This window comes from Cornus florida, unplaced genomic scaffold (assembly GCF_030987335.1).
Source record: "Cornus florida cultivar Cherokee Brave unplaced genomic scaffold, ASM3098733v1 CherokeeBrave_3.0.0_Hap2_Chr10, whole genome shotgun sequence".
In the NCBI taxonomy this organism is placed as follows: domain Eukaryota; kingdom Viridiplantae; phylum Streptophyta; class Magnoliopsida; order Cornales; family Cornaceae; genus Cornus; species Cornus florida.
Window position 1 is genome coordinate 102,542,630 of NW_026775580.1, and position 72,089 is coordinate 102,614,718.

General features: G+C 36.7%; 4 protein-coding genes and 1 pseudogene across 6 annotated transcripts; 1 reads left to right on the top strand and 4 right to left on the bottom strand.

Moving 5' to 3' along the window:
* The first annotated feature begins 1,220 nt into the window (after positions 1-1,220).
* LOC132280395 (small nucleolar RNA R71) lies at positions 1,221-1,319 on the top strand (annotated as a pseudogene).
* A 23,196-nt stretch (positions 1,320-24,515) lies between these two features.
* LOC132276515 (plasmodesmata-located protein 8-like) lies at positions 24,516-28,684 on the bottom strand. 2 transcript variants are annotated; one of them, XM_059777971.1, is made up of 3 exons: positions 27,635-28,684; positions 24,988-25,100; positions 24,516-24,748 (listed from the first exon to the last, which is right to left on the bottom strand). In XM_059777971.1, the coding sequence occupies exons 1-3, from the start codon at positions 28,638-28,640 to the stop codon at positions 24,677-24,679; spliced, it is 1,191 nt and encodes a 396-aa protein (XP_059633954.1). In that variant the 5' UTR covers positions 28,641-28,684; the 3' UTR covers positions 24,516-24,676. The 2 variants fall into 2 exon arrangements, with proteins under 2 accessions (XP_059633954.1, XP_059633955.1); XM_059777972.1 differs by having other exon boundaries at positions 24,993-25,100; positions 27,635-28,678.
* A 90-nt stretch (positions 28,685-28,774) lies between these two features.
* Positions 28,775-33,439, bottom strand: LOC132276516 (plasmodesmata-located protein 8-like). 2 transcript variants are annotated; one of them, XM_059777974.1, is made up of 3 exons: positions 32,368-33,430; positions 29,534-29,641; positions 28,775-29,278 (listed from the first exon to the last, which is right to left on the bottom strand). In XM_059777974.1, the coding sequence occupies exons 1-3, from the start codon at positions 33,134-33,136 to the stop codon at positions 29,274-29,276; spliced, it is 882 nt and encodes a 293-aa protein (XP_059633957.1). In that variant the 5' UTR covers positions 33,137-33,430; the 3' UTR covers positions 28,775-29,273. The 2 variants fall into 2 exon arrangements, with proteins under 2 accessions (XP_059633957.1, XP_059633956.1); XM_059777973.1 differs by lacking the exon at positions 28,775-29,278 and having other exon boundaries at positions 29,285-29,641; positions 32,368-33,439.
* A 1,909-nt stretch (positions 33,440-35,348) lies between these two features.
* Positions 35,349-36,419, bottom strand: LOC132276517 (auxin-responsive protein SAUR36). The gene has a single exon (XM_059777975.1). The coding sequence runs from the start codon at positions 36,004-36,006 to the stop codon at positions 35,491-35,493; it is 516 nt and encodes a 171-aa protein (XP_059633958.1). The 5' UTR covers positions 36,007-36,419; the 3' UTR covers positions 35,349-35,490.
* Positions 36,420-43,052: 6,633 nt separating this feature from the next.
* On the bottom strand, positions 43,053-44,135 carry LOC132278280 (uncharacterized). The gene is made up of 2 exons (XM_059780081.1): positions 43,951-44,135; positions 43,053-43,884 (listed from the first exon to the last, which is right to left on the bottom strand). The coding sequence occupies exons 1-2, from the start codon at positions 44,133-44,135 to the stop codon at positions 43,053-43,055; spliced, it is 1,017 nt and encodes a 338-aa protein (XP_059636064.1).
* Between the last annotated feature and the right edge of the window lie 27,954 nt (positions 44,136-72,089).

Below are 72,089 nucleotides of genomic sequence, written 5' to 3' on the forward strand. Positions count from 1 at the left end.
TTTTAAGCCATCCGGAAATGGAGCTTTTGGCTCAAAAACCTTTTCAAAAATTTTCTTTAAAGTCTCTTCAACACAAGAAGTTTTCAAATCATTTTGTAAATTTCTCTTTTCAAAATCACTTTTCAAATCACTTTTCAATACATTCTCATTTATATGGTCATGCACATGCAATGAAGGAGGAATATGATATGAAACAGGACGGGTGTTAACTTTTGATTGCACCAGTTCACTCTCTTCATTGGACATAACCACTTGGTTGTCCACAACCTTTCCACTTCTCGAGGTGGTCACCGCATTGACATACTCTATTGTGTGACCTTCTGATAAAGAGTGAGCCTCCACAACACATTGTTGCTTTTGTGGGACTATTCAAAGGCATTTTTTCTTTCTCTCTAGCTTTTAAAGTGCTAGCTATTTGCCCTACTTGGGTTTCTAGCTTAGTAATAGATTGAGAGTGAGAATGAAGTAATTATGTGTTTGCCTCTAAAATGCCCAAAGCGGTCAAAACTTTCTCTTCAAAAGCGGGACTTCTAACATTTCCTTGGGAATACGATGGTTGATTTGGAAAATGAGAATTAGAGAATTAGTTTCCTTGTGATTGGTATGATGATCTAAAACCTTGGGAACCTTGGCTTTGTAGTGGTGGTGGAATGTATTTCCCTTGAAAACCGCCTTGGGAAGGGTTTGAGCCATCCCCTTGGTTTTTCCAAGAGAAATTCGGGTGATTCCTCCAACTAGGATTGTAATGAATGCCATAATGATTGTTCCCTTGATTAGCAAAAATAGCATTTGCTTGTTCATGATGTTCACTTTGCACATCTCCACGGGGACAGTTGGAAGTAGAATGTAAAACACTTGAACAAGTCATACATGTCTCATTAGATGCATGATGAGAATGGTTAGGGAAGGAAGATACTTGATTCACCGAGTTTTGGTTGATCAAAAATTGATCAAACCTTTGAGATAATGATTTCATTTCGGCGGCAATTTCATTGGAGTGGTCGACTTGATGTAAGCCAACACTCTTCCTACCACTAGAATTTCTACCATTCTTCGAAGATAAAGTACGATGCAAAGAATTTTCACTCATGCTATCATAAAGACGCCACACGTCATCCTCATGCCTATCAATGTAAGAGTCACCCATGGAAGCATCAACCACACCCTTGTAATTATTTAATAAGCTCTCAAAGAAATATTGAACTAAATGCCATTTGGGTATTTCATGATGTGAACACTTCTTAAGTAATTCATTAAAGCGTTCCCATGCCTCATGAAATGTTTCCCCATCCCCGTGTTAAAATTCCTCAATTGAAGTTCTCATGGCATTGGTCTTAGAAACCGGATAGTACTTCTTCAAGAACTCTTGTTGCATTTCCGCCCAATAAGTTATTGAAAAAGGCCTAAGATTGTTAAACCAATATTTTGCTTTGTCTTTAAGGGTGAATGGAAAAAGTTTAAGCCTTAAGACCTCTTCTTGCATGTCCGTGTATTTTACGGTGGAACATACTTCAAGAAACTCATCCAAATGCTTGTAAGGTTCTTCACTTGGAAGTCCATGATAGTTAGGAAGCATTTGAATGGTTTGTGGTTTGATTTCATAGTGATGTGCTCTAAATGGTGGCAATTGAATGCATGTGGGTGCATTATATTCATTAGGCACATAGTGATCTCTTAAAGCAAGGGGAGGATTAGCAATTGGAGGTGCAACATGGGCACCTTAGTTGCCTTGAATAATGGGTGGTGGTGGAGCATAGATTGGCATTGGCATTCCCAATGGAACTTGGCCTTGTTGTTGTGGTGGATGAACGAATGGCCTTGGCATGCCTAATGGAACTTGCATGTTATTATGACACACATTGGAGTGGAGGATACCTTGTTGGTCTATGTGACTAAGGTCCTCCACATGGTCCTTATTGTGTCCTTCCATTGATGAAATGGATTGACTAGAACTACCTTTTCCCCTAGGGTTTCAAATAATGGATTCAAGATGAAAATTTAAAGGGACAAGAGTGGGTCTTAATGATTTACAACCATGCATGCACAATGCAACAGAACAAGTAATAATGACAAATACTTCACCTCCATAACAAATCAACAATCAATAACCTTCCTCCATATTTAATGTTCTCATACTCCCATGCTTTAACACAATATGCAAGAAAATTAAATTGCCTCCACACGGGCTCACAATTTATCTAAGAATTGAAATATAAGCCTCCACGTGGGCCGACGATTTAACTAAGGGTTTGAGTAAGAAAAAGCTCACAAAGGTCCTTTAGCACTTCAACTCCAAATTTTTAGCTTTTAGCTTAGCAATTTTTTATGATTTTAGCCTTTTTCCTTGCTTGCTTAGTTCCTTTGCTTGGAATACTCCTCTGCTCACCTTCTTTGCCCAATACTCCTTGTCAAACAAGAACAAACATAATAAGTAGCAAAATTGAAAACAAAGTAAAGAAACGATCAAAAGAGTACTAATTCCTAATTGATTCCACAAATACGACGTTGCCAATCAATCAATTAATCCCCGGCAACGGCGCCAAAAACTTGGTGTGTCGTCAATTCAAACCCAAAGTTTATGCAATGTGGCTAAGTTTTATATTTAGAAATTGTCACTACTACCCTTCACTAAAAATATAGTTAGGGCAAGTAGGGATCGTCCCAAGGGATTGAGGTGTCGTACTAGGTTGAGGAATCAAAATTAGAATTAGTAGGTCGAGTGATCAAAATTGTGATTGGTTGATTGGATTGCACTAGATGCAAATTAAACTAAGGTAAACAATAATGCAATAGAGAGAATAAAAGAGAGAGAGAGATCTTGGGGTTTAGAGATCACCACTAAACATAATTTTTTTACACCTTTAATGAATGATTAATGAGGGGAAAGACATGTATTGCAACAAGGTGTATGTGTGTGTGGTTGTTCCAACAAGCATGGATGACAAATTAAGCATATATTGTCTAAACAATATGGTGGATAACACAACATATCAAATCAAGCCATTAATCATTTCTTTAAGCTCACAATCCAAACACATCACAAGGTTGGAGAAATATGTTACTTGCTTTCATAAGTATGTAACATCAACAACAAGCATGGATTGTCCTCCCATTTAACAATTACACTACATCTAAGCTAGTGGCATGAAATTAAACTAATTAAACTAAGGGAGAGGTACAATCCATCAAGAAATGAGTATGAATCATCAATTAAACCACAAGAACGTGCCATTAAGCACTATGTCTTGACAATCTCTAGATCTATAACATCAATACACATAGACATGCATCAATAACACAAGAAATAGAGATAAACACATGAATATCTATTCTAGCATACATAGACATATGGATCGAATAAAATGATCAATTGGAAGCATTAAATCACATAAATCATTGATTAAACAAGATCTATATATATAAAAGTGTCAAGACATGAATCACAATACAAATCCCCTAAAAAATACATAAATCAAGAAGTAGAAAGCATGTTTAGGGCTAACTCTAGCCCCAAGAGTATATCTAGCCACTAATGGATGATGTCCTCCAACCCTCAAGGGCAAGCTCCATGGAAGAAATCTGCTCCTTGGTTGATGAATAGTCTCTAATGGTGTCTCTAGCCTCCTCATCTCCTTTGCTTCCTCACTAAGTATTATCTTCTCTAGGTATGTGTATCCAAAAGTATCTCCTCAAAAAGTGGCTCATATTCCTTATATAGGTAGGTTAAAAATCACCCCAAATGAGATGGGCTCGTACACCAATAATCCTCTAATGATTGGATATGAGACAACTTTTAATGAGCTGGAATTTGAATTTTTCTCAGAATTTGGGAGGTTCAATCGATCGAACTTGAGGTGAGATCGATCGAATATGGCTGAGATCTATCGAATTAAAGTTGGATCGATCCTCAATGGCGGCACCTTTTTGGATAAAAACAAATCTGAGATATTTTGAAGATATTTTTGGGAAAAAGGACAAAAGTGGTTGGTAGGGTGGTACAGCTGGATAAGATATGGCATGTGGATAAGGACAAGAAAGTTCGATTGATCAGAGAATGATGTTGGATCGATCAAACTCGTGGGATCTCTGAAGATGACATCATGGCCTGGATCTATCTTGGAGTGCTGAGATCGATGGAAGTTGGATCGATCGAACTTTTCTTGAGATCAATTGAAGTTGCTGAAATTCCACCATTTGCTTCCCTTTGCTCTACTTTGCTCATTTCTTTGATTCATCCTAGAATTGCTTCAATTATGCTCTTATTTGACTGAGTTAGCTTATTTTGGGGATAAGTAGGGTTGCAACCTGGGCTTGCCCAACCCAGCCTCAACCCGAAGTGGGTTGGGTTGGGCCAACCAGAATTAAACTCAACATGGGTTATGTTCATAACCCGGACCGAATATTTTCTGGCGGTTTGGATCGGGTTGACGGGTTGAGTTTTTTTATTTTCATTTTTTTTTGAATATATATATATATATATATATATATATATAAATATATTAATATAATATAATATAATATATATAAAATATTATATATTAAAGCAAAATATTTTTAGGGCAAATCACTTCTGCCTCCCCTATCGCCTCCATCTCCATTCTCTCTCTCTCTCTCTCTCCAACTGTAAATTACAAAATCTACAAGAATCATCAGAAGTTCAAAACCTATATTTCAGTTTTATCTATCTGTCTGTAAGAATCAAAAGTTCAAAACCCATGGCATATCATTTCAAATTGTTCAAAAAATCAAAACCAGATCGACATATCATTTCAGATTGTTCAAAAAATAAAAACCCAGATCTTTCAGTATCCATCGCCCGCTGTTCCAGTTCGGGTTCGCCGTTCGCAAGCTTCAGCCACTGTCTCTCAACTCTCAAGCTTACCCCCTCTCTGTTTGGAAAAAAGGAATTTCATTTCCTCTTCATCGATAAATTACAAGTTACAGAAAGTGGGAAGATTTGTGTTGACTGATCTGGTGATATTCTCGTCTATCCGGCAGAGGTCGCCGTTTCTGGAGGCTTTCTTGGCACTGGTGGAGTCGCCGTTGTTTCTCAACTCTCAAGCGGCAGAGAGAGAAAGAGAAAGAAGAGAGAGAAAAAGAAGAGAGAGGAGAGAGAAAGAGAAGAGAGAGGAGAGAGAAAGGAAGAAAAAAAAAAAAATTGGGTTTCGAGTTGGGTTCGGGTTGAGCCCGAGCCAATCCGAATATGCCTGGGTTTTGACAAAACCCAACCTGAACATGAACCCGATTTGGGAATTTAAAACCCAATTTTCAAAATTATGGGTTGGGCTGGGTTAGCCCGCCCATGTTGCAGCCCTAGGAATAAGTACCCGAAAATGAAAATAATACAAAATCAATCTAAAGCAAGAAAATAAGATAGATAAAGGTCCTAGAATACCTAAGCTTAAGGGTTTGAATACACATTTTTCATCGCTCATCAACCAGTTTATAGAGAATATATCGACCGGTTTATAGCATACGTCGACTGGTTCATGCAAAGACGTCAACCGATTTATGCCACATGTCGACTAGTTTGGTCGCAACTCTACAAATTCAAATCTTAAACGGCTAAAATCTCATTTAATGCTCCCAACTACCTGCAATAGCTATATTGAGCTCGAAATCTCTACAAATATAGAGGGTTGGACTGAAGATAAGAGACATCACTTGAGAGAGCATTAAACAAGATCATTCAAGTGCATTCAAAGAGCCCAAAAATTATAATCTGAGCATTTACTCCTCATTTCTTCTCTCATATCAGTTTAGAGATTTGATCTTCATTTATTTCATCTATTTATTCTAGTGTGAGATTGATTCATGGAACATTTTTTAGCGAGAGAGAGAGAGAAACAATCTTGTAACTTTCATTCATATTTCTACATTCTTGTAAGGGTTGGTGTAACCCAAAAGAAGCGTAGGAGAAGGTGTTCTCCTAGCAAGAAAGAGAAGTAAAAGGCTTGCTTTATTTAAAGGTTCACTCTCCACCATTAAGGAGAAGCCATAGTGGATTGGGAAGTCTCAAGAGGGATCTTGAGCCGAGGAGTAAGAGTTTCCAAACCTTGTTAAAATCGCCGAGTCACTGTTTACACTATCTTATCTCTATCTCCTTTATATTTGTGCTATAAATTAATTAACCATCTCAATTGATTATTGCTTGATTGATAGTTAGCAAACATTTTTATAATTTGCAAAAATTGGCCATTGACTCTATTCACCCCCCCTCTAGAGTCAAATAGTGTTCAACACCTAATAATTTGAAAAAATTAGTATTTTTAAAAATATAAAAAAACTAAGGGCCCGTTTAGCAACCACAGTTGTTTTATACTTTTGGTTTGACCCGAAGTAGAAGTAATATTCCAGATTTAGAGTGTGTTCAACCCTATTTCGAAACTTATTTGGTAACGTAAATTTGTAACAGGATTTTTGGATGCAAAAACATGAAAGCGTGTTTGGTAAAAAGTGTTGCAAGTTTGAAAAATTGAATGGCTAGTTAAAATTGTTAATTTAGAATTTTTTATTTTTTATTTTTTTTTAACAGTGTTTTGCTACAGTGCGGAAGCAAACAAAAAATATCATTTTGATTCTTCCGATTTTGGCCTCAATTTTGGAAGCGTTTCGGTACTATTCAATTGACAGCAAACGTTACCAAACACACTTTGTGCTTTTACTTTGCTATAATACACTAGCAAAAACAAAAAATACGAAGTAAAAGCATTAGCCAAACAAACCACTAGTACTGAGATTTTAAATTTTTCCAATTTAATTTTCATATTTCATTTTAAAAGATAGAATAGATATCACTAGATTACATCACTTGATTAATTATATATAAACTATTTTAAAATGAAAATCTTATGGGTAATTTATTTTAATACTCCGTTAGTCAGGATTGACACTTCTGCAATTGGTGATGAATGTAGATTTATGGATTCTGTCGTTACTTCTTTACACTTCGTGCAAAAATAAAGAAAACCTGCAAAGACTAAACTAAAAATGGTATAGAATAAGCAGGGGTGAACCATACCAGATTTAAACTCGTGAATCAAAATCAAAACCAAAATTTAAGGAAACAGAACTTTTAAAACAATTTAAATAATTTTCTTTTCAAATAATGGAAAAAGTACCTCAAATGAAAGAATCCATCACCACAGCTTACTATAAATAAATTTGTATATTTCTTTTTCTCAAGCAAATCACTTTACCAATCTAATTACAACTTTACAACTTGGAAAGATGAAGGAAAATATGACATTATATAACAGATGCTTATATGAGAGAACACTTTTTATTTTATTTGTTTTAGCTTTGTTAAAAAACTACAAATAGAAGTAGGTATTCTTCATATTACCATTATTTGGCAAATGTGATACCCTTCGGATCCGAGACATGGGTTGATCAGGCCCGGGTCCAAACCCGAGGGAAATATCAAACAATTAATATATAACCGAACACAGAATACAAGATGAGATAAATAATAATAATAAGCTAGAAGAATACTAATTGAAATCCTCAAAATATAATTAATGAAATCTATTAAATCCAAACTCCAAAACTCCATAAGACTCGGGAATCCATCTAGTGGACCCCTTATTATTAAAAATCCCAATTGAAACTAAAATATCTGAAATAGAAACTTAAGGTCAACATAGAAAAGATTCCTACGTAGTCGGAGGAATGAATAACTGTATCTGCTCTGCACGTCTAAGCTCTAACCCTGGAACTGACGAACACCTGAAAAAATAAGAGAGTGGGTCAAGCCCACATACAAGTCCTATTCTACTACGATCCAAACAGTAATCTGATACGCAGATACATCCTAGGAAGACTCAACAATATCTAGAGTAGTCCATATGTATATATATAGTACACACTATAGGACGCTCGCTAGTCCAGTAGGTCTGTCTCAGCCTGAGTAGAGATACCATGCAAATCGCACAATAATGTGCTCATGTGTACCTAGACCTACCAGGGAACAACACATATGTCCAGTTATCCATCCTAGGCGATATACGCGCCCTAACCGTGGTCCTGAGACTCAAGCTCATACCATGGTATCATATAATAAATATATAAAGTCTGTACTCCTCTTAATACAAAATACCATCCATCTATGTAGTGGTCTAGTATATGTATAATCATCTGTCCTGAAACCATATTAAGTCATCCAATTATTTTGTTGACATGATACAAGTAGGTAATGGACTTAACCTATATGGTTAATCCATACCTTAATCCAAATTAGGTAGGACTTAGGGTTTGATCCAGTCCATACCCAGTATGTCACCATCCCATACCGGTACATACAATCCTCCAGTTTACACGGTTGACCAAACAATGATAAATTCATATCAATTATACTCCAGAATAAGCACACATACCAATCTAATAAGTGTAAGATCAAACTATGTATCCGGTATATGATCTAGAAGTCATATTCTAGTCCTTTAAAATGTTAGAGTAAAATACAACATCTAATTCCTCTAAAACAGTACCATAACTTGATGCAATAAATAGTATAGTTAAACATCAATTAATTTCCATTTAAGCATACCTATATTTTTTCCAGAATATATAATATATGTTTATACAACAGTTGAACCATGAACAATAGTTTAAAATTATACTAGAAACCAAAATGCTTTATAGAAATAGTAAGCAATGTCAAGGTATAATTCAACCTTCCACATGTAGTGTATTAATTAACTATAGATTATTTCATGCTTCAAAATTAATACTAACATGCTTCCCAATCCTTTTACATCTCTAGAATAAATTTTATAAACCATCCATAGCCCTTGGAATCACTCAGAAACCTTCCTACAGGCCAAACTGAACCCAAAACCACGTAGAAATCAAAAACAGAAGTTGGAGCCGCCTCCCTCCACATTGGAGCCGCCTCCACTGCATGTAAAGCCGGCTCAACCTCTTGTGGAGGCGGCTCCACCCTTGGGGTGAGCCGGCTCTACTCCACTGTGAGCCGTTGCGCGTAATCTGATCATCTTCTTTGCCTCCGGTGAAGTTCAGAGGCTCTGTACAATTTTTATAACTTATTCTAGAGTTCAATTGATGTTCCAGAGTTAATTATAAGCATGGTCACATCCCACATACATGGAAGATTTTCAGGTTTAAACATTAACGCAAACAGGCTTTCAAGTGAAAACTACTTCTGACCAACGACAGAATTATGCAACGATTTAAAAATTGATACAAACATAATTACAAGATGAATTATAATATTTATTTAATCCATTTTAACATTGGTTTAATCCCTGGAGTCATCCTAAACATGCACAGATCACGAACTAAAGGGAAAGAGAAGAATAATGACTTGCCTTGAGTTTCAGTTTTGAAACTCTAAACCACTGTCTTTGAAACTTCTGTCCATGTCTGAGACTCCTGTTCTACACCTCAGGTGCTCTTGGTTCAACCCAGAAGCACTCCGTCCAGTGTATCCTTGAACCTTTCCGATAACGTCCTAGTTTCCACTCTCTGTATCTCTCTATCTCACGGTATAAGTATCAGTGGATAGGGTTTTGTTTTGTAACCCTAAACCAACGTATAATACTGTATTTATAGGCTTCAACACAACCCTAATTCTAATACAAAACCAACCCTAAGTCGGCTACATCCGTGTAAATAAAACCCTAATATAACTATATGTGTGCCTCCATACAGTCATGTTAAAAACAATTAAATTTAATCAACTTAATTCAATTAAAACAACTAAATTACATCAGTTAAATAATTATCTATAATTAAATCAATTCAATTAAAACAAGTAAATAATTAAAGACCATTAAATCACCACAACGAAAACAATTACAATTAACACATGATCATGTCAATAATTAATACAAATAGAAACAAAAGGCCAGTTAAATAAATTAAAAATAAATAAATAAACAATTAAATAAAAATAAATGCAATTTAAACAATTTAATAAATACCAGGACTATCTTTTTAAAATCAGGGGTATTACATTCTTCCCCCCTAACAAAAGGAATTCCGTCCTCAGAATTCGCTCTTACCTTCTTCCAATATTTCAGGAAATTGTGAGCGAATGACATCCTCCCGTTCCCAAGTGGACTCAGCCTCATTGTGATGACTCCACTGAACATGTACCAAAAGAATAACCTTGTTACGAAGAATCTGATCCCGTCAGTCTACAATATGACACGGCGGCTCCAAATAAGTTGCATCCGGCTGCAACTCAATCTCCCCAACATCGATATGCTGATACCGATCCTCATCTCGCAGAAATTTTCGCAACATGGAAGCATGGAACTCGTTGTGCACGCGATCCAAATGATCCGGAAGGGCCAATCGATAAGTCACAGCTCTAACTCAATCCGTAATCACGAAAGGACCGACAAACCATGGAGACAACTTCCTTTTCTTCCCAAAGCGCATAACACCCTTCATAGGCGAGACTTTGAGAAGAACCTGATCCCCAACCTTAAACTCCAAAGCACGAGTGCGACGATTAGCATAACTTTTTTGCCTACTCTGGGCAGTGCGCATGTGATCTCGAATAAGAGCTATCTTCTCAGAAGTATCCTTGATAAACTCAGGACCCAAGAATCTACTCTCACCAACCTCCATCCAGCAAACAGGCGATCGACACGGTCGGCCGTATAATGCCTCAAATGGTGCCATCCCAATAATCTTCTGGAAACTATTGTTATAAGCAAACTTTACAAGGGGTAAGTAATCCTCCTAGTGGCCTTTGAAATCAAGAACACACGATCAGAGCATATCCTCCATAATCTGATTCACCCTCTCAGTCTGTCCATCAGTCTGAGGATGATAAGCAGTACTAAGGTGCAACTCTGTACTTAAAGCCTGCTGAAAACTCTTCCAGAATCCCGACACAAAGCTTGAATCCCTGTCTGATATAATAGATAATGGAATGCCATGTAACTTTACAATCTCTGAAATGTAAAGCCTCGCCAACTGCTCCGAAGTGTAGTCAGTGCAAATAGGCAAGAAATGAGCTGACTTAGTCAACCTATCCACAATGAACCAAATGGAATTATGACCCTTGAAAGAAGTGGGCAATCCCTCCACAAAATCCATAGATATACTCTCCCATTTCTACTCCGATATCGGTAGTGGCTGTAGAGCTCCTGGCAGCCTCTGATGATCAATCTTGACCATCTGACAAGTACTACATTGCGAGACAAAAAGAGCAATGTCCCTCTTCATACCTGCCCACCAAAACTGCCGCTTCATATCTTGATACATCTTATCGCTTCCTAGATGAACAGAGAACTCAGAGTGGTGAGTCTCAGTCATCACATCCTTCCTCAAACCATCAGCAGAAGGTACCACTAACCGTCCCTTGTACCTTAAACCTCCGTCAGCCCCAACATAGTAAAATGGAACCTCTCCAGAAGCTATCTCTGTAACCTTGTCAATGCACTGCTGATCCGTGAGTTGTGCTTGTAAAACCTTGCAAATGATGGAAGGTGTAACCACCATGCAAGCCATAAAAGCATCCGATAACTCATCCACATCCTTCAAAACATTCCACTCAGTGGTGAATAAAGCAGAAAGACTACCAACAGGTCGACGACTGAGTGCATCTGCCACCACATTCACTTTCCCTTAATGATACTGTATAGAAAAGTGATAGTCTTTCACAAACTCCAACCACCTGCGCTGTCTCATATTCAGCTCCCGCTGAGTGAACAAGTACTGCAGACTCTTGTGATAACTAAATAACCTAAAGGACTCACCCAACAGATAATGCCTCCAAATACGTAAGGCAAAGACCACAGCTGCCAACTCCAAATCATGCGTTGGATAATTAAGCTCATGAGGCTTAAGCTTCCTAGATGCATAAGAAATCGGTCACTCCTCCTGCATCAAAATACATCCAAGACCCTGCAACGAAGCATCCGTGTAGACAAGATACTCTATCCCGTTCTGTGGAATAGCCAGAACTGGTGCAGAAGTCAACTTCATTTTCAGCTCATCAAAAGCTTGTTGACAGTTTTCATCCCACACGAACCGTACACCTTTCTTAGTCAGATGAGTGAGTGGTCCTGCTATCTTGGAGAACCCCTGGATAAATCTTCTGTAATATCCTGCCAGACCGAGGAAGCTCCGAATCTCGATAGGTGAAGTAGGTTGTCCCTACTTGACCACTGCTGAAACCTTGGCTGGATCCACCGCTATTCCCCTTTTTGACACCACGTGACCCAAAAATTTCACCTCCCGCTGCCAAAATTCACACTTCTTGAACTTGGCATATAACTGGTGCTCACGAAGCGTCTGCAAGACTATGCGAAGATGTCTAGCATGGTCGTCCTCAGACCTAGAGTAGATCAAGATATCATCAATAAAGACAATGACAAACTGATCCAAATAAGCCCGAAAGACTCTATTCATTAAATCCATGAACTCTGCAGGTGTATTAGTCGTCCCAAACGGCATAACACAAAACTCATAAGAACCATATCTCATGAGAAACGCTGTCTTAGGAACATCCTGCTCCTTAACCCTCAGCTGATGATACCCAGAACGCAGATCAATCTTGGAGAAGTATGTGGCTCCCCTTAACTGATCAAACAAATCATCGATCCTAGGTAAAGGATACTTGTTACGAATAGTAACCTTATTCAACTCCCTGTAATCTATACACAGGCAGAGCGAACCATCCTTCTGCTTCACAAATAACACTGGTGCTCCCCAGGGTGAAGTACTGCTACGAATGAAACCCTGGCTGAGTAGCTGCTGAATCTGATCCCTCAGCTCGCGCATCTCCACCGGTGCCATCCTATAAGGTGCCCTAGTAATAGGCATAGTGCCTGGAGCTAAGTCAATAACAAAGTCGATCTCATGACTAGGCGGCAACCCTGGAATCTCCTGAAATACATCCGGGAAATCTTGTACAATCGGTATGTTATCCAATGATACAGTAATCCCCTCTTCCGTTTCCTCCTCCACATGAAACAAATAGGTGCTAGTGACTCCGCTAGAACGCGGCATAGCGACAACATACATGTCCTGACCAGGTATGGTAAACACAATAGACCTATCAAAACAATTAACTTGGGCATGGTAGTGAGACAACCAATCCATCCCAAGTATCACATCATAAGTGTACATGTCCAGGACCAATAGGTTGGCTAGAAATCTGAGTCTGCCAATATCTAGTGTCACAGGCCCATCACTCTCATGTATAATAGCTGTATCGCCCAATGGTGGAGAAATACCCTGAGGTCTAGTGTATACCCTCGTCCTCATCCCAGATAAAACAACAAAAATCCTAACTACAAATGAGTGTGTAGCACTCGTATCAAATAAAACACGTCCATAAAAACCATGTATAGGAAACTTACCCTCAATAGCCTGAGGTGCCTGCATATCCTGTGGCTTAGGGTTGTACACCCTGCCATAATGTAACTGCTGCGGTGCCTGTCCCTGAGGCTGCGGCGGTGCCGGTAAAGCTGGATAAGTCTGTCCCTGAATCTGAGGAACCTGTGGAGCTGGTAGAGGCACTGGAGCCCTCTGTCCCTGCTGCACATGCTGTCCCTGTCCCTGTCTCTGTCCCTGTCTTGTTATAGGACACTGCTTGGAAGCGTGACTATACTCTCCACAAGTACAACAACTACCCTGGAAAGTACCAAATGGCCTCCTCTGTCGGTTAGCCTGTGGTTAACCCTGTCCTGCCTGCGATCCCCCATTCTATTGACGTTGAATAAATGTCACATCCTTGGGAGCATCTGAACCACCCTTGTGCTTCTTCCAAGGCTACTATCCTTGAAATTTACCCTTGTCGTTCTGTCGGTATCCGTTCCCATTCCCTTTCTCAGCTGACTGGTTAGCAGAGTCTCTGTCACCCCGCTTCTCACCCTTGGCTTGTCTGATGTCCACGGTCAACTGATACTTCTGTAGAGCGGTGTCTACCACCTGAGCATAGGTAGTATAAGCTGGACTACCTGTAATAGCTCTCTTGATAGACCACATCAGCTCCTTGACGAAACTGTTGCGCTTCTTCTCTTCTGTATCCACCTCCTCCGGTGCAAAAAGAGACAAGCGTGTGAACTGCTACTCATACTCTGTCACTGTCATGTTTCTCTGTTGCAGATTTAGAAACTCAGTTTTCATAGCTGCCCTAACTGCATAAGGGAAGTACTTTTCATCAAAGCATGCACTGAATTGATCATAAGTCAAAGCCATCCTCCCCTCTGCGGTGGTAACTGAGTCCCACCACTATAGTGCATCCCCGACTAGCTTGAAGGTAGCAAACATTTGCTTCTGAACCTCCGTGCACTGAACCAAGCGAAGATGTCGCTCGATGTCCTGTATCCACTGGTGAGCTGCTCTCGCATTGGTGGAGCCTGTGAACTCAGGTGGGCTTCCCTTTGTGAAAGAACTCCTGGCCTTTTTCCCAAGTATCAACCTGAACAACCGGTGCTGGTACAGGTGTTGGTAACGGTGCCGGCTGTACCTGAGGCTGATTCCGAAGTGCAGCAGTTACCCCAGCCTCTATAGCCCGAGCAATAAGGTTATTGAGGTGAGGAGGATACTCTGGATCTCCTCCCTGATCCCGAGCCTGTTGAACCTCCTCCGGTTCCTCATAGTACTGCCCCTCATAGTACTGACCTTCATCCTTCTGACGCTGCCTACGGGCCGCTTCCCTTCGTTGCTGATTGTTTCGTCTGGTTCTTGCGTTAGCTATTCTGTCAATACAGAAAGACAGACATCAGCATGATTAAACCGAACCGTAAAGAATACAATGAATCCTAAACTTAAGCTCTAAACAATAGAGAATGCTACGCAGAAGTCTTATACGATAGAATCCTAGAGACACTTGAACCTGGAGTGCTCTGATATCAACTGTGATACCCCTCGGATCCGAGACACGGGTTGATTAGGCCCGGGCCCAAACCCGAGGGAAATATCAAATAATTAATATATAACCGAACACAGAATACAAGATGAGATAAATAATAATAATAAGTTGGAAGAATACTAATTGAAATCCTCAAAATATAATTAATGAAATCTACTATATCCAAACTCCAAAACTCCATAAGTTACAACTCGGGAATCCATCTAGTGGACCCCTTATTATTAAAAATCCCAATTAAAACTAAAATATCTGAAATAGAAACTTAAGGTCAACATAGAAAAGATTCATACGTAGTCGGAGGAATGAATGTCTGTATCTGCTCTGCACGTCCAAGCTCTAACCCTGGAACTGACGAACACCTGAAAAAATAAGAGAGTGGGTCAGGCCCACATGCAAGTCCTATTCTACTACGATCCAAACAGTAATCCGATACGCAGATACATCCTAGGAAGACTCAACAATATCTAGAGTAGTCCATATGTATATATATAGTACACACTATAGGACGTTCGCTAGTCCAGTAGGTCTGTCTCAGCCTGAGTAGAGATACTATGCAAATCGCACAATAATGTGGTCATGTGTACCTAGACCTACCAGGGAACAACACATATGTCCAGTTATCCATCCTAGGCGATATACGCGCCCTAACCGTGGTCCTGAGACTCAAGCTCATACCATGGTACCATATAATAAATATATAAAGTCCGTACTCCTCCTAATACAAAATACCATCCATCTGTGTAGTGGTCTAGTATATGTATAATCATCCGTCCTGAAACCATATTAAGTCATCCAACTATTTTGTTGACATAACACAAGTAGGTAATGGACTTAACCTATATGGTTAATCCATACCTTAATCCAAATTAGGTAGGACTTAGGGTTTGATCCAGTCCATACCTAGTATGTCACCGTCCCATACCGGTACATACAATCCTCCAGTTTACACGGTTGACCAAACAATGATAAATACATATCAATTATACTCTAGAATAAGCACACATACCAATCTAATAAGTGTAAGATCAAACTATATATCCGATATATGATCTAGAAGTCACATTCTAGTCCTTTAAAATGTTAGAGTAAAATACAACATCTAATTCCTCTAAAACAGTACCATAACTTGATGCAATAAATAGTATAGTTAAACATCAATTAATTTCCATTTAAGCATACCTATATTTTTTCCAGAATATATAATATATGCTTATACAACAGTTGAACCATGAACAACAGTTTAAAATTATGCTAGAAACCAAAGTGCTTTATAGAAACAGTAAGCAATGTCAAGGTATAATTCAACCTTCCACATGCAGTGTATTAATTAACAGTAGATTATTTCATGCTTCAAAATTAATACTAACATGCTTCTCAATCCTTTTACATCTCTAGAATAAATTTTATAAACCATCCACAGCCCTTGGAACCACTTAGAAACCTTCCTATAGGCCAAATTGAACCCAAAACCAAGTAGAAACCAAAAACAGAAGTTGGAGCCGCCTCCCTCCACATTGGAGCCACCTCCATTGCATGTGGAGCCGCCTCCAATGCATGTGGAGCCGGCTCAACCTCTTATGGAGGCGGCTCCACCCTTGGGGTGAGCCGGCTCTACTCTACTGTGAGCCGTTGCGCGTAATCTGATCATCTTCTTTGCCTCCGGTGAAGTTCAGAGGCTCTGTACAATTTTTATAACTTATTCTAGAGTTCAATTGATGTTCCAGAGTTAATTATAAGCATGGTCACATCCCACATACATGGAAGATTTTCAGGTTTAAACATTAACGCAAACAGACTTTCAAGTGAGAACTACTTCTAACCAACGACAGAATTATGCAACGATTTAAAAATTGATACAAACATAATTACAAGATGAATTATAATATTTATTTAATCCATTTTAACGTTGGTTTAATCCCTGGAGTCATCCTAAACATGCACAGATCACGAACTAAAGGGAAAGAGAAGAATAATGACTTGCCTTGAGTTTCAGTTTTGAAACTCTAAACCATTGTTTTTGAAACTTCTGTCCACGTCTGAGACTCCTGTTCTACACCTCATGTAATACCTCTAATTTAAAAGGGATAAAAATTGGAATTTAAATGTTATTTTATGTGCATTTTTATTTTGTGGCTAAGTGTTTATGTGTCAAATTATTTATTTGTGTTTATTATTTGATTTATTTGAATTATTTGTATTAATTGAATTAATTGCATTATAGTGATTTAATTGAAATTGTTTGTTTGCATTTATTGACTTATTGGGATTCTTATGTGAATTAAACTACGTGAGTTTTTAAATATATTAAGTTATTTTTACTTACAAGTTTTGGGACGTCATCTGGTGTAGCCGACATAGAATTTAATCGTAGGCTTTATTATGGGCCGATTAGGATTAAGTTTAGGGCTCTGTCTCTATTATGACAAGGATTAGGGTTTTGGTATTAAGCCTATAAATATACCATTATGCTTTAAGCTTAGGGTTTACGATATATCACATAGCATACACGTAGAGTTGTTCTGTAAAAACAGAGGGTAGAGGAACAGAGCATTGTAAGGATTGTCAAGGAGGAAATCAGAAAGGGCCAAGGGAGAGTTATGGTGGATTAAAACAAAACCATGGGAGGCTTGAAGGTGGTCAGTGTTTGCACGAAATTAGGAAGACGGCGACAAAGTTTTGAGACCAAAACTGCAGGCAAGTTCTTCTCTTTCTCCTTCCCTTTGGCTTGTGTTCTGTGCACCTAGATAGTTTCTAGGGTTTAATTGAACTTTAATTGGAAATTATGTGTTTAGTACATGTTATATCAATGATCTGTAGGTGTTGATATCAATTCTGTAAAACAAAATTTATGCATGCTTTCGTTTCAGCATTCTGTTCTAAAAGTATGTTAAGTTAGTTGCAATTTTAGCCTCTGTAATTGTTTCCAACTACTGTAGATAGGCCATTGGAATGATACTAGGTATTTATAAGACTAGTAAGTTCAGTATTTAAGAGAAACAGAGGAACTGGAATGACCGGAGGTGGAGTAGATAGGCTAAAACGGAGCAGAACGGGGACGAAGGCTCTTAAAGGAGGTAAGAGCCGGCTCCATGGATGTGGGAGCGACGAAGGCTCTTAAAGGAGGTAAGAGCCGGCTCCATGGATGTGGGAGCCGGCTCCCACACTTAAAGAACCGGCTCTAAGACCTATAGAGCCGGCTCCAGGCTCAAAAGAGCCTGCTCTTTAAAACTTAGAGCAGGCTCTCTTCAATAGTGAATGTTCTGTAAACTTTTCTACGAACTGTTTGTTACTTTGGAGCATGGGAATGTTTCTGTTGATTCTAGGGTTTCACAGAAGGATTAGAAGGTTGATTTTGGGTGTTATTAAGACCTTGAATTAATTAAATTTGATAAGGCTCCTAAGTTCAGTAGAATTGTTGATGAAAAATAGTTTTAGTTTTGTTCTTAACACATGTTAATTCGGTAGCGAATTTAATTTCTGTAGTTGATTTTAATTGTTGTTTTTAAATTATTGGGATGCTCTTTGGTATTAATAAGACCTTTAGGATCAGTTTTTAAAATCAATTGAATGGTGGAAAAAGGCCGGAGAAGAAGCAGAAAGGTCGGAAACGGAGAAGTAACTGAACTGAGGCTCATAGGGGAAGAGAGACGGCTCCATAGAGGTAAGAGCCGCCTCCCCCATGAGTAGAGCCTGCTCTAGAGGAAGTAGAGCAGGCTCTACCTTTAAAAGAGGCTGCTCTACCTCTAAAAGAGCCTGCTCTTTTAGGATTAGAGCAGGCTCTCTTCATTTTGCACATTCAGTTAATGTTTTTACGAACTTTTTGCCATTGTTTGGGCACTTGGGGTTCTTGAAAAATTCTAGAACTTTAATGGGGGTTTAAATAATTAATTTAACATGTAATTAAGATCTTAAATTGCATAAACTACCCTCGTTGTAATAATGGAATTAACAGTGTGCTAATTAATAATTTTGCGTACGGTTAACGGCTGGAAGGAAATAAATTGTTTAATTTTAATTTGACAATTTAAGGTGTTATATATGTTCTAAATTAAATTTTAGATGCATGAGGGAGTCTTTTAATTAATAAATTGGACTCGTAGCATAGTTTGTGGCTGGGTGCTTAAACAACAAAACAATATACAAGTATGCAACCTAGCTTGCTATTGACGGATAAAAGGAACTGAATTACTAGAATTAATTTTTAGCAAATTCTTAGATAATATTATGATTTTAAATCTTATTTGAATGCATGATAGAATAGTTGATTTATTAAAACTAATTTATTCAGGCTTTGGATGTTTGTTGATGAACCGTTAAATAATACATGGTTTAACTTTTGGATTTAAATTGCTGAAATAATAAATATTCTTCTGCAATTGTTTGGAATGATTTCGGATTGTAAATTAGTAACATGTATTTATATGTTGTAATTTACATGGTTTTGGATTTTAAATTGCTGAACTTAAAACACTTTTCTGCAAGGATATGGATATTTGGTTTTAGACTGTAAATTACGTGCTTAGTATTTATATGTTGTAATTTATATGGATATGGAGGATTATATGCACCAGTATGGGACGGTGGCATACTAGGTATGGTTTAACTCAAAACGCTAATTCCTACCTTATGTATTTTAATTGGTGAACAGTTTTATCTATTTTATCAATTATATGGATTTTGTGGATTGTATGCACCGGTATGGGACGGTGTCATACTAGGGACAGACTGATTCAAAATACTTAGTCCTACCTATTTTGGAATAAGGGTACGAATTATAAAAACATAATTCTCCTTATATTTAAGTCTGTGCAGTTGAATAAGCTGAACGACTTACTGGATCTCTTATATAAGTCTGTGCGACTGAATAAGCTGAACGACTTATTGGATTTCTTATGGATGGATATGAACGGATTTTAAATATATGGTTATGGTACCATGAGATGAGCTTGAGTCTCAGACTCGTCGGTTAGGGTACGTATATGCAGTGGATGCGTAGCTGGCTATAGTAAGTTGAGGTGTACCCTGTTAGGTCTAGGTACTCATGCCCACCTTTGGGTGTGTTTTCGCATGTTACCTTCTATTCAAGTTGAGACCCCTACTGTAGTTCAGTGAATGTCCCTTAGTGTGGATATATATATATATATATGTATGGACTAAATAGCTATTGTTGAGATATCTATGGTGTATCTGCGTATCGGATCACTGTTTGGATTACAGTTAGAGAAGAATTTGCATGTGGGCCTGACCCACTCTTATTTTTACAGGTGTTCGTTAGTTCCAGTCTTAGAGCTGGATCGTGCTGAGCAGAAACAGGCATTCACTCCACCGATGCTGTAGGATTTTGTTTCATGTTTTAGGCTTTGGTTTTTTTTTTTTCTAGTCATTTGAGTTCAGTGGGATATTTTAGGGGTCTACTAGATGGATTCCCGAGTTGTATAATTTGGAGAACGATTTGTATTCGTGAAGGATCAGTTGTAACATAATAGTTTTATTTATCAATAAAATTTTATTCTGAGGTTTCAGTTTTTAGATTATCATTGTAGTTTCTTTTTCGAAATTTATTTATTCCTATTTTTCTTAATTGTATTGTGTTCGTTAACTGCTAATTGGTTTGATATCCTCGGGTAATCGGGCGTGGGCCTGGCCAACCCGCATCCGGAGATCCGGGGATATCACACCTCAGGTGCTCTTGGTTCAACCCCAGAAGCACTCCATCCAGTGTATCCTTGAACCTCTCTGATAACGTCCTAGTTTCCACTCTCTGTATCTCTTTATCTCACGGTATAAGTATCAGGAAATAGGGTTTTGTTTTGTAACCCTAAACCAACGTATAATACTGTATTTATAGGCTTCAACACAACCCTAATTCTAATACAGTCGGCTACATCCGTGTAAATAAAACCCTAATATAACTATATGTGTGCCTCCATACAGTCATGTTAAAAACAATTAAATTTAATTAACTTAATTCAATTAAAACAACTAAATTACATCGGTTAAATAATTATCTATAATTAAATCAATTCAATTAAAACAAGTAAATAATTAAAGACCATTAAATCACCACAACGAAAACAATTACAATTAACACATGATCACGTCAACAATTAATACAAATAGAAACAAAAGGCCAGTTAAATAAATAAAAAAAACAAATAAACAATTAAATAAAAATAAATGCAATTTAAACAATTTAATAATTACCAGGACTATCCTTTTGAAATCAGGGGTATTACAGCAAACACGAAAAATCCTTTCTCTATATTTTTCACATAAAAAATATCAGAATAGAAGAATAAAATTAATGCTCTCAAGAGAAAATTTCATAAAAGAAATAAACTAACTTTACTTATATTTCAGCCATGGTGGCTTCATCACTCCCTTGAGAATGGGTTCTTAAGCTAGCATGCTAATAAGAAAACAAAATATATATAAAAATAAAAATGCTCTTCATAACAAAAATGATAAGAAAAAAATTGAAGACAAAAATTTTCTAACTTTTCTTATTTTCTCTCACTAACTTTGTACATCAAATCTCCTCTACATATGTCCCTATTTATAAATTTTAGAATGGAACGATTAAAAGGAGAAAATTCTAATTATAGAAGTGAAAATAAAATAAAATCTTCCTAAAATCTTGCTGCTTTCCAATTTGGATTTAGTTGTTTTCTAATTTGGCTTGATATCTTTGACTTGATGTGTTTTCCAATTAGGCTTGATATCTCTTCCAATTTGCCTTGATCTTTGCTGATTTGATGGAAAATCCAAATTTAAATTTGACTTTGACTAATCGTGTAATCCCACATTTTTGCTATTTTTGTCTCTTTTCTTTTTATTCCGAAATCAGCCCCTATATAACATGAAAAGTAGGGATAAGAACATTTATCTAATAAAAAATATTATTTAATAATTTATTATTAAATATAAAATAATAAGTTTTGTGCGCTTATCAATTGGATCCAAATTGAGTAATTCCCTCCCTGCAAAGCCAAGATCAACACTTATGCAATTGGATCCTATCAGGAGTCTTTCTAGACTCAATTCATTATTATTGTTAAGTGAGTGTTTCGTGATCCGATTCAAAAGTTTAAGCTATTAGGTCGGGTTAACACCCAACTCATAAATACCCATTCAATTTTTCGTCCGGATTCGATGTGGTATAATTTCCCCTTTGTTATATTCTCCCTAGGCCACCCGAACTCACAATACCCTCGTTGTGGCTTGGACCACCCTACCTACCCAAAGTGAAGACCCAGACACCTTCCGGGCTGGGCGCTTAACGTAACACTGGATCAAGGATTGGGTTTGGCTTTGATACCAACTATAACGGGTAGGTGATTCGCGATCCAACCTAAAAGTTTAAACTATTAAGTAGGGTTAACACCTAACCCATATATACCCGGATCGGATGTGGGACAAGCTTCCCCTTGTTACACTAACCAATCATTCTGAGCCTGTCTACTTCCCTCATTGCATTCTCTCTCTCTCTTGTCCACCAAAAATTATTACACAGTTCGAGAAATTATTACATAATTCGAGAGAAATTATTACATAATTCGGGAGAAATTATTAGATAGTCATGATCAATTGACATTTGGTGAACCAGACTCTCGGACTAAGAAAATGACCCCATAAGAGTATTAATATATTACAAAAAAAATCTCAATATTAGCTTTCATTAAATTAGTACACCAAATGACCAAATGTCAAATCACCAGAACTATCTAATAATTTCTCCCGTTCGAGACTGGTCACACACGAATTACTGGTCAACATGTAAGTTGTGTGCGTGTATGTAAGTTGCTTGCAATTTCCTAAATTCATTCACTGAATCAAGGGTAAATTACATTGACCTACCCACATATTTGTCAAATTAATTATATTATCCTCTCTGGTTAGACTTGTCAAATTTGAAATTATGTTTCCATCCTTAAATATATTGTATTTTATTGTGATAAATATGTATTCCAAAGGTAGAACTTGAATTTGAAATTTATAAAAGTGTTGATATCAACATTTTTCGTCGTTGACTGTTAACGAAGAGAATGTATATGGTATATATTAATAAACAAATCTTAAGGGAGGTAAGTATAATTTGACAAAAAAGAAGGAAAGTCAGTGTATATTGATGAAACCTCTGAAAAGGTCATTGTAATTTACCCTTAATCAAATAGTATAAAAAAATTTCCTTTACATATTTGAAATCCCATTTTAACCCAACCATCCTTTCACTGTCTCAAGCGTCTTGAATTTCACTAAGATTAAAAAGTTTTATCTCCTATCCCACAGGAGCGGAGCCAGGATCTTGAGGTTGGGGGGGCCAAAATTATAAACAACATTTTTTTTTTTCCTAATTGGTATTCACACACACATGCCTTCATTGAGACTCGAACTCCTGACCTCTTTTTGAGAAGTAGGAGTTTGGTACCGCTAGGCCACTAGCCTGTTGGTAATTATAAACAACATTACCTAACTAGAACTTTTGAAAAAAAAAATATATTACGTAGGCAAAAATATTTTACTATTTATTATATTCACAAAAAAAATATATCTATCTAAAACTTTTCCCAATTTATTTAAATAAAAAAACTAGTTATTTAAATAAAATTTTTATCAAACTTTCTGAACAAACACAAATAAGATTTATGCCAAAATTATAAAAAAAAATTCAATTAAATAACTCTCTTTATTTACCGAAAAAAAAAACAAAAATAACTTTTTTTTAAAAAAAACTAACAATTGAATTTTTAAAAAAAAAAAAAAAAAAAAAAAAAAAACACAAACACAAACACAAACAAATTAATAAAATAAGAATTTCGATTCTTAAATCATTGATTTTTGTTGATATTTTCAAATGAATTTTTTGTTCTAAATTTTGTAAAAATTAATTTCTTATAGACTTCTTATAAAAGCATTCCAATAAAAATAAATAAAAAGGAAAAAAAAAAAGTGATGGAAAGAATCATGTATGAGGTGGAATTTTAAGATAATAAGGTTATGAAAAGAATCGTGCTTGAGTTGGAAGGATTTTAAGATAGTCACATCATGGAAAGAACCGTGTTTGAGTTGAAATTTAAGATAGCCACATTAAATTTTTATTAAGATTCTATAGTCGTCAATTAAATCACTTTCTTTTAAATTATATATAAACTATCTTTTGTTAAATGTTAATTAAAGAAAGAAAGAAAATTTTTTCTTAGGGGGGCCAAGTATAGATTTTATACCAAAGATGCTATACAATTTTATTTTTACTTATACTAAAAAAAAATTTCAAAAAATTAGGGGGGCCATGGCCTCCGCCAGCCCCCCTTCCTTCCGCCCTGTATCCACATTGTTTTCTATTGAAGCAACATGGATGTAAACCGGATGAAAATCCTCTCATGCGAAACTTTAGTCCTATTCCATTAAGTTAGTGATGTACGTTACCAAAATGTCATGACGTGGAGCTAAACATCACAATATTTTTGTAAGTTATATCACTAATTGGACGGATTAGGATACTGTTTCGTAAGAAATCAATGATTTTAATCTCATAAAATTAGGATTAGTGGGGAATTTTTTAAAAAAATTAGCAAAGAATTTATGCCAATTGTTAACCCAAATTATTATTATTATTATTATTTTAATTTTTCAGCAACTTAGAAACATATAAAAAAAACAGAAGATCCAATTGTTAACTTCATGTAACTCTCGTATGCAAAATATAGCTTTAGACATAAAATATGAAAAAGTAGGGTAATGGGTATAATGATGTGCAACATCAAGGGAATCAACAGCCCTTTGAAGGGTGTGGACTGTAGAGATTTTAGTGTTACTTTATGCCACAAGATAATATTGAAACAAACATGTGGGTCCTTGTACACATCCTCCAATTCCCAACTTCTCAACCTGCATACACAAAATAATTGTAATCATCATCAGTAATGAAAACTTTATAAATTAATAGAATGCACACCCTCAAGAGTCCTAAATGATTAGTCTAACATGGGAGACTCTTGTTATCACAGAGTTTAGTTGCTTGAAGATATACGGGACTCCTGTTACTACATAATTCGACTGTTTGAGGAGAATATGATATGCACAGTCACACATATTATGCAACAATCGAATGAAAAAAAGTGGAGTACTTCACCAAGTGCTTTCCGGCAGAATGAGAGAAGAACGATCACCACTGCTACCCCAGCCAGTATGCCTACAATCATGGCTACAGTTTTTCCGGCTTGATCATCGTCGGAAGAATCTATGCAAACACCAAAAGAAAAAGGAATGTGAATTAGTGCTATGCATAAAGATAGACAAGGGACTAAGCTAGGCTAGCTTGATCTGTCACAATTTCATTTCAACTGTTTCCATAGAGCTTTCTCTCACATCCTTTTAATTAATGGGATAATTCCATAAAAAATGGGGTTTTGGAGGATCAAAGGACAAAAGAATGAAATTAAAATCAAGTTTTTCAAATTAATGTTATTTTATGTAAGTCAAATGTGGACATGAAAAATTATTATACATTATCTTTTTATTTCCAAAATAACCTTCTATTATTGTTATGAAATTATGCTACTAACCCTCTCAAATCTAAAGAGAGAAGAGAAACACATCTATGCCAATTCTCTCAAACTCTCCTTCTCCAGCCGCTCCTCTTTTCTCAAACTCTCGAATCACACCGTCAAAATCACTGTAAAAAGAATGAAGTCAAAATCCATTTTTCAGTTCATTTTCTTTATAAATCATTAGTTCTCAATGTAATTTCCTTTCTAACTTTGATTTCTTCCTCTATTTTACTTATTTATTTTAATATAATTTATTTAATTAAAATAATGAAGTTTCACAATTATTAAAATAAATTTACTAAACAAATAAAGTTACCATTTAAACCGACACTAATAAATATTACAGTCTTTGATTCTCTCTATTCTCTCTCACTACCACTGCCAAATTCAAGATCTTCACAGTATATAGATATATAAAAATAAGTAAGTAAAATAGAGGAGGAAATCAAAGTTTGAAAGGAAATTATATTGAGAATGGATGATTTATAAAGAAAATGAATAGAAAAGTGAATTTTGACTTCATTCTTCTTACAGTGATTTTGACAATGTGTTTTGAGAGTTTGAGGGAAGAGGAGGCTGCCAAATAAGGAGAGGGGTAGTAGCATAATTTCATGACAATAATAGAAATGTATTTTGGGAATAAAAAAGATGATATATGTCAGACTTTTATAAAATTTCATTAATTTGGAAAACTGAATTTTGACTATATGCTTTTGTCTTTTGACCCCCAAAACTCCATTTTTATGAAATTATCCATTAATTAATTACATCATTTTACTTACATTCATTACGTAAAATGGGAGATTTCAGATAATTAATCAACCAAAAAAAATTCAAAAATTAAATCCTTTAACAATACTTTAAGGGCTGTTTGGGTGATGAGAAAGCAGAGTAAAATTTTTAAATTTTGTAACTATATGTTGTCGGAATGATTAGGGTGTGACGACTGTGGTTTTCTTTTTCTTTTCGTACATCTTCTCGGCCATTCCTTTTAGCTTTAAGCCAAATCATGCCACTTATAATTGAAATCATTAAAAATAAAAGAAGAGAAGAGAGGAAAAACAGAATGACAAAACAATGATGTGCATTCCCAAAAGAAAATAATAAAGCTTCAATGCCATAATGCTTTACATTATAAAGAGATTATTTGTTGACTCATGCCTTGGAATTATTTTAAAGCGTGCTCTCTCTCTCTCTCTCTCTCTCTCTCTCTCTCAACCCTAAAGTGGTCAAAATGTTTTAAACTGAATGAGCTCCACTGCCTATAATTATAATTGAAGCATATTAAATTTTTTTTTTTAAGGGTGGATTTGAACTTGCTTGTAATTGATATTAATCGATCAATATTCTACCTATATATATGTCTTGCATTAAACATCTAAAAGAGAAAAATAACCAAGTGAACAAAGAATAGCTTTAAAAAGATGAAAAGAAAAAGGAAAGATGAAGAGAGGGGAATGACAAAACACTAGAATGTGACGAAAACAAGGTAATAAAGCTTCAATGACCATAACAATGCTTTGCTTTATAAAGGGACTATGAGCTTGACACTAGCCTTAATTCGAAAAAAAATATATTAAGTGGGCTCTTTCTGTCTCATCACTCTCATCTAACCTAAGTTCCAAATACCAAGTCCTACCAAGTTATCACGAATGTGGTAATCTCTAATCATATTACATTATTTCAGTAAATTCTCATTATTTTTTTAGTTAAGAGTAAGAAATGGATTGCTGACATCAAAAGTAAAAGACAATTCATTTAAAGGTAACTATATTTTGTCAGATTTCTTAAACCTATTTGTTTAGTTGTTTGGTTTTTTTTTTTTTAATTTTTTTTATTTTTTTAGTATTTGTATGTGGATGAAACTCATATGCATTACATTCTCGAATAGATAAAAATTCCTACGCATTTGGGTATGACAAATAAGTCTAAACAGCATTATTCGTCAGATAGTGATTACAATATAGTCTAGTTTGCATTGTTGGGCCATTGTTTGGGCCTTTGTTCTCTTCCATTGGGGCTGTACAGTTCTTCTTTCCATATTTTTATAAATTGAAATTTACCTTTCAATATATATATATGTACACCTCCAATGACCTAATTGTTTAGTGGTCTGTGCAATCCTATTTATTTATTTTTTGAAAAAGAAAAAAAGAAAGTAACTATCCTATTGTTGAATGAATTATGAAGAAAGTGAGATATAGGGAGTATACGAAATATGTACCTGAAGAATCATAGTAACCAGAAGCCCAGTACCTAGCATAACACTGTGCCAAGAACACATCAGCTGCCTGAGCAGACCCACACAAGCTCTTCAACTTCACAACAGCATCCGCAAGGCAAGAAGAGCAATCCGCAGCACTCAAATCACCCAAACACTGCGCAAAACCCTCCACCAAACCCGAACTACTCACCCGAAACCCTACCGCGGCTTGCAAATCAGCGAGAACATCGTCTCTCCGTTTGAAGAACTCAACGTCGTTGCTCACACTCTTGCTACACTTCTTGTACTTAACACTCGTGTCCAACTTCCCCAAAAAGTCTATGTGCTCGAATCTTATCACACACCCATCTAGTTGCAAACTAGCCCCATAAGCGTACGGACACACCAAACTCACTTGCCCCACCGCGCTTTCGATGCATAGCGAGCAATCGCTCGTCTTCAAATCACCTCTGCATTGGTAGAGTCCATATACGGATGCTTCCACCGAGCTATCGTTTCCGATTGCGAAGCCGTAGTAAGTGGCCTGATGGGAGGAACTGGCCGCAGATGTTAGTAAAGAGTTGAGGTTGGCCTCGAACTGCGAGTTGGGTTGGTACTTCTCTTGAGAACAGCCAGCATAGATGAAGATGTGAGCTTTGACATGGCTGGTGGTGAGGAGAGAGAAGAGAGAGAAGAGGAAGAGGAGAGGAGAGGGATTGATTAGAGGTAGGAGGGTTTTGGTCATCTGAGTAGAGTATGGTTGAAGGGTGGTTCTTGACATTTTTATTGATTGGTCCTTCATTTTTGTTCCATCCTTTGATTTGTTCTGTTTTTGATGTTTGTTTTGGTGATGTGAAAGTGACCGAGTAAGAGAGAATGTGTGTGTTGCCTTTTGGTTCTTTGTTGACTGCGTTGTGGAATTATTGCTTTTTAGAAAGGACCCATTTGGTCTTTCTTGACTTGGGCCTACTTGTGTATGCAAATTGTAGGTATATAGCATCAACGTTTTTCGGAAAATATATAGCATGAACTTGTATATATGCAATTCTGTTCATGTTGTAAGCAATCTATGTCCTAGTTTCATAAATAAATAAATAAATACTTAATTGTAAATTGGATAAATAATTTACTTTCTAGAACATCAACTAGTCACGGAATAAAAAAAATCGTTGACAACACAATCGCATTGCAGAGTGATTAATATACCGTTATGTACAGATCAGAATATATTCTAATTTGCATTAATTTTGCATGTGTATCTCATCCGAAAAGAATATCACTTGTTTTAACTTTTACCGTATTAATTTGTACACTGGCCTTGCACAAATAATGTCAAACCTATGACCTATGAAAGAACCAGATTCCTGGTGTGGTGGGAATGGTTATTATTATTTATTTTTATTTTTATTTCTAGTTAAATTTGCTGACAATATTACACTGAGGTAGATACTGAAGCAAAGCCACCATTCATAATTTGTATATGAAAAAGTAAGGCGATAGGTATGATGATGTGCAACAGCCCTTTGAAGGGGTATGTACAATAGAGATTTTGGTGTTACTTTATGCCACAAGATGATATTGGAACAAACGTGTGGGTCCTTGTACAATGATCGATCATCCTCCTATTCATTAGAAAATAAATCATCACCATCCCAACTTCTTAACCTGCATACGCAAAATAATTGTAATCATCATCAATAATGAAAACTTTATAAATTCATAGATTGCACACCTGAGTACGTCCTAAATGATTAGTCTAACATACTACGTACGATACTCTTGTTATCACATAGTTTAGTTGTTTGAAGGCATATGAGACTCCTGTAGTCCTATTGCTACAAAATTCAACTGTTTTGAGGAGAATATGATATACAGTCACACATATTATGCAACAATCGAATGAGAAAAATTGGACTTCACCAAGTGCTTTCCGGCAGAATGAGAGAAGAACGATCACCACTGCGACACCAGCCAGTATGCCTACAGTCATGGCTACTGTTTTTCCGGCTTGATCATCGTCGAAAGAATCTATGCAAACACCAAAAGCATAAGGAATGTGAATTAGTGCTATGCATAAAGATAGACAAGGGACTAAGCTAGGCTGTCACTATTTCATTTCAACTGTTTCCATAAAGCTTTCTCTCGCATCCTTTTAAAACACTGTATTTTAGGGCCTATTTGGATTGGCTTTTCAAACACTGGTTAAAGCTATTTGGAGCTGTGTTTGACAAATTTTTTAGAAGTGTTTTGAGTCATTGGAAGAGCGTTTTGGAGAAGGGACCTTGAGTTTCTCCAAAACGCTCTTCTTAAAAATACACATGAAGCCGTTTAGGATTTAATGAAAATTTTAATATACCAAACATACCCTTTTGTTTAGGCAGTGAAAAATGAAAAAATAAAATTACAACACATACTTTACATTCATTGTGTAAAAGGGGAGGTTTCAGATAATTAATCAACCAAAAAAATTCAAAAATCAAATCATTTAACAATGCTTTAATGTTTGGGTGACAAGAAAACGGAGTAAAAATTTTAAATTTGTAACTATATGTTGTCGGAATGATTACGGTGTGACTCATACATCTTCTTAGCCGTTCCTTTTAGCTTTAAGCCAAATCATGCCGTTTATAATTGAAAACATTAGAAATAAAAGAAGAGAAGAGAGGAAAAACAGAATGACAAAACAATGAAGTGTGTGGATATAGTTTAAAAGTCAAATCAAGTTGGCACTGAACAAGAATAGCAAAAAGACAAAGTGACGAACACTTGGTCGATATTGGAAATCCAACTCGGCAAAAGAAACTGTCGATCGATGGCCTCGAACTTCAATCCGACCAAGCCATAATCTGTCAAATTGACGAGCCTTGAACCTCGATCCGACCTAACCACAAACTGTCAATCGACAGGCCTTGAATCTCGATCCGACCAAATTACACACTGTAGATCAATGGGCCTTGAATTTCGATCCAATAAAGCCACAAACTGTCATTCGATGGGCTTTGAACCTCGATCCGACCAAACCAAAAATTGTCGATCGAGGGGCCAGCTTGAATCTCGATCCGACCAAGCCACACACGGTTGATCGATGGGCCCATGAACCTCGATCCAACCTAGTCACAAACTGTTGATCGACGGGCCTTGAACCTCAATCCGACGAAGCCACAAACTATCGATCAACGGCTTTGAACCTTGATCCAGCCCAGCCACAAACGGTTGATCGACAAGCCTTGAATCTCAATCTGACCAAACCACATTCTCCCAAACAAAAGGAGCAACGAAAGAGTATTGGTAGGACTCTTAGAGGCCATTGGGAATGCATAAAGGACTTTGGAATGGAAGATGGAAAATTAGCAAAGTCTTGCTAAGACAGGACTGTAATTTGAGGATAAGAGCGAAAGACAAGCTGGAGTAAGCACAGAGACCTTTACAGTTACCGTCCATTTAGGTCATTCAAGGAGATACGTACACTTGGCAGCAGAACCAAAAGAATAGGATTTAAGGCATCATGATCTATAAAAGAACATGGGCCCTGACTCATCTTATCCGGATGCCCAACATATGCCATCTGAATGACGTAGGACTATAAAGAGGTGGCAAAGGCAAAAAAGAAAGAGCATAAGGAATTTGGGCTTTAACAGTACTCCAAACTTCGCCTTTGATCTCTATCACCGTTTCAGTCCTTAGATTGGGTTGGTTCTCTCTCCCTCAATCCACTCTTTTGTATTCCTCATATTGTCTTAGTGGTATTTCCCAGATATTTTCATCTCTCAGTTTGACTCAAAAATAGGTACATACATTTGGTGACTCCGCTAGGGAAATCCTAGCAAGAAGATGAATCCAGATGAAGTCCACCTTCCGTCGGCATAAGTAGAGGTATCTGCCGTTGGGGCTACCAGAGCCAGAGCTACCAGCGCTTATATGGTGGGTCCATTTTTTAGGGGGGCGGCCTTTTAATTTGTGGGGGCAAACTTATATGGTGGGTCCATTTTTGTAATTTAATGTGGTTTTCTTCATAAATTTTCAAAAAATTAAAGTATAAAATGCAAAAAAAAAAAAAAAAAAAAAAAAAAAAAAAGTGGGGGCAAATTATAATTTTAGAAAGGGCATCTTCATAAATTCTTAAACATTTGAAGTATAAAATGTAAAAAAATAAATAAAAAATTCAATGGGGGCGAATTGTAATTTTAGTGGGGGCATTTTCATAAATTCTAAAAAAATTGAGATATAAAAAGAAAATATAAAAAATCGCATGGGGGTTAGTCCTATGTTAGATCCGCGCCTGCATTACGTTATTTCAATAAATTCTTATTATTTATCGAGTTCTGAGTGAGAAATGGATTGCTGACATCAAAAGTAAATGACAATTCATTTAAAGGTAACTATATTTTGTCCGATTTCTTAGATGGATTTGTTTAATTAGTTGTTGGTTTTTTTTTTTAAATTGTATGTGGATGAAACTCATATGCATTACATTTTCAATTAATGGATAAAAATTCCTTCTGGTACATATTTGGATTTGACAAATAGATCTAAATAGCATTGTTTTTTTTTTTGGTTAAATCTAAATGGCATCGTTGGTCAGATAGTGATTACAATATATGCCTCCAATGACCTAATTGTTTAGTGGTGTGTGCAATCCTTCTTTTTTTTTTTTTTTTTTTTTTGGGAAAAAGCAACAAAGAATGTAACTATCCTATTGTTGAATGAATTATGAAGAAAGTGAGACAGATATAGGGAGTATATGAAATATGTACCTGAAGAATCATAGTAACCAGAAGCCCAGTACCTAGCATAACACTGCTCCAAGAACACATCAGCTGCCTCAGCAGACCCACACAAGCTCTTCAACTCGACAACAGCATCCGCAAGGCAAGAAGAGCAATCCGCAGCACTCAAATCACCCAAACACTGCGCAAAACCCTCCACCAAACCCGAACTACTCACTCGAAACCCTACCGCGGCTTGCAAATCAGCGAGAACATCGTCTCTCCGTTTGAAGAACTCAACGTCGTTGCTCACACTCTTGCTACACTTCTTGTGCCTAACACTCGTGTCCAACTTCCCCAAAAAGTCTATGTGCTCGTATCTTATCACACACCCATCTAGTTGCAAACTAGCCCCATAAGCGTCCGGACACACCAAACTCACTTGGCCCACCGCGCTTTCGATGCATAGCGAGCAATCACTTGTCTTCAAATCACCTCTGCATTGGTAGAGTCCATATATGGATGCTTCCACCGAGCTATCGTTTCCGATTGTGAAGCCGTTGTAAGTGGCCTGATGGGAGGAACTGGTCGCAGATGTTAGTAAGGAGTTGAGGTTGGCCTCGAATTGCGAGTTGGGTTGGTACTTCTCTTGTGAACAGCGAGCATAGATGAAGATGTGAGCTTTGACATGGCTGGTGGTGAGGAGAGAGAAGAGAGAGAATAGGAAGAGGATAGGAGAGCGTTTGATCAGAGGTAGGAGGGTTTTGGTCATGTGGGTCGAGTGTGGTTGAAGGGTGGTTCTTGTTTGGTCCTTCATTTTTGTTCTATCATTTGATTTGTTCTGTTTTTGATTCTTTGTTTTGGTGATGTGAAAGTGACCCGAGTAAGAGAGAATGTGTGTGTTGCCTTTGGTTCTTTGCTCAACTGCGTTGTGGAATTATTGGCTTATTGCTTTTAAGAAAGGACCCATTTGGTCTTTCTTGGGACTTGGGCCTACTTGTGTATGCAAATTGTAGGTATATCATCAACTTGTTTGTGCAATTGGGTTCATGTTGTAAGCAATCTATGTCCTAGTTTCATAAACAAAAAAAAATACTTAATTGTAAATTGGATAAATAATTTACTTTCTAAACCATCAACTAGTCACGGAATAAAAAAAATCGTTTGACAAAACAATAGCATTGCAGAGTGATTTAGCGTTATATATAGATCAGAATATATTCTAATTTGCATTTTGCATGTGTCTCTCATCCAAAAAGAATATCAATTGTTTTACCATATTAATTTGTACACTGACCTTGCACAAATAATGTCACACCTATGACCTATGAAAGAACCAGATTCCTGGTGCGAGTGGTTATAATTATTATTTTTTTTATTTTAGTTAAATTTGCTGACAATATTACAATGAGGTACACAGGTAGATACTGAAGCAAAGCCACCATTCATAATTTGTATTAGATAAAAATTTGAAAATATTGAATTAATGTTAGTTTATTAAGCCAAACTTTGAATTATGAATAACCTGTCACCTGAACATCAACTTAAAAATAATTTTAATCAAACTTAAAATCTTTCATACTGTTAGCACGGTACTAAAATGCTTGATAGTCTAGTTGGGTTGGGCTATATCTTTCGGCCCCTCCAATTTAGTTTCTCTGTTTGAGCTCTGCTTGTTGGCCTGCTTGGCCTTGGGCCCTACTTGTTATTTTCCTTTATATCGATGACCCTTCAAACAACTCGGGCCACTGCAACCTATGGGGCGGTGTTTGCTTAATGGCCCAAGGTTTAAAAATCGAACCCATCATATAGCAATTATATTTAATTGTCACGATATAAGTGGAGTGGAAAAAGTGTTTGGTCCGTTTGTAAAAGATCATTTATATATTATATATATGATACATATATATATTTTGTGTGGGGTATAATTTTTCTTATAAAAAATTATAAATTTATATGTAGATTTGATGACACGAGTACCGTACCCTATTCTATATGATGGGTTCGAACAATATTTTATATGTAGATTTGTTCATCTCTTTTGGGATATAAATTTTTTCATAAAAATACGCACTCCGATTTGTTCATCCATTAGATGAACAATATTTGATGACACACGAACCACTTGAACACCCTGATGTGGCACAGGCTTGGGAGATCAAGTAAATGTGGGGACTACCACACCAAAATCTCTTCATCAAGAGAGGACCAGTATAGATTCTCCACTAAACTTAACAATATTGATGACAGGGAAATGTATGGTAATGAACAGCTTGACGACAAATATAAATAAAAGGAAGAAAACCAATAAATAAATAAATTAAAATCACAAAATATAAAAGGTAAGGACTACCAAGAAAATGAATTTCTAATTATATGATTATTAATATTTTTTTTAAATGGAATTAAGGAATGAAAATGACTCAAAACAAAAATCTTTTCTTCAATTCATTGTGTGAAAAAGAAATTTTATAAAGATTACAGAATATAAAAACAATAGTGCAATACCAAACAGAAAAGCACTAGCACTAAACTACATTTCGCTTTATGCCATTTCAAAGTGACTCAACCTAATATCTGCGAGTTTGAATTAATTACTCAAAAAAATCACTAATAAATAATAGATTCTATCTAATTAATAAAATCATAATTAACTTCACTTCAAATAACATCTAGGAATAAATTTCAAATCAAATACATCCGAACATATAAATTAGTCTTTAATCCAATCCGTATATGAGAGATATATTCATGTGAACTTTGAACAGAATCAAAATCTGGAAAGAGAAGTTTTGCAATGCCATCAAACGCTTTGTGTTGGTGTTATTTGAATGGACCGACACGAAGCACACGTGGGTTCCACACAAATCCATCCAAACGGCACCAATACCTCCGCACCAGAGGAAATCCTCTTTGGCTTTCCCTGATATCATCTTTTATCATTTCTAACTCTGTCTGGCATGGTATAAAATATGAATTTTCAGTTTAATTAAAATGAAAGCAGCTAAATAGTAAATACAAAATATGAATTACATAACTCAAAAATTTATTAATCCGCGCATGAAATTAACACCCAAAAAAGAAGACAAAACTGACTAAGCCCTATCTAATTATGTGATTTTAAACATCATTATCATCATTAATCGTGATTACTATCGTCATCATAAACATTTAACCATCAATTTCAATTTGGTGGGCATTCTTCCACGTCAGCAACTTCCGGCTACCGTGACCCGCGGCGATCCGGGTCTGAACGCTCTCGAAATCCGACATCCGACAAGGGATGGTGATCCCTCCCGGGTGGTTAAACCCGTACTCCTCCTCAGCCTCCCTCAACAATTCCCCAAACAAAGGGTGGTTGAAGTACATCACCGGCACCAAAACCCTGTGAAATTCGCCTCCTTTCTGACCCACATACACAGCCATCTGACCCTTGGGCACCGCCACCGCCTTCTCTTGAGCCAGGACTTCACCCCTAAGGGTATAACCCGGACGAGTGATCCGACCCGGTATCATGGAACAGAGTGACTTCGCTTTGTTTTTGACGCAGCTAAAGAGTCCGGATATGAGTTTAGGCTTGCGAGTTGGAAGTGGGTCCAGCCGGCGGTATCCCGCCGATGGCGGGTTTCGCCGGAGAAACTTGAAGACCCGTTTCTTGAGATTGAAGCCCAGGATTTTTCTCGACATGGGTTTGGGTTGATGAGAGAGAAACAGAGAAGAAGAGAGAGAAAATAAAGATGGTTGTTTTAGAGGGTGGAGGGTTTAATCGGAAAAAGGCCAAGGGTCATCGATGGACATGGCTAGACGAAAGAGAGCGAGACAGACGTACTTCAGAGAGAGAAGAGGGTATATTTAACATGTTCACTGCTAGTATTACAAAATGAGAATTTCATTCTAAACTTTATCTTTCTTCAAACATTGAGAGGTTTATCTTGTGGTGGTGGTGGTTATGCGGGTTGTGAAACAGAGTGGGAAGGTGTAGTTATACTTGAAAGAAAGAGAGTACGTAGCAGGGTCAAGAACAAGAGGAAGGTGGAGCGAAGGAGGCAAGCTATCGGTTGGGTCAGGACGCTACTGAATACAAAGAATAAAATATTGCCGTACATAGTGTGTGTTTTACATAGGAGTAATAATAATTGTGGTACTCCTTTGTCTCAAATTGTACAGGTACTAAATGAATTACCAAATATGATAAAGTGGGTTCGATAATTTATTTTTTATAAATTTAATGTATGAAGTTAAATTAATAATATTATTAAAATTATAATTTAACATTTTAAATGAAACATTTATTTTAAGACAATCAAAAATAGAAAATTAGATATTTAATTTAAGACGAAGAAAATATAATTTTTTTATTTTTTCTGTTTCCAAGGATTGTTAATAGGGTTTTGAAAGTTTGACGCATCCTAATGTATTAATGTCATTTCCCTTTCATAATAGGAACACATGTTTATATTTTATTATAAATGAATCAAATGATACTTCCCTCTCCATCCTATATTAATTGTTATATTATAACACAAAGGCAAGTGTAATTAATGTATTGTATTCTTTTAAATTTATTAAATTATTCTTTTTAATTTAAATATATGTATTACTAAGTTGAGAGATTTTTAAAATTTTAAAAGGTAATTATGAAAAAAAATGACAATTTTTTTTCTTAACCTTTGTAAGATGGGAAACTAATTTTGAGACCACCATAAAACTATTAGGGGACCGAGGGTAAGGATGGTAAAAATTCCCCTACCTCGTTTAAAACAGTTATGGGATGGTTAAATATTTGTAGAGCAAGAATGGATGTAAGGATTGAAAACTTACTATTAGATTCATAATACAATTGCAAAATTACTCTGTACGTTATTACCCTATGGCTAGGGAAAAAAAAACTTGTCCCCGCCCTGCCTCATCCTGCTACTACCTTGTTTAATAAATAATTTTGTACATGGATGAGAGTAGCTATGCTAAACAGAAGTGGTTATGGGATTAACATTCCCCGTCCCAACCCCGCCTCGTTATCATCATTGGCGGATGGAATATTTTACCAAAATAATAATAATAAGATCTATTTAACAACAAAAAACAAAACAACACCAGTATATTAAAGGAAGAGGATAAATCCTTGTTAAGGACATTCAAGAGCCGTGTTGTCACCTTATTAAAAAGGGTTAAGTGCAAAAAAAAAACCTCACTATATAAAAAATATGTAAAAAACATTCCTATTAGAAAAAAAGTATATATAACTCCATGTATTATTCGTCTTTTGAGCAAATTGTCTCTATTGAATAATTCTGATGATTCGCCTTTTACCCATTAGTACTCCGTCAGTACTAACTTTGAGCTCCACTTTACACCTAATTCAAGATGGAATTAGGCTTCGAACGCCATCATCTTTTTCTGTCTAGCTTGAGTTGAACTTCCTTGTGTTTTACTGTGATAGGGTCGCCGCGTGCCGGCCGGGGAACTACACAAAGAGACGAATAGAATACCGAAACTTTAACTTAACAAAAACTCCAAAGTTTATGAAAAAAAAAAAAAAACAACAACAACAACAGACGTGCCAAATGTAATACCCCTAAATTCAAAAGGATAATTCTGATATTTTTATTAATTGTTTTATTGCATTTTTAAATTGTTTAAGTGTGTATTTTCATTAATTGGTGTATTATTTAATTTTATCTGAATTTATTTGAACTACTTGATATTGTTTAATTTAATTGTTATTAGTTGATTTTATTTGAATTAAATGTTTTATTTTTAGTTTTAATTTAATTGTTTTAATTATTTATTTATTTATTTATGTTAATTGGTTTAATGTGTTTTAAATGCATTAATTGTAACTTAGGGTTTTAGGTTTTATCATAGCCGACATTGTTATAACCTAGGATTACCTATGGGCCGAGTGATATCTGTATGGACTTAGGGTTTCTGTAGAGTCTATATATATATTGTTTATACGTTGATTTAGGGTTACAAATAAAAAAATCATATTCACCATAATCACGTATACAGTGTGATAGAGAGAAAACAGAGAGAAAGATTGAGAGGAAATACATAGTGAACTTGAGTGATTCAAGGAGGAGTTCGGGACTGAATTAGGAGCAGCAGAGGCTGTTTGATACAACCAAGGTATCCAAAGAAGATAGAGACAACTGTTGGGGGTTTTTTAAACCAAAGTCTCAAGGCAAGTTCTGTTTTATTCTATCCCTTTAGTCTGTGTTCTGTGCATGCTTAGGAAGACTCCAGGGATTAAACTAAGGCTTAATTATATCTATTATGCATGTTTAATCAGTAATTAAATTGATGGTATTAATCTGTTCTTGGTTGCTTTAAGAAAATTAACTTGTAACCTTGCTACCGCTGTGAATCAACTTGTGTTTCAATTTAAGTTTTGATTGTATATCATTGTTTGTTGACTAATCTGGGACTGAATTGGAACTCCAGAGCAAGTGTTTAAAACAGAATTTAATTGCACCAAATTTATCTGAATTAAATCTGTTGCAACTTGCTTAGGATTTGCTAACAGAGGTTCTGTAAACGGGGCTTTAAAACTTGTGTTCCTACACATGTTAGGATTAGAATTCAGTGGTTTAAACTTATTTAGTACTAAGATTGAACCTAGAATAAGAATTAGAACACACCACAGAGGCTCTGTAATCACCGGAGTTGAAGAAGATGAAACTAGAACGGACGTAGACTGCAACGAAGAAGGAGCAGGCTCTAAAATCACCTTAGAGCCGGCTCAAAGAGGATGGAGCCGGCTCTATTAGGAAGATGGAGCCGGCTCAATGCGGAAGGAGCCGACTCTAACCTACATTTAGAGCAGGCTCAATGTTTTAATTGAGCCTGCTCTTTCTTGAATTGCCCAAAAACGAGTTTTAGGGGCTGTTTGGCTGTACAGTGCTTTCTAAGGCTGTTTAAATGATACTGTGAGATGTAATTAAATGTTAGGGACTTAAATAAATGTTGAAAATATTTAATACAATAATGGTTTAAGGGAAGGAGCAATGAACAGTTCAAATAATGGCTATACGTTGCACTGTTTTTGCTAGGTTTATATAACTGGAACTTGGCAAAGTTTTGTATATAATTCAATTATATATAACTCTATATTTTTACTGTGTTATAAGTATGGTAAATTAATTATATTTATCTATACATAGTTGGATTTAAATTAATATTTAATTTGTTTAATTTGTATCAATTTATTGGCCGTTTTGGAGGATTTAAATGCTATGTCTTATTCTAACTATTTAAACTGTTGGAGTATGATATTTATGTTCTGTAGTGAATACCTAATATTGATATACGTATGAATTTATACCAATGCATATACTGGAGGATGGTTGTTGATTATATAGTGTTGTTTTAATAGCTATGTTATATGGAGAATTTGTATGTACCGGTATGGGACGGTGACATACTAGGTATGGATTAGTCAAACACTAAATCCTACCTAATTTGGATTGAGGTATGGATTAACCCTATGAGTTAAATCCATCACCTACTTGTGTCATATCAATCAAATAATTGAATGACTTAATATGGTCAGGATGGATTTGCTTTACATTTATCAAACCACTTTTCAGATGGTTGATATTTTGTAAAAAGAGGACACGGACTTTATATATTTATTATATGTGGCATGGTATGAGCTTGAGTCTCAGGACCATGGTTAAGGTGCGTATATTGCCTAGGAAGGATAGCTGGACAGAGGTGTTGTTCCCTGGTAGGTCTAGATACACATGACCACAGTATGTGCGATTTGCATGGTATCTTTATTCAGGCTGAGACAGACCTTTTTGGACTAGTGAGCGTCCTATAGTGTGTACTTATACATATATGGACTACTCTAAATATTGTTGAGTCTTTCTAGTATGTATCTGCGTATCGGATTCCTGTTTGGATTGTAGTAGATCAGGACTTGCATGTGGGCCTGACCCACCCTTATATTTTTCATGTACTCGTCAGTTCCAGGGTTAGAGTTTGTTCGTGCAGAGTAGATACAGACTACTATTCTACCGACAACGTAGGACTTCTTTCCAGATATTAGATATGGATTTTATCTTCAGTTTTACTTCCATGCATTTTGGGCTTTTATTTGGGGTCCACTAGAGATGGATTCTCGAGTTGTAAACTTATGGAGTTTGGATTGTCAAGATTTAAATATTTATATTTGAGGATTTATTTTAGTTTCTTTCCGCTCATTATATTATTTCTTTAATCACTTTGTATTCCGTGTTCGTTTTTAAAATATTAATTGTTTGATATCTCTCGGATTTGGGTCTGGGCCTGATCAACCCGTGTCTCGGATCCGAGGGGTATCACACCAAACCTACACCATTCTTCATTAAAGACCATCACTCATCGTTCAAAATCAATCCCTGCTAGCCCTTGGTCAAAACCGTTGATAGTCTTCCTCCACTACAAATACTTGAAGAGTACTCTTGACAACTCAGTTCAAAATCAAGCTCTAACGACCCTTTGAATCCGACCAACAAAGGAGATTCAATCAGACGGAGATTCTGATTGTAATAGAATCGCCTACAGAGAATAGTACATATTTTTCCTGATTATTAATAAAATTTATTATTTGCTCCATATTTCGTTATTTAATTTGCAGATATGGAATTTGTGTGTACAAAATTTTTATGTCATTTTTTTCTTGAAAATCCAAAAGTACCATTTTTGTATATATTTGAATAGTGAATGGATTTGTTTGATAAGAATAAACAACGCCAGAAAAGTTGGTGTTCTCTATTTTCATAGAGAAACAAAGAAAAATATTTTCATATATATAACTCACGTTACAATTGTATTGTCATATATAAGGAGAGCAAAAGAATAGCCAAAGAAAGAGGAATCAAAATTGATATATAAGGAAAACCAAAAGATAGGAAACTAATTAGATATATAAGGAAAGTTGACCACCACGTATAGCTGTTAACACTCCCCCTCAAGGTGGAGCGTGTAAGTGAATAACGCCCAGCTTGGAAATCAAGGAATGGAAAGGGTCCTGGCCGAGAGGCTTAGTAAAAATATCAGCTAGTTGAGCAAAAGAAGGAACAAAACGCGGTGCAATCAAATGGGACTGAATTTTCTCACGAACAAAATGGCAATCAATTTCAATATGCTTCGTGCGCTCATGAAACACCGGATTGTTGGCAATATGTAAGGCTGCTTGATTGTCACAATACATTGTAATAGGAGAGGGATGCGAGAGACCAAGGTCTGAAAATAAAGTCTTCAACCATTGTAACTCCGAAGTTAAATTGGCCATGGCCCTACACTCAGCTGCAACGGAAGAACGGGAGATAGTACTTTGCTTCTTAGTTTTCCAAGAAAGAATATTAGAGCCAAGAAATGTGCAATAACCTGTGGTCGAGCGACGAGTCACTGGACAACCAGCCCAATGTGAATCATAATAACCTTGCAAGTCTAAAGAACTTGAAAAAGATAAAAAAAATTCCTTTACCAACTGAACTTTTCAGGTAACGAACCAATCGATGTGCAGCATCCATATGAGCACTATGAGGCGAGTGCATAAATTGGCTCAGAACATGAACTGCATAATTGATGTCAGGCCGTGTGGCAGTTAATTAAATGAGGCGACCCACAAGACGCCTGTAGGGAGTAGGATCAGGCAATAAGGTGTTATCAGTAGGCGATAAACGCAAATGTTGCTCCATAGGAAAAGAGGAAACCCGGCCTCCAATTAAACCAGTATCCTTAAGGATGTCAAGAATGTATTTTCTTTGACAGAGAAAAATACCCTTCTTGGATCTAGCCACTTCAATGCCAAGGTAATATTTCAACTTGCCAAGATCTTTAATGAAAAATCGATGTTGTAAAAAAATTTTGACACGCTAAATGGTTGACTCATCATTTCCTGAATTAATGGTGTCATCAACATACACTAATACAAAGGTCAAAGAACCACCTCTTGTATGAGTAAATAAAGAGTAGTCTGCCCGGGATTGATTGAAACCTGCATATAACAAGGCTGAGGAAAATTTTGCAAACCATCTTGAGGCCTGTTTTAAACCATAAATTGATTTGTTTAGGCGACAGACTCTTGTCTCCCCCTTTCGAGCAAAACCGGGTGGAAGTGCCATATAGACTTCTTTATCTAAATTGCCTTGCAAAAAGGCATTATGGGCGTCCAATTGATAGAGTGACCACCCTTTAATAGCAGCAAGTGAGAGAAGAGCACGTATTGTGACATGCTTAGCTACAGGAGCAAAGGTGTCATGATAATCCAAGCCTTCAACTTGGGTAAAACCCTTAGCCATCAAGCTGGCCTTGTAGCGTTCAATGGTACCATATGGTACCATCGGAGCGATATTTAATCTTGTAAACCCATTTACAACCAATGGGTTGTTTATGGGATAGAAGGGGAACAAGGTTCCATGTGTTTTCATTTTCCATAGCTGCTCTCCATTGCGAAATTTTAAAAGCTTGAGAAAAGTTTCGGGGCTCATCTGTAGACAAAATCATAGAAAGAAAACTACGATGGCTAACAGAAAAATTAGAGAAAGAAAGATAATGATGGAGAGGATACGGAGTACCTTTCAATGAAGAGTCTGAAGGGAGAGATGAGTCACCATGAGTGGCAATCGAACAATGATAATCATCCAAGTAAGGAGGTGGTCGACGATTGCGAGGTTGTTTAGTTGTTGACGGCAAGGCCGAAGGAACATGATCTGGAACTTGGTAGCTCCAGTATCAATAATCTAAACAGAAATTGGTGGAATGGAGAGAGCTATACCTGCTAGATGAGAACTAAAGTTGATGTTAGCCGTTGAAAGCATTGCTAGTAACTTGTTATATTGCTCTGGTGTTATAACAGGAGGAGTCACCTTGTGCTTAGATTTAGTTGAAAGATTTGGAGATTCAGAACACTTGGTAGGGTACCCAATAATCTTAAAACAGCGTTCCTTGGAATGAACATCGCGCCCACAATGATCACAAGGATATTTAGGCTTGAAGGCAGAAGAACTTGGACAATTTCCACCTCCAAGGTGTGGGTGGTTTCCACCAGTAACAATCCGATTAGGAGTATAGTTGTTCGATTTTGCTGCAATATTGAGAGCAACAGCATCTGGCATAGGAGTCAATAGAGAATGTATTTCTTGTTGTTTTTCTTCTTGTCGAACAAGAGAATACATCTTTGTTGCACTCGGAAAGGGTTCCATTAACAAAATTTGGCTTAGAATTGTTGTAAATCGATCATGGAGGCCTTGTAAAAATTCTATCGCCCTATCTTGTTGTAGACGATCAGAAAAACCCTTTCCACTCCCATAAGTACATGGTTGAAAGGCCTGGAGGGAATTCAGTCCATCCCAAAGAGACTTGAGTTTCGTGAAATAAGCTGAAACCGACAAGTTTTCTTGTTTGAGCGAAGATATGGATTGCTGGAATTGGTAAATTTTGGGGGCATTAGACTGCGAAAAACGTTCTGACAAATCAATCCATATAGTTCTGGCACTGTCAGCATATAAGATGCTACTTCGAATTTCATCAGAGACCGAGTTCAGAATCCATGATCCAACCTGATCATTACACCTCTCCCATTGAAAAACTTCATTAGCTTTATCTTTATCAGGTCATTGGATGGAGCCATCCACAAACCCTATTTTATTTTTGGCTCGCAAAGCCATGGTGATTGCGTGAAGCCAAGATCCATAATTGTCACCATTTAGAGGAGGTGAAACCAACACTGCCGTTGGATTATCAGAGTGGTGAATGGAGAAGGGATCATCACCTAACATCTCTGACGAACCGGATTTATCTCCATCTTTACCATCGCCAGCCATTACAATGAGCAAGAAAAGATAGCAATTAAGAGAAAAAAATAATAATAAAAAAAATCAAACGTTCAGGCCGGTATCAAAACCCGCTCTGATACCATGATAAGAATAAAACAACGCCAAAAAAGTTGGTGTTCTCTATTTTCATAGAGAAACAAAGAATAATCTTTTCATATATATAACTCACGTTACAATTGTATTGTCATATATAAGGAGAGCAAAAGAATAGCCAAAGAAAGAGGAATCAAATCTGATATACAAGGAAAACCAAAAGATAGGAAACTAATTAGATATATAAGGAAAGTTGACCACCACATATAGCCGTTAACATTGTTTGAATGTACTTGAAGACCTATCCAAGAAAATTTTTCTCTTTGATATTATTTTTCTTTTTCTAAAAGTTGCCGTTTAGCAATTAGTTTCCAAGAAGACATCATTTTTTATTTTTTATGATACTATATTTTATTTGATTTGTCAAGTGTGATTTTGGCATTGTACATTATTTTTTATTAATTTATTTTTTGTAGAATATTATTTATTTTAATATATATATAGATAAACATGATTTTTCTTGCAAATATTCTTTTCTAATTCTATAACTTCTATATATTTTCTTTGCATTCCTAGAACTCTCCTTCAATAAGAAAATATAATATCTATCTCTATTTTTTTTTTTTTTTTTTTTTTTTTTTTTTTTTTTGCCAATTTCTGTGTGTCGTTGATAGTATCTCTCTAAAATAGAGCACCTGGAATCAGCAAGTCCCAAGAAATTTCATAGTATCAGCATAGAGCCAAAGGCTCCAAAAATTCAGCAATCCAATTCTAATCTCTTCAAGAAGATCAAGAGAAAAAATTAAGAACCAGTTATAAATTTTCAGTATAAATAGATAAAAATCATAAAAAGAGGGATATATAAAAAACACAGGGAAAATTAGATAGAAAATTACTTCTTGTATTCAGATGAGGCCACATCAAAGCAATATTAAGAAATTTGGATAAATTCTATCAGTATTTTCATTTGCATGGACTTATTTAGTTTTTATTAGCAAATTTTTACACTTACATATTTCTTCTTCAAATTTTAACTTTGTGCACGAATACAACATGTCATTCCTGATTAGTTAAATAATGTTGTCTCAATCTTTGATAAATAGTTGGGTTTATTTATGGCTATGGAATAAAAAGATAAGGTTGATGGGTGCGTGAATAAAATGTACTTATACACGGGGAAGATTGTGAGACATGAGGATTGAGATTGAAGAGAATTGAGACACATCAAAGAGATAGATGGGCGGAGAAAGAAAATATGACTTTAAGGTTAATTTTGACATTTTGCCTTCCGTTTATTGTTTTATTTTATTTTTCATTTTTTGTTAATGATAACGTAAAGTTAATTTAGTAATTTTACTGTCAAAATTACAATTTGTCCTTATTTACACAAATTGAAAAAAGTAAGGAAAATTTTCGATCAATAGGAAGGTAATTGCACATTTTATATATTATGAAGGAGTTGTTTACACTTAACCATATTAAAAATAAGGTTCAACCAAGATCTTGACCTGTTAATTTATTTGATCATCACAACTTAAATTTCAATAGCAGCATTAAAGGGTCAAAATTCAAGTTCATCAATAAAAGTTTAAAATTAAATAGAAGTTGACAGAATTTTAATTTAAAAAGTATCATATTTCTTATGTGATATGATAAGATTTTTTTAATATTTTTTAATAGTGGAGTATGAATCCTATATATCATATATTCTTAAAGGATAAATATGTCGTTTTATATTCTTAAAAGTAAGTAAGGTGGAATATAATTGTGGAACGGTATATCATTTGATTTATTAATTTGCCATGATTAATGGAACAATTTGTATTTTCAATTACAGTAATGTTATTATTCTCATGGAGTTGGTGAGCCCAAATGTTAGACCAATTAAATCACAGTTGTAGGTTTTACTTTAAAGCAGCCTACAACTTAGATTGAGTAGGCCCATAATTTTCGTGCACATGTGAGAATTTTTTCTGTTTCAATTAGTCAAGGTTATAAACGGTCAAGTCAACATTTCCTTATGATTTTATTAAAATTTGATCACATTTCTTTTTAAAAAATTTGAGTGCAAGGATTATTGCGAATTGAAATATTTTATGATTCACAAGTTACCTGAGATGCTTTGTATTAATATATTTTTAAGCTAATTTTTTAAGTAAAAATAGTAACGTCTAATGTGTACAAAACACAAGTTATGGTCTATATAATAATAGGGAGCAATTCAAGAATCACAAAAGATTGTTAAAATGTTTAGGATAAATTCATGATCCACACAATTAATATAAATTTGAGATAAACGATATTAAGATCCAGGTTATCATTGATTTTATTATTAATTATTTATTTTTGCCATTTGAAACTTTCTCTTTATTTTCTACTTAAAGGCAACAAAACTCCTTTTGTGGTACAATAATCAATTTATTACCATCAAATATCTGTATAATAGTAACAATGATATGCCTAATTTTAAATGCTATAAATTGAGTCCTCATTCAACGATGAATTTTCTCTAATTCAGAAATTTTGTTCGTAGTGTAAAATTTATTCATTGCAACTATATAATCTCATCCATGGTATGATATAAAGTTCACATAAAATTGAATGAAATTGACATGATACATATACAATTAATCAAATGAATTATTGTATTTTAATATACTTGTGGGTAAGTAAAGCACTTAAATATCATGGAAAACGTTAGCAAGAAAGGTAAAGCTTCCTGCTAAAAAATCATTAACAAGGTGCCTTCTAGATCACTTGACTACAACTTCTCCGTACACTAGTTTTCCATCGTAAAAATTTGTCACATGAACTTTGTCGTAAAAAGAAGTCTCATTCTCATTCAATGAATTAAATTATACATTAATCCAATAAATTCTTACTATCTTAATATATTATTTTGGGTAGGCAGAACATTTTAATACCATAAAAATGCTAACAATAATAATATGGATTAATTTCATTGACATCTTTCTCATATTTGGTCAAATATCACCCTCAAACATCTTTTGAAATTATCTATCACTTCAATACAATAATTTTTATTTTTTAATTTTTTAATTTTTTTGTTGTTTGTAAAAAGATACAAAATGATAATTTTATCCCAGTTTTTTAATCTATTTTCATCCAAAATATCAAAATTCCGAAATGATCAAATTGCTCTCATTTATTACTCTGTCACCCCCGAAAACTCTCCATCTTACTCTTTTGATGCCAATTTGCAGTATCTCTCCGTACACACACACACACACACATATATATATAGGACTGTTCACGGGTGTGTAAGGAATTTATACACGAATTAAATCATTATCATTGGATATAAAAACATAAACTACCTTTTTAACTGTCAAATAGAATCTGACGACTACTACTTCAGGAGCAAGAGAACAATTCGGTATATATATATATAATATCAGTATTGTTCAATAACCCTCTTTGGATTTAATCTAATGAATGTCTTTTATTTGTAATAATTTAGGAAACTACAGAATCTTTTTGTTACCATTAAATGTAATTGGAATGAAAAAACAAAAGTGTACAACTTTATTGAAGGAAATAAAATCTAAGAAATCATGGTTCCTAATAATAAAAGAGCTTCGTGCCGATTGATGATAGGAAAATTATAGTTGATCAAAAATATAAGATTTAAGAAAAATCACAATTGATCGAAAGTCACTTGTTCATATTATCAACAAAAAAATTAAATAGTTCTGACCTAAAGCTATCTGTAGTATTAGTTAGTATGCCCTATTTCATTTTTTTCCCCTCGCGTCTATGATTTTCGGAGTCTAAATCAAGAAGAACAATTTGGGGACTGATTTTTCTTAGACCGACTTAATGCATATTGCTTTTTTATATACTCCTTTCGGCTTTAATATATTGTGAAATCAGTAGTTTTGTGCATCTAAGTAGAAATTTTGATCCTTATTCTTATTATTTGTAAGCATGGTTCTATGTAATGATTTCTTTGTTTGCTTAGTAAATAAATAAATAAATAAAAATTTGTGGAATTAGTAGAACAACTTGCTCAGATTACGAAGGACCTATCAATTCGCCTAATGATTAAAGGTGACTAATTGAATTTATGGCCCCAAGCAAGGCATTATTGTTGACACAATAAACTACATCATTCAGAATTGTGCATCAATCAGTTTTTTATTTTATTTTTTATAAGGTGCATGCGCATCATCAGTTGAGAAGGGTTTAAAATAGCTACAAAATGTCTTCCTACTCTTTCTTTCCCTCTCCCCTCCTAAGAGCTTCTCGTTTTTCTCTTTGGACCACAAAACATAATTAATCATAGTTGGTCGAAAAATTAGAGTTGATAAAAAATATAAAATTTAAGAAAAATATTTTAGATGCGAGGGGAAGAAAATCAATAAAAATGTGGCAGCCTAACTAATAATAAAAAGAGCTTTGGGTCATGACTCTCTGATTGTTTTGTTGTGCGGATGAATCAGTGGCTTTCCATCAATTGTGATTTTCTTAAATTTTATATTTTCGATCATTTATGATTTTTTTCGATCAACTGTGATCATGATCAACCGTGTTTTGTGGGGCAAAGTTCTTTTATGATGAGGAACCATGATTTTTTTATTTTCAAAGATTTCATTTCCTTCAATAAAGTTATACCCTCTTATCTTTTCACTCCAATGGTAATAAAAAGATTTAAGAATTTCCTAAATTATTACAAATAAAAGATATTTGTGTATCCAAAAGCTACAATTAAAAGTTACTACTTCCTGTCAGGGAGTAGTTGAACACTAATGTATAAAATATAAATATAAATACACACACACACACACACACACACATATATATATAGATTTAGCAAACACAATAATCATCCGGATTGCGAATTTCGATCTCAAACGATGTAAGCGTCGTCATAAATCCATTTATTTCTTCTGCTTATCATCTTCTCCAGAACCCCCAATTGCCTAAACTTGAAGCCTTATATAAGGTTGCAATGAGACTTTTCGATTGGGTCTCGATTGGATGTAGCTTTGGTTTTAGTTGGACATCTATTTACCCAGCAAAGAGCTTTGGTTTTGTTTATCTCACCGATTTGGGTCTATTGAAGTTTACAGATTTTGAGTCTATTGAAGCTCACTGATTTGGGTCTGTTGAAGTCACCGATTTTGGGTATGTTGAAGCTCACCGGTTTTGAGTTTGTTAAAGCTCGTCGATTTTGGGTCTAACTGAGGTTCCTCTCTTACCGGCGTAATGCTCCCTCCTCACTTTCACCACCACCACAACATAGGTCTCATCGGTGGCAGCGACTCCTTCCTCACCGACCTTGGTCGTTGCCAGCTGTTGCAGTTTCTTTGCTGACAATAATGAAGAAAAAGAAAATAAAAAATTAAAATAAAAAAGAAAAAAACAGCGACCGGCAATTACAGCTTCTTTGCCGGCAGTAATGAAGAAGAAAAAAATAAAGTAAAACAAAAGAAAAAGAAATACATATAAAGAAAAAAATGAGGAGAAAGCTGGTTGGTAAACATGATAAGAAATATATATGTATATATAAAGAAGGGTAATTTACACAGACCTCCCCTATGGTTTGCCATAATTACAGGCGGCACCCTTCCTGTTCCGAAAATTACGCGGACCTCCCCTACTTTTGAAAATATCCTACACGGACCTCCCTTTTGTTAGAGTTAATGGCAGTCAACGACGAAAAATGATGGCATTAGCTCCTATTTTTTATGAAATGCTGAAAATAGCCTTGTCTATATAATTAGATATTATATTTAAAAGATATATATATATATATATATATATATATATATATATATATATATATATCAAGATTTCATCGGTTTAGTCAGTGGTGATGGCGGCGAGGATCTGTGATAGCGGCGAAGGTGTGCTCGGAATACTATCATGCCTATTTAGTGAAAAACAAAAGATCACATGCCCTCTTTCTTCAGTTTTTGGGATTCAATTTCCTGCCAAAAATGAAAATCTCAGAGTTATCGTTGCCGGATTTCCGTCCGAGCATCCACTAACCCCAATCTCACGTACTCTCACAAATCGAGTCCTCGATCAGAGAACTCGAAAGCCACTCGTCGGGAGCTCCCTTGCCGGAGGCTCTCTCCTCCAACTCAGACTAACTCAGCTGAGTTCACTCTCTCCATTCCCAAACTCGGTCAAGCTCCAGATATGGAAACCCAACTACCGCCTCTGGAACTCCTGCGTCGACCCAAACAATGCCGCTGGCGTCCAATCCTCCGGTCAAAAGGTCGACGAAGAGCACACCACTCCTGCAAGTATCTGTCGATTTGCTCTTCCTCACCGGCGGCTTAACTAGAATCCCCTCGTCGGCGTTCAAGTCGGCCTCGTTCTACTACAAAACTTGGGGTTTCATATGAGACTCAGATCATGTAATCCTTTGAAGTTGAATTATTGAGATTTTCTTGTCAAAGATAGCTCTTTCTTTTCTTCAATTTCTTCTTTCCAGATTTCTTTTCTTCAATTTTTTATTGGATTAATCAGTTTTGGTTCTGCATTAGTTAATATAATTTTATGAAATTAATTTCTATTATGGTTCAATTCCCTTATTCCACAAAAGATCCATTTGTTAAACTTAGAAGTACCATGCTGCTTCTTTTGGAGGTTGATCTCATATTTTAATAAACCATTTCAAGAATTGCATAATAATATAAGCAATTCGCCAGCAATTGCTTCGAGAAAGCCACTGATCTGACCTCAAACATCGAGATTAGCGCCATATCCGATCACGAAGAGCGAAAACTTCTCTTGGATCTGAATATAGCGAGATCGAGAATGGCTTGGGAGATATCGGACCGAAATTTAGCAATTAGAGCAAAAACTTCAGTAAATAAGCATGATAGATTTTCATTCCTCTCTGCCCTCTGCTCGGATTGGAATTCCCATGCTCATAGCCAGTTAGAGCAAAAAAAATCCACTCTTGTCTTTTTCTACCTCACTTTCATACATAAATCATAATAGTTGCCCTGGATTGAATTTCATGGATGAGAATTTGGTGCCAAATCAAGGTCTCTGTAACTATTTTTAGCCACCTATAATACTCAAACTGGATCAAACGCTCACCGGAGTTGGGATTATATTCCATTGGAAACAATGGTTAGGGTACATAAGTAAATTCATCTCATTTTTATTTAACATTATTATATATATATATATATATATATATATTATTTATATGGGTATTTTAGTCATTTATCATAGAAAATTGAGGGCATTTCAGTAATTTCAACAGTTCCGTTAGTGCATTTGATGGTCCGTCACACATAAGGGAGGTCCGTGTAGGATATTTTCAAAAGTAGGGAAGGTCCACGTAATTTCCGGAACAGGAAAGGTGCCGCCTATAATTATGGCAAACCATATGGGAGATCTATGTAAATTACCCTATAAAGAATAATTATAAATTCATAATTATAATTTGGTTGGTATACATTATGAGAAATATATATATATATATATATATATATATATATATATATATATATATATATATATATATAAAGAATAATTTTAAATTCATATAATGAATGTCAAAGGATATTTAAGTCATTTGAACCCTTTTTAAAGTCAACATATAGTTAAAGGGTAGCAATGTCATTTTACATAAAAAAACGTATTAGACACACTTTAAAACCGCTAGTAGAAAATCGAAATAACTAATTATAGTAGGCATAAAAGAGCTAAATGAAATATGTTCCTTTTATAATCAACTAAACGTTTGTAATTCGAGTGATAGTTATTTTCGAATGATATTTTAATGTGATATTTGGCCAAACCTCAGGGGATGTAAGTGAAATTAACTCTAATAATAAAAATTTCTTCAAGTAAAAAATTTCCATGTTATATACAAAATGTGAAAAAAAAGTCTTGATCAAAATTTTTTTTTTTTTTTTTTTTTTTTTAAATTGAGCAAATGAGGACATCATCTCCATGAAAAGTAATATACCTAGAATGTCCTTAGAGCAAAATATAAAAAATACTTATATGCATAATTTTTTTTTTCTCTTTCTCTAGTTGATACTCATTAGTAACAACCCCTCCCCGCCCCCCCTCCCCCGGCGCGCACGCGCGCTCGCGGGGTGGGTGGCGCAAATAATTGTTTGTACCAAAGAAGATTTGAACTATATGCACAAATTTTATTAAATGTATTTTTGGAATTTTTATATAAAAAATGGTCAAATATATATATTTTTTACATTGAAATGAAACACATTGACACTTTTTTTTTTCTTTTTTTTTCACCCCAAACTCAAACCTCTATCCACGAAGATGAGAAGGTAATATTATTTGACTTAGAGGTGACAAAGTTTGACTCGACCTGCTGACACAACTCAAACACGATACAAGTTAAACGGATTTGGGTTGACCTTAAATGAGTTCAGGTTGTAAACGAGTCACACGATTAACCCGCTTAGTTAATCGTTTCGTATTTATGTTGACGGGTTCAACTTGTTTATACCTATTTAATTATACATGTCATAAACAAATTTCTATTTAAGTTTCAAAATAACTATTTAAACTTGTATCTTATAATTTTTATTCTTTTATTGATTAGAGATTATTTAGTAATTTGGTTGGATTGAAACTTATATTTTTTTAGTATTTAATGTTTGATTGATTTTAATAATGAAATATTTTATTTTATTATACAGATTATTAAACGGGTTACACGTGTAACCCGTTTAATAAATAAGTCTGGTTAATGTTGAATTTTTTTGACAAAATTAATAATCAAGTCGTATTTGAGTTAAACTATTTAATAAAATATCCTTACATTGACACAATAGAATTACAATCCGCAATCACAAATTGTCACCCCTAATTTGACTACATATCTTTTGGTAAATAATGATGAAAGAGTGGTGATACAAAAGCCAAACAATAACACCTGAAAAGGTGCCGAACCTGATTTAACAGCCACGTCATCGTCATAATTCCTAAACACCACTAGAAGACATGGAAAAGTCAAACTCTCTCTTTTGATTTCCTCTCCCCAAATTCCTCTCTCTAGTCTCTTCACCTTCAATTGATAGATTCTTCTCTTTCTTAGATTCTAGCAGTCTCTTTCTTTCTTTGATTTTACAAAATTGAATCAATTCAAAAATCATGGTATTACAGTAATAGCTCTTGGTATCTATGCAGTTTATCAGATAAAGTTTGTACTTCTTTTAAGAGATTACTTTCATCTCTAAATCAGAATTAGCAATGAAAATCTCCATGTTTTTTCAGAAAAAATTCAGATCAAGACTTATTTTGATTCAAATAGAAGATTAGGACTGTATATGCAAAATACGGTGATCGAACAGAGGAAAAATGCTTATTGCTCTGTATCCCTTCGATTTTGTGAAATCTAAGAGAGAAACATATACACCAAAACCGTAAATAGAAAATTGAGGAAGAATCCATGAACACCTATGATCTGCTTTCAGTATATATGTAAATTTGTATGTGAGTGTATTTATATATATATATATCTATGCATTTCCACTTCTTCAGCATTTTTTCACATAGTTCGTAGCTCCATGACCTCCATCAATTTTCCTTATTATTAATTTTTTTTTAAATTTTTTTTTTTTTTGCTTGGCCACTTCAAATTCGATTGTTTGTTCGGGGGATGCGCTACGGCCCTATCATTATTCGTGATGAATTTTGAATGGGGCAATCTGTTTAAACTTTCAAAGGGTAGGAATTTATACTATACTTAGTATTTTTTTGCAATTTTTTATAGATTTTTTTTTAAGGCTTTAACCAAAGTCCTTCCAAGAAGGATCTCTGGCTTCTAGACACTTGGACTAAAAAAATCGCATAGAATTTTTTTTTTTTTCTCGGAAGTTGAATCGCATAGAATTTTAAACACCGTACACTTTAGGTACGTTCATTGAATTCTACAGACATTGCTGATGAGAAAAGTAGGACCGTCTGATCAAACATTTCGGACCAGGACAAGAATTGGTGGGCCCAATCGTTATGACTAGGGAAAGAAATTGCAGGTAACGTTCAAGGTAATCTGCAAGTGGTGGGCCGGCCGGTTGGAATATATATGGACCAGAAGTCCCTCATATTCCCGGATAGAGCGTCTTTAGCCATTACTTTCTCTCTAACCAGTCAAGTCACCTCACCTCTCATTTCAAAAGAAACAAACAAAAAATGAAACGAACAAGTACTCCGTATTATTTAATTATCAAATCTAAATTTTTACATCTTTCAAATATTCAAAAATTCTAATAAGAACGTCTAGAGGTTTCAATTTAATCTAATTTTTGACCATTTCATTTTCTTCTTAAATGCACAAAATGATCTCTCTAATGTGACCACATGTTTTATGAGACATGTAAATGTAAATTTATGGCAATAGAATGAAAGAAAATTTGATCATATACAATAGACATTACATCAATAATAATAATAATAAAGTAATGCAGTGCACAATAAGTAAAAAAGAGTACTATTTTAGAATGAGGAGAAAAAAAAAATCAAAACAATTTATGTTGAGATATTATTTCTTTGGGTTAGTTTTAGGAGTTACAATTTATATTCAAACCTATTAAACTATTCAAACTTGTCAATTAAAATTAAATTATTTGAATAATCAATTTAAATGATTGGGTAATTAAAGAGTAAAAAAATGAATACCCATTGTATTCATTGATAAATTTATGACAATAAAATAAAAGAAAAATTGATTGATAATTTGATCATATACAATAGACATTACATCAAATTAAAAAAAAAAAAAAAAAAAAAAAGTAATGCAGTCCACAATAAGTAAAATGAGGACTATCAAAGGATGAGGTGAAAAAAAAAAAAAAAAAAATAAATAAATAAATAAATTATGTTGAGATATTATTCGCATCCCACCCTTAAGAATAAGAAAAAGAATCATTTTCAAATTTCAATAGGAAGTAATATTATTAAGTCTGACCGCCCAAATTCCAAAAAAAAATGAGGATTAGTCCAGAATGAGGAGGAAAAAAATCCTCGGTTTCTCTCATTTTCTCATTTTTTTTTCCTTCTCCAATTCTCTCTCCTCTGTTTTCTTTTCTCTTTCGCTTTTTTTCTCTCCCCCGTTTGTCTCTCTCATCTGTTTTTTCTTCTCTTCTCCCTCTTTTTCTCCCTCTTTTGTTTTTTTTTCTCTCTTTTTCTAATTTCTCTCTCTTTTTTTGAGAAAGTTTTTTATCTTTTTTGTTTGCTCTCTCAAAAATTTTAGAGTGAGAAAGTAATTTCATCTCTTTTTATCTATTTTCTGTTTTTTTTTTTTTTTTTTGTTTTAGGAAAGTAATTTCATTTGTCAAAATTTGGTACTGCTTTAACTTTCAGGGGAAAAAAATTTTGGCACAGTTTTATTTATTTATTTATTATTATTATTAAATTTTGTCCTTTCCTAAAGTATAGAATTATTGCAAATATTGCTAGATTGTGCCATTGCTCAAACATCCTGTCATTGTAATTAGGTTGGGAGTTAATTATAAGAAGATGGTGTAATACTTATTTATAGCTATTAATTACAGTATGATTTTTTATAGAAAATTTAAAATTGGCCTCTCCAAATTTTTTTCTATTTCATTTCTCTCTCTGATTTTTTATTTATTTTTCAGTGTTGTGGTGCCGCTCTCTATCGCAATGTTACCTCAACTTTTATATTTCTTTTTCTTCTTCTTTTTTTGGCACTACAAACCTCAAATTTTATTTTATTGAGTAAAAACATTTAAAATTAAAACCATGTTTGTACCGGTTAAAATTGATGATATTAATAAGTTGTATCGGACATTTCAAAAAGAACTAAAATTTGTAACACCAGAGACCAAAAAATTAATATAAAACAACAAGAACACTTTTTCTTATTATTTTGGTATTCAAGGATTAAAAATATTTGACAATTTGTTTCTAAAAACATTTAGGCAATTGGGTTCGGTGTGGGTTTGGCTCAGTCCATTTAACACCCAACCCATTAATAATCCATCATAAATGGGTTGATAATGAATTATTGATCCATCGTTGTTTCACCCATTCATAACCAGCCCAATACCTATCTAAACCCGCCCAATTGCCACCCCTAGCCTCACCTAAGTGATAGAAAGGAATATTATTAAGTTTGACTGGCCAAATTCTAAAAAAAATCTTCTTGATATAAATGGTTTCATGTCAAGCGCATATAGTTATATATTTTTTTAAAATTTCTTTTTTTAATGCTTATTTATGAGAAAGTTGTTAAAATTTTGAATGATCTACGATCTGAATCCGTAAAAATATGTTGTATGTGTTATATATATCAATATGTGGGGTCCACAAGAAAGTAAGTCAATGATGACACAATGTTTGGCGTGAAAAGGAAGCTCAAATTCTATGGCTTATTATGTAAGTTTTCATCTTTGTGACTTATCATGGAAGCCTCACTTTTTTCCTATAAAAGCCATGCATCTACTACTTCGCTGGATGTAACTTGAACAAGTATAATAAAAGTTATTTTACTTTCTCTCTCTTATACTTTCTCTCTCTAAAGCTCTCACTCAATATTACTCTCTTTATATATATATTTATCATACGTTATCAGCATGAACTCTATCCATCTGAGATTTGAAGAAGAAGCTTTCTCTCCCTCTTTCTATCCCAACTATATATCTATTTTGTGATATTAGTTTTAATAGATTGTTGGGTTGGTTTGCTTTATTGGATAAAATAATATTTCTGACTCCAAAGGGTAATGAAATGTTAATTATGGATTATTATTCATAAAATAAATTTGTTTACTTAAATGATATTTGTGCTTACACTATGGTCGGTTCTACCACCTTTATTATTTAATGATTCATGGGCCGGTTTTACCGCTTTTATTGTTTACTAATTTATTTACTATGGCTGGATTTACCACCTTTATTATTTAAATAATTTATATTATGTTATTATCTCATTTAATGTCATTTTATTTTATATACTATGCTAAATTATATTTTTATATTGTTGTCACATCTAGTTATTCTGAAAATGTCAAATTTGACAAAGCTGGAATTCGTGGCCCTGGATATTTCTGGCAAAAATTATTTATCATGGATTCTGGATGCTCAGATTCATTTGGATGCCATGGGCCTTGGAGACACAATTAAAAAAAAGAATGATGCATCATTGCAAGATAAAGCAAAGGCCATGATTTTCTCCGGTGCCATATTAGTGAGGAACTGAAAAATGAATACCTCACTGAAAGAGATCCACTTTGTTTGTGGCACAATTTGAAAGACAGATATGATCATCAAAAAACAATTATCCTTCCAAAGGCCAGGGCTGATTGGCTGCAACTGAGGTTGCAAGATTTCAAAACTGTGGCTGAATATAACTCTGCCCTATGCAAAATCAGCTCTACATTGAAATTATGTGGTGATACTGTTACTGATGAACTTTTGCTAGAAAAAACATTCACCACATTTCACGTCTCGAATGTACTCTTGCAACAACAATATCGAGAGCGTAGATTTAAAAAATATTCAGAGCTGATATCATGTTTGCTTGTGGCAGAACAAAATAATGAACTTTTATTGAGAAACCACCAGTCCCGTCCAACTGGATCGACACCGATCCCAGAAACATATGTTGCCTCATCCCGTGGTCGTGGACGCGGACGCGGACGTGGTCGTGGTGGTAGAAATGAATATGGTCGTGGCAAAAATAACTACCACAATAATGAATATGGTCGTGGTAGAAATCATTCTTATTATCGTGAAGGATATCAATCCTCACATTTTTGCAATCAGAGATCCACACCATATCCTCAAAGGAAAGATCATAATGAAATGAGACAAGTAAAAGGGAAGGATGTGGCTCAACCTTCCAAGGCTCATGATAATACTTGCTATCGGTGTGGCATGACAGGGCATTGGCAAAGTATTTGTCGTACACCGAAGCATCTGGCTGATCTGTATCAAGCCTCAATAAAAGAAAAGGGAAAACAAAAGGAAATGAATTTCCTTGATCATGATGAGCAAATTGACACCACAAATCTGGAAATGAATTTCATTAATCATGATGAGCCAGTTAACATCACCAATCTGGATGTATCAGATTTTTTTGATGATCGTGATGGAAGGATAGACTTCCTGATTGGTGATGGAAATGTCCACACCAGTTAATCTTATGTTTCTTTTTATGTACTGTCTACTATGCTTTTTGTTGTCCTTGTATTAAAGTTTTTATTTTCTAGTTTGTATTAAAGGTTTTTGTTACAAAAGTTTTTTTTCTGATAAAGAAATTTGCATGAATAGAAATGGATCTGACTAGTTCCAAAATAAATGGGGAAGACATATGTCTTGCAGATAGTGGAACAATGCATACAATCCTTCGAGATCAAAAATATTTTTCCCACTTAACTCTGACAGACGCTAGTGTCAGTACTATATCAGGTCCCACCGACTTGATTGAAGGCTCCGGACGAGCCAACATCATTTTACCACATGGAACTAGATTACAAATCAATGATGCCTTATATTCTACAAGATCTCGGAGAAATCTGCTGAGTTTTAAAGACTTGTGTCGTAATGGGTATCATATTGAGACTGCAAATGAAAGAAATGTCGAATATCTCTACATTACTTCCATTACCTCAGGCAAGAAACTGATATTAGAAAAACTCCCTGTTTTCTCTTCTGGGTTATACTATACAACCATTAAAACAATTGAGTCAAATGTTGTGATCCATAAAAAATCTTGTGACCCAAAACTTTTTATACTTTGGCATGATCGACTTGGTCACCCAGGGAGTACAATGATGCGTCGAATTATTGAAAATTCACATGGTCACCCACTAAAGGATCAAAAAATCATCTTACCAAATAATCATCTATGCACCGTCTGCTCATAAGGTAAGTTGATTATCAGACCATCCCCTTCAAAAGTCATTGTTGAGTCTCCTCCATTTTTACAACGAATTCATGGGGATATATGTGGGCCAATCCATCCACCATCTGGACCATTTCGTTATTTTATGGTCTTAATTGATGCATCAACACGATGGTCACATGTTTATCTACTTTCTACTCATAATATTGTATTTGCTAAACTTCTTGCTCAAATCATCAAATTACGAGCACACTTTCCTGATTACCCAATTAAGACAATCCGTCTTGATAATGCCGCTGAATTTTCTTCTCAAGCTTTTGATGATTATTGCATGTCAGTTAGAATTTATGTTGAACATCCTGTTGCACACACTCATACTCAAAATGGTATGGCTGAATCTTTTATTAAAAGACTTCAGCTAATTGGTCGTCCTTTGCTTATGCGAACAAAATTACCTGTTTCTGCCTGGGGTCATGCCATATTGCATGCTGCATCATTAGTTCGTATACGACCAACTGCTTATCATAAGTACTCACCATTACAACTTGTTTTTGGTCAACAACCAAATATCTCCCACATACGAGTTTTTGGTTGTGCTGTTGTGGAGGGAAAAAAACTTCCTCCAATAAAAAGCGCACACGTCACCACTACCCATATCTACATTCCAAGGACATATAAGGCCCATCATGCTCAAGCCCAAGTTGAGGGTATTTACAGCCCAAGACTATTGTTATTTGTCCTCCAACTTCCATCAAAGCCGAATCAAGAAGTCATCAGCCCAGCTTATGAGTATTTAACATCCGGCCTGTTACTCAAGCCCAGCCGGATCAAAATATATTCAGCCCAAGAATGCACAAGTCCTACCATTTGAAGGATTTACTGTAGAAGGAAAATTCTGATAGGAAGTTCTATACAAGGCAAGTTCTATGTATAGAAAATTCGACAATGGAAAGAACTCTATTAGAAAAGAATGGTTATATAGAAAGAATTGGAGGGCAAGCAACGCGAGTCCTACTATAATTTTGCAATCTTTTGTATATAAATAGAGGCTAAGACCTCCAATAAAGAATCAAGCAATTCTACGCTTCTCTATACACTGTTCTTATTTATTTTTATTGTTTTTGAGTGAGTTGTTTTATTTTTCTCAATCATTATTGGTTGAGTGAAATTTTGCACCTACACTTTGGCGCCGTCTGTGGGAATCGTATAAAAATATACTCCCACTTGTTCTTCAAATTAAATCCTTTAGTCGTGTCTAGAAGGTCAAACGGAGAGTCAGGAATGAATCAACAGATAGAATTGATGCAAAAGATGCGAGAAGAGTTCTTGCACCAATTTGAGACACTCCGGCAAGCAAACGATACGAGTGTCGCCCAGATAGCTGCGCTTCAGCAGTAGACTCATACGCTGCACACGGCCATGGCCAGGCTAACGCCACAACCACCACCAGGCGATGCTGCGGCACCACCCCCCACCCGGAATTTACCTCTGGTTCACGAGCCTCCAGCCAACGAGACACCACCCAACGGGGCTCGACCTAGTGAGGTTCAGCAAAAGCAAGGGACGAGGTCCGAGGCGGTTGCTTCGGATAATCTCCCGCATCGCACACAGGACGAACAGGCCGAGTCCAGCCATAGGCTTACGGTATGGTCCAATGGCGTTCCAGATGGCGCACGCGTACAAGATGCCTTCGACGAAAAGAAGCTCTTGAGAGTCCAGACACCAGCCGAGATGGCTAGAGAGCACAAGAACTCCTTGGTCAAAACCCCCTTTACTGACGAGGTGTACCTTGTGGAGAGGCCGAAGAAGTTCACTATGCCATCCTTCACCCAGTTCGATGGGGCAGGAGACCCCTCTCGGCATCTCGATCATTATGCGCAAAAGATGGCATTGGACGATCATAACGATCCGTGGATGTGTAAGGTTTTTCCTACCAGTTTAACCGGAGCAGCGTTAGAATGGTTCAGGAATAGGCCACACAAGTCTATCCCTGACTATGAGACCTTGTGCACTATGTTCTTAGCCCAGTATTGTGGAAATAAGAAGCAGAAGAAAAGTATCGCCAGCCTTTTCACCATAAGGCAAAGGAAGGGAGAAACTCTGCAAGATTTTTTATCCAGGTTTAACATGGAGGCCTCGGAGATAGCAGATTGCCACCCTGCCACGGCAATCAAAACATTTAAGTTGGCAATGATCCAGGGAACCAAGTTTCACACATCCTTGGTCAAATATTCCCCCCCGGATATGCAGACTTTGAACGCTAGGGCACAAATCTACATTCGGTTGGAGGAAAACATAGCCCACCGTGCACAGCACGCTACCCTCGTCACAGTGGAAAACAAGTCTCGAGAGAAAGCTGTGAGCACAAGGATGCAGAAGGTTCCTCATACAGCCACACAAGTCACCCAAGCGTCTGAGAAAAGGCGAAGGACAGAGGACAGGCTTACCCCTCTCCGTACTACCTTGGCGCGCCTATTCCAAGAGAATAAGACGAGGTTCGCGACTCCTCAGCCCATGAAACAACCCTTGGAGTAGAGGGACAAAAGCAAACATTGTGCCTACCATAGAGATTATGGGCATACCACTAATGACTGCAGGTCCCTACAGCGACAGGTAGAAAGCATGATAGCGAGAGGAGAATTGGTGGAGTGTCTCGCCACGAAGGAGCACGTAAAACCTCGGGAGGTTAACCCTCGACGGGTAGAGGGCGGTCAGGTAAAGGTTATCCATGCTATACACGGAAGGTCAGAGGATGATGAAGAGTCTGAAGAGTTGTACAGATCCAGGCTGAGAGAGGCTCATAAGTTACGAAGATTGTCTTCGGTAAACACGGTTGCACCAGGCAGCATCAACATTGGATTCGGTAACAATGATCTTTCTAGAGTCCGGCGCCCGCATGAGGACCCCTTGGTCATCAGCCTCCTGGTAGCGAATTATATGATCAGGAGAGTACTGATAGATCCGGGAAGTAGCGCCAACATCATTACAAAAACAGCTTTTGATCAGTTGGGGGTTTCACCATCGTCCATCAGGCCAACTTCCAGCCCCCTAATAGGATTTGATGGTACTAAGGTGAATCCGCTTGGGGTGATCGATCTATCTGTTACTGCAGCAAAGAGGACTCTGAAGGAAAACTTCGTCGTGACAGAGATTCATCCATCTTATAACCTCATTATGGGGAGAGGTTGGATCCATCGTATGAACGGAGTCCCCTCTACACTTCATCAAGTAATGAGGTGTTTATCCCCGGATGGCAGGGAGGTCATCGACCTCTGGGGAGACCAGGTTGCTGCAAAAGAATGTTACATGCTAACGCTACATGAAGCAAAGAAAGTGTCGAAATCACCTCAGTCAGAGGCGAATCCCAAAGACGCAATCAAATAGCAGTTACAGTATCCTCTGCCCAAGTATCTCAAGGCAGAGGAAGAAGCCGAAGCTGAAGCACCTACCGAGAAGTCCCTCGAAGCTATAGAGGTAGTCCTCGGAGACCCTCAGAAGATCACCTACATTGGCTCATCTTGCACAGCCGAAGAAAGGAAGCATTGATCAGGGTCATTTGGTGCAATTCGGATGTCTTTGCCTGGGATCACTCGGACATGGTGGGGATCGATCCTATAGTCTCATGCCATAGTCTGAGGATTAACCCAGAGTTCAGGCCAGTCAAGCAGAGGCACCGACGGTTCGCACCTGAACGGAATCGCATAATAGCCGAGGAAGTAAATAAACTATTACAAGCAGGATTCATTCGAGAGGTGCAATACCCACAATGGCTCTCAAATGTAGTAGTCGTTCAAAAGAAGAATGGGAAATGGAGGGTATGCGTAGATTATACCAACCTTAACAAAGTTTGCCCAAAAGATAGCTTTCCTCTGCCCAAGATTGATCAAATGGTAGATGCTACGACGGGTTATGAAAGGCTCACATTCCTCGATGCATACTCCGGCTATAATCAGATTCCCATGAAGCCCGAAAATGAGGAGAAAACTGCTTTCATTACAGAAACGGGCACTTACTGCTACAGAGTGATGCCCTTCGGTCTAAAGAATGCCGGAGCCACCTACCAGCGACTTGTCAATAAAATTTTCAATAATCTGCTGGGAAATACAGTTGAAGCCTATATCGATGATATGGTGGTCAAATGTATACGGAAAGAGGACCACCCGAAGCACCTCCAGGAGGTCTTTAATACTCTTAAGAGATACAATATGAAGCTGAACCCCACCAAGTGCTCCTTCGCCGTCTCGTCAGGACAGTTCCTTGGGCACGTCGTAAATAAAAGAGGAATAGAAGTAAGCCCAGCTCAGGCAAAGGCACTCATACAGAACCAGGAGCCGAAAACCCGCAGGGAAGTGCAAGTTCTAACTGGCCGAATTGCGGCTCTCAGCCGGTTCATATCCCGATTATCTGATAAGTATAAATCTTTCTTTGATGCTATTCGATCCAAAAACAAAGATATGTGGGGACCTCAGCAGCAGGAAGCTCTCAATCAATTGAAAAGCTACATGACAAAACCCCCAATCCTTTCTACTCCAACGCCCGGAGACACTCTCATCCTGTACCTGGCAGTATCAGCTGTAGCAACAAGCGCAGTGTTGATCAAAGAAGGAGGCAAGGTTCACCACCCAATCTTTTACACAAGCAAAACGATGACGGATGCCGAGACACGGTACAACAAGACAGAAAAGGTAATCCAGGCGTTAATTTATGCCAAGAGGAAACTTGGACATTACTTCGAGTCTCACAGCATAGTGGTACTTACAAATCACCCTATACGGGCTATCCTAGCTAAACCAGACCTGTCTGGTCGAATTACAAAATGGGCTATTGAACTTAGCTCTTTTGACATCACCTATGCACCGAAGGTATCTCACAAGGGGCAGTCGGTAGCGGATTTCCTACTAGAGTACGAAGATCAACCTGAGGAACCGACACTTCAAGAGCCATACTGGGAGTTACGGGTTGATGGCTCTTCCAACCGGAAAAGGGCAGGGGCCGGGATTGACATCACAATACCCGAGGGTACCAAGTTGCAGCAGTCAATTTTGCTAGATTTCCCATCTACTAATAACGAGGCTGAGTATGAGGCGATGCTCACCGGACTTCGGCTAGCTAAACGGCTACAGGTACGATGTTTAAAAGTTTTTAGTGACTCACAGCTTGTGATCAATCAAGTGACAGGGCAATATTCTCCCAAGGAGGAACGTATGAAGTCGTACAAAGATGATGTAGAGAGTGCTATCCGGGAGTTCGATCAAATCGAGTTCCATCAGGTACCACGAGATGAAAATGCCGAAGCAGATCGATTGGCCACAGCCGCATCATCTTCAGATGAAGAGTTGATTCGGCTTGTTCCAATCGATGTTCTCGAAGAACCCAGCATTAATCCCCGGCAAGAGGTGATGGTGATCCCGGAAGTACCACGCGAGCCCTGCTGGATTGATCCAATCGAGGCCTACCTCAAGGAAGGGGTTCTCCCGAATCAGAAAGCTAAGGCAAGGAAGCTTAGTCTTACCGCGGCTAAGTACGCAATCATCAATAACCAGTTGTACCGAAGGTCATTCTCCGGTCCCTATCTCAAGTGTTTAACCCCTACTGAGGCTCACACAATTCTAAAACAAGTTCATAAAGGAGATTGTGGAAACCACTCCGGAGGAAGATCCCTTGCACACAAAATTCTAACCCAAGGTTATTTCTGGTCATACTTGGCTCGGAATGCCGAGGAATATTCAAGACGATGTGATAAGTGTCAGCGCCATGGTCCAATAAAGCACCAACCTGCCGAAGGTTTGCACGCCATGGCTAATCCATGGCCGTTCGCCCAAATGGGGATTTGATATAGTAGGACCATTACCCAAAACCATGGAAGAAAAGGAACATGTGCTTCTGGCTACGGATTACTTCACAAAGTGGGTGGAAGCTGAAGCTTTCTCTAGCGTCACCCACGAAGAAGTAAAGCATTTCATTTGGAGCAACATTATTTGCCGGTTTGGGGTACCAAAAGTCATCGTAATGGACAATGGTAAGAACCTCGATAACAGAAGTACAAGGAAATTCTTTAGCGAACATGGAATCCTGCAAAAATTGGCTGCAGTTAGTCATCCACAAGGCAATGGGCAAGCTGAAATAACTAATCGCACGATATTCGGGTGCTTAAAGAAAAAATTAGAAAAATTGAAGACAAAATAGTACGAGAATCTCCCTCAAGTGCTTTGGGCCTATCGAACCACTCCAAGACGACCCACCGGAGAAAGCCCATTTGCTATGGCATATGGATCCGAAGCTGTCATTCCTACCGAGTCCATAATCCCAACCCTTCGGACATCCTTGGTACTGGAGGGGAACAATGAGCAACAACTCGAACATAGCCTTGATTTGGTGGACGAAAGGAGAGATGCAGCAGCAATTCGTCTCGCGGCATACCAACAGCAGGTGTGTAACAGTTATAACAAACACGTCAGATTCAGGAGCTTTGTGGTAGGCGATTGGGTTTTGAAGCAGGAGACAGCTCATGTAAAGAAACTGGAACCTAATTGGACCGGACCCTACAGGGTTACCGAAGTAGTGGGGAAAGGAGCATATCGTTTGGCCGAAGCTGGTGGACGTCCCATTGCGCGTCCTTGGAACGTAATACACCTGAAAAGGTATTTCCATTAGTTAAGTTTGTCTATTTTGCTACAACTTCTTCACAAATAAAGCTGCGTATGTCCACAGTCAGCCAAGCTTTTCTTTATTTTGTTTCTATATTCAGTACCACTTTCCTCTATTTTTGTTTCTTTTTATAAAAATGGGGGGCCATACTATGCATGGCATTCGTCTGATTTTTTCACAAAAAAAAAAAAAAAAAGCAAAACGCAACAAAACATGTGTTATGGCCTGTGCTTAAACCTTTCTATCCCACATCGACAAAAAAGTATGTGCCACATTCTGTTATATATGGAAATATTCAAATAGTTAATCACGGTGTAAGGAGGGCCCACTGGTATTTAAGGCTGTCAAGCTCAATACCAGAGGCATTCCTTACACCGACCTTTTTGACAAAATTTAGTCTATGTCCCACATCGGATAGAAATAGAAAAGAAATGCGGTTCATATATGCGTGGTCCACAACATTTGGTTGCCAAGAAGGGAGTATCAGTGGAGGCAGGTCTCTAAAGTCAACAAATGGAAAACTTCACAGCCACTGTTACTCGCTTTCTTGGCCTCCTATCATTTTTGAGTCCTCGGCCTCATGATAAGTGGTTTGAGGAAAAATATAAAACAAACCTCCCCTCAGGCTCAGCGCCGGGGAGTAATTCATTCGCCTCGGACCTTAAGTGTCCGGTTCGGCACAACCTCCCCTCAGGCTCAGCGCCGGGGAGTAATTCATTTAACCTCCCCTCAGGCTCAGCGCCGGGGAGTAGTTCTCTCGCCTCGGACCCTAAGTGTCCGGCTCGGCAAAACTTCCCCTCTGGCTTAGCGCCGGGGAGTGATTCATTTAAACCTCCCCTCAGGCTCAGCGCCGGAGAGTAGGTCATTCGCCACAGACCTTAGGTGTCTGGCTCGGCAAAAATTTCGCCTCAAACCCTAGGTGTCTGGCTCGGCAAAAATCTCGCCTCGGACCCTAAATGTTCGGCTCGGCAAAAATCTCGCCTCGGACCCTAAGTGTTCGGCTCGGCAAAACCCCCCACCAGCTCCACGCCAGGGAATGTATAATTCGCCTCGGATCCTAAGTATCCGAGACAGCTTCGAACCCTAAGTGTCCTATTCAGCACTAGTCCTCCCCGACTCAGTGCCGAGGGATAATTCGCCTCGGATCCTAAGTATCCGAGACAGCTTCGGACCCTAAGTGTCCTATTCAGCACTAGTCCTCCACGACTCAGTGCCGAGGGATAATTCGCCTCGAATCCTAAGTATCTGAGATAGATTTGGACCCTAAGTGTCCTATTCAGCAATATTCCTCCACACTCAGTGCCGAGGAGTAATTCGCTTTAGACCTCTGGTACCCGGATCAGAACTCTTTCCTCCGGACTCCAAGTGTTTAATACCCTGTGGATGCGGATATATCATAAGTTCATCATACTCCACCCCACATCAGGAACACACGAGAAGGAAAGAGTATGTATACGTCTACTGCAGGCAAGTAAAAGGCAAGGAGGGTTCATTTAACAGTTAAATCATTGTCCATATGAATCATCCTGCGATATCAACTAAACTGTTAAAAGGATCTCCTTCTTCCCACAATCCTTGCATTTTCACGGATAGCATAAATCCGAAGCATAAAGACAATGTTTAGTGTTTAAACACATTACCAGTCAGAGAAATATAAACAGTATCAAGAGCATACAGCAAAAACAAGTCAGGTAAGCCTAAAACAAAAAGTTATATTCATTATCCCAAAACAGGTTGTTCATAAAAACAAAATACATGGTTCTACTTCCTCTTCGGATCGAAGGGAGTAGACTCAAAAGCATCCACTACATTAGGACTTGAGGTAGGAGGAGTTGAAGCCGCAGGAGCAGGGGAGCTAGGAGTACCCTTCAGGTGTGCCTTCACCATCTCGGCAAAGCGGATTTCAGCTTCCAAAGCCTGTGGCCCTTCATCGTATGGGAAGTGCACCCCCACCTGCTTGTTAAAGGCGTCTGGATCCATCGTCTTAGGGCCTGAGCCCTGATTATAGCCAGACCGGAACGCTTTAGCACTAGCCAGGTGCGCCAGACAGGAGTAGCGCCTCTGCATTTGCTTCCCCGCCTTGAAGCAAGTAGTAAGAGCCTCGGTCAGGCGTTGAACCTCGGCTTGAAGAGAATCCACCTTAGCCTCAGAGGTTGACAACTGCCTCTTATACGCATCCTTGGCTTCAGAAGCTATCTTCAGATTGGTAGAGGCAGTAGTGGCTCTCTTCTCTGCATTGTCAAGATCCTTTTCCAACTTCTTGATGGAGAGGGATTGAGCTTCAGCAGTGGCACAGAGGGCCATGGTGTGGTATAGACTCTGTTTAACAGGGAAGCAAATATAAGCATAAATAGAAACACAAGCAAGCAAGAGTAACATAATTCTGAAGGAGCAATGCGAAACTCTATGGCCCGGACTAGGGCAGAGGGGAGTAGTTGCTCCAACCCCATTTGGCTGATGGCTTCCTCGTCCTTTGGGAGCCACATTCCTCGAGCCACCGCCAGTGCAGCTGAAGGGTCTGTAATCACAGAATCCCCTGAGTGCAGGACTGACCTATCAGCCCTGGTGAAGGAAGGAGTCCAAGGAGCCCCAGTCTCAGCTAGAACAAAGGCCCTGACTTCATCTTCAGGTTCGGCCTCTCCAGCCTTTTTTTCTCTGCTCTTGTACGACGGAGTAATAATGAAAGACCTCGAACCGTTTCTGAAGTAAAGTAAAAAATCGGTTTCAATTCCCTCTTTAATAGGAGCCGTCGCTCAATTAAAAACGAAATTTGGGGCAAAGTGTGGAGGGAAAAAAACTCCCTCCAATAAAAAGCGCACACGTCACCACTACCCATATCTACATTCCAAGGACATATAAGGCCCATCATGCTCAAGCCCAAGTTGAGGGTATTTACAGCCCAAGACCATTGTTATTTGTCCTCCAACTTCCATCAAGGCCGAATCAAGAAGTCATCAGCCCAGCTTATGAGTATTTAACATCCGGCCTGTTACTCAAGCCCAGCCAGATCAAAATATATTCAGCCCAAGAATGCACAAGTCCTACCATTTGAAGGATTTACTGTAGAAGGAAAATTCTGATAGGAAGTTCTGTACAAGGCAAGTTCTATGTATGGAAAATTCGACAATGGAAAGAACTCTATTAGAAAAAAATTATTATATAGAAAGAATTGGAGGGCAAGCAACGCGAGTCCTACCATAATTTTGCAATCTTTTGTATATAAATAGAAGCTAAGACCTCCAATAAAGAATCGAGCAATTCTACGCTTCTCTATACACTGTTCTTATTTATTTTTATTGTTTTTGAGTGAGTTGTTTTATTTTTCTCAATCATTATTGGTTGAGCGAAATTTTGCACCTACAGCTGTATATGTTCCAATTGCACCACCCCAACGCACTAAAATGGGTCCTCAACGTAGACTTGGAATTTATGTTGGTTTTGATTCTCCATATATTATTAGATATATTGAACCCCTGACAGGTGATGTCTTCAAAGCACGATTTGCTGACTGTCATTTTGATGAGACTGTTTTCCCTCCTAATGGGGGAGAAAAGGTACAGCAGCAACGTGATCTTACTTGGAATGCCCTGAAATTGTCTCATTTTGATCCTCGTACAAACCAATGTGAACGAGAAGTTCAGAGGATCATTCACTTGCAAAATGTTGCAAATCAATTACCTGATGCATTTACTGATACAAAAAAAGTGATAAAATCACATATACCAGCTGCAAATGTGCCAGCACGAATTGTTGTCCCTGAGGGACCTTCTGTCAGTAATGCAGCAAATGCATCTAAAACACGCCTGAAGCATGGTAGACCAGTTGGTGCAAAAGATATTGTTTCTCGTAAGAGGAAATCACAAAGAAAAGTTGGCACTCCTGAAGAGGCCACAAAAGAGTAACAGATATTATTGATCAATCTGAGATAATAGCCTTTGATAAGGCAGATGCTCTTGATGAGTCTTAGGTACCTAAAAATGATGAAATAATAAATATTGATGAGCCAAAAGCAACAGATGATGATGTGGCCCTTGATGAGGCACATGCTCTTGATGAGGCAAAGGTACCTGAAAATGATGAGATCTCATTAAATTATGAAACGAGATGGAATAGAAATGAAATTATTGTCGACAACATATTCTCAGATCTTGTTGCTCTTGATATTGAAAATGAGGATCCGGAACCTCAAAACGTCGACGAATGTCGACGAAGAAATGATTGGCCAAAATGGAAAGAAGCGATACAAGCAGAGCTAAATTCATTAACTAAACGTGAAGTATTTGGACCAGTAGTCCAGACACCTGAGGGTGTTAATCCTGTTGGGTACAAATGGGTGTTTGTACGAAAGTATAATGAGAAAAATGAAATCGTGAGATATAAAGCCCGACTTGTAGCTCAAGGTTTCTCACAAAGACCTGGTATTGATTATGAGGAAACATATTCCCCTGTGATTGATACAACTACTTTTAGATTCATAATACATTTAGCAGTCACAGAAAGATTGCATATGCATTTAATGGACGTGGTTACAGCATATTTATATGGATCACTAGATAGTGATATTTATATGAAAATCCCAAAAGGATTTACAATGCCTGAAACAAAACCACGTAATATACACTCAATAAAATTACAACGATCCTTATATGGATTGAAGCAATCTGGACGAATGTGGTATAATCGCCTTAGCGATTACTTACTCAAAGATGGGTACGTAAATAGTCATATTTGTCCATGCATATTTATTAACAAATCAGAATCTAGTTTTGTTATTGTTGCAGTATATGTTGATGATCTGAACCTTGTGGGAACATTGGACGAGATCGAAAAGACAGCCATATATTTAAAGAAAGAATTTGAAATGAAAGATCTCGGAAAGACAAAATTCTGCCTTGGGCTACAGGTTGAACATCTTTCGAACAGTATTCTCATCCATCAATCAACATATACAGAAAAGATTCTGAAACGTTTTCATATGGATAAAGCATATCCATTGAGCTCCCCAATGGTTGTCCGATCACTGGACATCAAGAAAGATCATTTTCGTCCTCATGAAGATGATGAAGAACTCCTTGGCCCTGAAGTGCCCTATCTCAGTGCGATTGGTGCTCTTTTGTATCTTGCAAATTACACAAGACCTGATATAATTTTTCCAGTCAATTTATTAGCACGGTACAGTTCTGCACCAACTCGCAGACACTAGAATGGAATCAAACACATATTGTGATATCTTCGTGGCACAACTAATATGGGCTTATTTTATTCGAAGGCACCAAAGTCTCCATTAGTTGGATATGCAGATGCCGGCTATCTTTCTGACCCACATAAAGCTTATTCACAAACAGGGTATGTGTTTACCTGTGGCGGCACAGCTATATCATGGCAATCGATGAAACAGACAATGATTGCCACTTCTTCAAATCATTCTGAGATACTCGCAATTCATAAGGCAAGCAGGGAATGCATTTGGTTGAGATCAATGATCCAGCATATTCGAACAACATGTGGTCTCTCATCAATAAAAGAAAGTCCAACAATATTATATGAAGATAATGCGGCATGCATTGCACAGATGAAAGAAGGGTATATTAAAAGTGACAGGACCAAGCACATCTCACCAAAATTCTTTTATGCACATGAACTGCAGAAAAAAGGGTGATATTGATATTCAGAAGATACGTTCATGTGAAAATCTAGCAGATTTATTCACTAAAACGCTTCCAACTACAACATTCAAGAAGCTGGTGCACAATATTGGAATCCATCAACTAAAGGATCTTCAGGGTTGATCTAATGAGGGGGAGCAATTCATCAAAGAGGTATTGGCATGCTGTACTCTTTTTCCTTCATCCAGGTTTTGTCCCACTGGGTTTTCCTGGCAAGGTTTTAATGAGGCAGTTTTAAATTTATGCAATACCATGTTCAAATACATAAGAATACTGTACTCTTTTTCTTTCGCTAGGGTTTTGTCCCACTGGGTTTTCCTTAGCAAGGTTTTAACGAGGCATATTCTTAGTGTAATATTATGGACCCCAAGGGGGAGTGTTATATATATCAATATGTGGGGTCCACAAGAAAGTAAGTCAATGATGACACAATGTTTGGCGTGAAAAGGAAGCTCAAATTCTATGGCTTATTATGTAAGTTTTCATCTTTGTGGCTTATCATGGAAGCCTCACTTTTTTCCTATAAAAGCCATGCATCTATTACTTCGCTGGATGTAACTTGAACAAGCATAATAAAAGTTATTTTACTTTCTCTCTCTTATACTTTATCTCTCTAAAGCTCTCACTCAATATTACTCTCTATATATATATATTTATCATAGTATGTCATTTGTTGAGATGTGATGAATTTCTCGGAATTTGGCTTATCATGGGCCGAGTGTTAGAACCATAGTTTGATGTGGCTAACTTCTCGGCT

What these genes read in the sequence shown, in the direction of transcription:
- LOC132276515 (XM_059777971.1), bottom strand. Translation starts at nt 28,640, where the DNA reads ATGCTATATATTTTCCGAAAAACGTTGATGCTATATACCTACAATTTG. An exon ending in TGGTTACTATGATTCTTCAG is followed by an intron (nt 25,101 to 27,634) that starts GTACATATTTCG and finishes GTGTTTGCATAG; the next exon opens with ATTCTTCCGACGATGATCAA. An exon ending in GCCGGAAAGCACTTGGTGAA is followed by an intron (nt 24,749 to 24,987) that starts GTACTCCACTTT and finishes TTGTGTATGCAG; the next exon opens with GTTGAGAAGTTGGGAATTGG.
- LOC132276516 (XM_059777973.1), bottom strand. Translation starts at nt 33,136, where the DNA reads ATGAAGGACCAAACAAGAACCACCCTTCAACCACACTCGACCCACATG. An exon ending in TGGTTACTATGATTCTTCAG is followed by an intron (nt 29,642 to 32,367) that starts GTACATATTTCA and finishes GTGTTTGCATAG; the next exon opens with ATTCTTTCGACGATGATCAA.
- LOC132276517 (XM_059777975.1), bottom strand. Translation starts at nt 36,006, where the DNA reads ATGTCGAGAAAAATCCTGGGCTTCAATCTCAAGAAACGGGTCTTCAAG.
- LOC132278280 (XM_059780081.1), bottom strand. Translation starts at nt 44,135, where the DNA reads ATGGCTGGCGATGGTAAAGATGGAGATAAATCCGGTTCGTCAGAGATG. An exon ending in CGAGCCAAAAATAAAATAGG is followed by an intron (nt 43,885 to 43,950) that starts GTTTGTGGATGG and finishes TCAATGGGAGAG; the next exon opens with GTGTAATGATCAGGTTGGAT.